Source organism: Gymnoscopelus microlampas (assembly GCF_963454915.1).
Source record: "Gymnoscopelus microlampas genome assembly, chromosome: 3".
Lineage (NCBI taxonomy): Eukaryota > Metazoa > Chordata > Actinopteri > Myctophiformes > Myctophidae > Gymnoscopelus > Gymnoscopelus microlampas.
The window spans coordinates 30,268,194-30,340,282 of NC_139940.1; the positions used below are offsets into that span (position 1 = coordinate 30,268,194).

The following is a 72,089-nucleotide window of genomic DNA, read 5'->3' on the forward strand; positions in this document are numbered from 1 at the left end:
GTACAGCAGTACATTCTGTAATATTAACATTGTTACTGACCACCACTGCAGTAAGTCAGAAGCCAGGGCCACTGATACATTATGTATGCATTGGACACAGCAGTTCCTCTTTCCATTAACTTGTACAAGACGTAAAAGTTGTGGTTTGCAAACTATCCAGGTCTTGACTTCAATTTAAAGGTCTTGACTTCAATTTAAATGGCATTGGTACAGTATTTCATGAACAACCATGTACATCTTTTATATTAAACTGAACTTTTGTAATATGATTATCATTAGTTTCCCAGGGAGCAAATAAAGCACATGGAGGAGAGGGGGGGGCGCTATCAGCAATATCTTTGCTGTCGTGCTGATGAAAGGGCCCTTATTGAGGTGAATTGTCTTCCATTGTGTCAGCATTATGAGAGCCACAGCCCTGGGCTGAGCTGGTAATGTGACCCAGTATGGTAGTTTCTGAAAGACAAGAGAGGAGGGGGAAGGGAGCTGGAGGAAAGGGAACGTAGAAGTAATTAGGGGAGGTGAAGAGTTGAAGGGATGGAAGAAGAGTGTGTGTGTGTGTGTGTGTGTGTGTGTGTGTGTGTGTGTGTGTGTGTGTGTGTGTGTGTGTGTGTGTGTGTGTGTGTGTGTGTGTGTGTGTGTGTGTGTGTGTGTGTGTGTGTGTGTGTGTGTGTGTGTGTGTGTGTGTGTGTGTGTGTGTGTGGGGTTAACGATAGATCGACCTTTGCCATTTTAAAGGCCTTCCCCAATCAGTAAGTGGAACCAATTTCACACTGCCCTAGAGTGAAATCAAAATATTGCTTTTTCCACATAATGTGTTGTGGAACCTTGGAAATCACGACTTGATGATGGTAACTGGCAAATGGTTTGATTTTTTTAATAGCACTTTCTGTAGTCCTTTAGTAATCAAATGCTCTTTATAGTGTACTTCCCATTCTCCCATTTACACTCTGTTACACATTACGCGTGCTACAATGTGGTGTTCACAGGTTTTCTTCACCGTGGTTTCTCTTTTGACATGACATTCACCAGTTAATTAAAATACATACTTGAAGATAACTTAATGCTAAATCTGCTGGGGATGGTACAGTATATAATGGGCCCTATTTTCACCGGTGCATTACCCATAATCCCTAAACTTCTTTGCCATTTTTTCCTTTTTTTCCCCAAATAGTTCAAATAGCCAATCTACAAACTCACAACGTGTCGATGTAGATCGAATAGTTGAACTATTTGAAAATGGCAAAAATGGCAAATAAGTTTAGGGATAATGGGTAAGGCACCGGCGAAAATAGGGCCCAATGTGTCTTTCTGTCTGTATCACTCTGTCTTACACTGTCGTTCTCTCTCTCTGTTTCACGTACACTCGCACATGCTGATCATATTTCGTAGCTTCGACAGTGCTCCTGTAGGATCTGATTGACAGTTTGTGACATAATGTCTTTTCTGTCTTACTCACAGGAGCAGGGAGGAAAGGAAAGGTTGGCTGCTCCTTCCTCTCTCCTACTCAAGTCTGTTTTCTCTCCATGTCTCTCTAACCTATTTTTCTGTCTTGAATGATTTGTTTTGCCATTTCACAGCTGGCTGACATTTACACTCCCACCATAGAGAGCAGACATAATTTGTTTATAATCAGACTAATTCTCTCTCCTTCTCCCTTCCAGGTACACTGGAAGTTGAACCACCAACCAAAGGACAGTTAAGATATGGTAAGACTGCTTTTATTCAGTATTTTGTTTTTGTTTTGTTTTTGTAAAGCGTCTTTGAGGAGGCCGATGTAGAAAAGTGCTATATGTATTATTGTTATTATTATGCCGATGCCCATTGGGAACAATGCCTATTGGGAAATTGGTTAAACAGTTGACTGTATCACAAAATTCTCAACCCTTACCACAGATGCAAATATTGTCCATGAATTTGCAGCTCTGCGTTCATGAACAAGGACACTACGTTACACAGACAGAAAGACTTTTGTTTGTAGTGTTCAACCCTCTCCGTAAGAGAGTGGAGAGAAGAATAAACTCAGTGTGATGGTGTCCCCATGGTTCTATATTTGTGCTCTGCCCAGCAGCTCATATGCCCATGTGATGATTTGCAGGGAAAAGACTGTCATACCTAAGTATATTTTTATACTATAACAGTGATAGTAACATCAACAGGATATATACTGTACATTGTGCTGTTGCATGTTGGGTTGATCACACTATACAGGATCAGTGTTTCCCCTATATGCATTAAGCAGTGGCGGGCCGCAACCCCTTAAATCCGACCGCCACAGTATGATTATTTCTGTAAAAAAAAAGAAGAAAAAAATCATATCAATTATATCAATGCTCAAATGCATTGATATAATGCTCAAATGCTCTCAGGCAGTATATTTTCCTAAATCTGGAGACAATTCATATGTAAACTATACAGATTATTGCTGTGCACATGTACTATATAAGATATAAGACTTTGTGTTTGATCATAAATATGCATTTTGAGAACCCAACACCCCCCCCTCCCAAAAAATTTTTTGCATATAGTACAGTTCCTAGTGCCACTATTTTTTGTTAAAAGAAATTGTGTGGTTAGTTTTTTCTTAGCTCTTTTATCTCTTCTCCATGCTGCTGAGTATACGTTTTTCAGAGCCTAGAACCCTGGGCTTTGAGACACCTCAAGCGTTTGCCAGTCCGTATCATCTCGAACATACTGTTTTCGGGGAGTTGCTTGTCTTCCGTGATCCTTTTAGCCCTCCTTAGGCGTCTGCTGTCATATATATCCAACAATTGTGTAAGGGGGCTCCCTGTGGTACGCTCAGTCGAACGCACCACCTCCGAACGACTCGCAGGTCCCGAGAGTGGCTCTCCATACCAGTGATGCCCCCTTCCACTAAGGGGGTAGGGGTGTGTAAGCACCACTACCCACCAGGGCAACACGTCCTATGACCTCTGCTTGCCAGTGCTGCACTGAAGGCCTCAAGGGAAAGATAATCGGAGACCTTGCAGGAGATTTTTACAGTAAACTAAAAGACAAAGTGAAGCCAATTATTGCCTTCTCTATAAGCACCGACATGGCTCATGATGCTCATTATTGTCAACATTTATTTGATCTTTTTTTTCTTTTTTTCACTGGATTTGTGGAGCTGGTGCTGTTATGTTCGTGTTCGAAATGGTACATTTTATTACAGCCATTGGACTCAACCATCAGCAATTTCACATTATTTTGTCCAAAACTAATATTTGACATGGCTTACCCTGCCTGAAGTCTGCTGGTTGAGCGGAGCGGCTCTGCTCAGACATTACTTTGCAATTAGGCTACGTATGTAAATTGGACTATTCATGAATAACGATGTGACAGACTCACTGATAAAGGGTACAGTTGGTAAATCTAGATACACTTGGGAAGTCGTGGGATATTGCACGCAGTGTTCCCCCAGCACTTTGAAGAATGCCTGTGGCCACCTTGACTGAGAAAATATGAATTTCATAACAAGTTGGATATGATGATTAACTGCTACTTACTGTACTGTACAGTATGAGCTCAAAAAGCCAAAAGAAGAAGTGGGAAGCGTGAATTGAACAGAGCAGCAATGGCTACACATTCAATCACAAAACATGCGTTTTGTAATAAGATTTTTTATTTATTTATTAAATAATTTCCACTAACACAATGTTATTAATCATTAATTAGCTCACCTGAATTTGTTCTTTTCCCCAGGGGCCCTTGAGGGGGTTCCAGGGCAGTGGGTCCTTAGCTTACAACTAAGAGTTTAATCAGTTGTGATCTTCATTTTTGTTCGTTTTTAGCCGCATGCTGAAAGCTGGCGGCTCTACAGACAGCACTAGTCCTAGTCCGACACCCAAGTGACACCCAAGTGTCATTGGCTGTCCTGGCTGTCCTTCACACTTCCTGCCAATTGGGAGACGGTCCTTTGCAGCACCCGCCTCTCCTCCTTTGACACCTATTTGTCATTGGCTGTCCTAGAGCTCCTTCACACTTCCCCCCGTTTAAGCCATTGGGAGACGGCCCTTTGCAGCAGAGAGAGAGAGAGGGAGAGAGCCTCAGGCAGGAGGGTTAGCCTAAATGCTAGCGTGCTTCATTAGACCTAGTTTGGCTATTAAGTTATTATTTGGCCATGTTCACACTGACTTCAATCTTAGCTATTGTTGGGAAGACCCGTGTGGTGTCACAAAATGTTGCCACCACTTATATAAAAAACATTACAGCGTTTAGCGTCGCAGATTCTGTGACGCTAATGTTGCCAGGTTTGGCGAGAGAAACAAGCAATCCAAAAAACAAGTAATCAGGTCTATGAAAAGATTGGGGCAAAAAAAGCCTGCCGCAAGCGGCTTTATTATGACTTTGGTCATTTCTTGTTTACAGATTTTTTAAAACATTTTCTTGCACAAAATATTTTCAGATGTGGGTCCGTGGCAAAATAAAATACATATTAATTTGCGGATCCATGACAAGAAAAAGTTTGAGAACCACTGTATTTTGTTCTGAGGCTTACATAAGTTCAAACAGAATCTGCAAACTCTCCAGTCTGTGTTTGTTGGCTGAGTGTTTTTTCATTTGCTCTGTTACAGTTCTACTCCACAACGCAATCCCTTTTGTTGGATTCGGATTCTTGGACAATGCCATCATGATTGTTGCAGTAAGTCTCTCTCTAAACTGTTCTTCAGTGATTTTCTAAATATTTGTGCCAAGTCAAAATTTCAAGGCACACCTGTATTCATAGCAATAATTGTCGATCTACAAGCCCACAACGTGTCGCATCGTGACGTGCTGTGAGCTGCTATTTTGACTATTTTAGAACATTTTAATAAAAAAAACAATTGAATGCATTGGCCTCCATATTGGGAAATTAATGTGCACCAAGTACTGATGTAGTACATACAAATGTATTATCATTTTTTAATAGGTATATATGTTGTAATAATAATTTGTGGTTGTCACAAAATACCAAAGTACACCTGGACTTATCTCACAGTACACCAGTTTGCTTCAGCAAACTGGGAACCACTGTTGTGGTGTATTGTGGTTCTTTGCAAAAGTGATGGGTCGCACTCAGAATGACAAGAGTGAGTTAACTTTTGTAATATTTCTTCTCCATGTCTTTACAATGAAGGACAAACGTTTTGGCTATCCAGCCTTCGTCGGTGTCGTGTGTGTGTGTATTTGTGGTTGAACCCTGCCACTGCCATGGGATTTGGATAAAAGTACCCCTTAAAGTCATACTGTGTAACTTTTTCAATTAAACAAAAGGTATTTTTGATGTAAGCTGTCACTTGTAAGCTATTTTTTACAATAACCATTCCAAATAAATGTGTTTTAAACACGATTTTAGTCATTAGTCACAGTCTGGCCAAAAACGACAGAGCCATCAGAAATATGCCGCAAATGTATTTATTTATGTAATTTAAAGTTTATACGTAACATTTCTGAGGACGTTGTTGTTGCATTCCAAAATAATGTAGGTGGTAGGGCCCTATAGCATTCGTTTTGGAGCTGTATTGTACGTCTGCGTTTTTGTTTCAAACTGAACAGACAACAAAGATACCAGAAGTGTCGCCAAAAAGACTACTCATGTTACACAGTGGGAATTTGAAATGAAAATGTGAAATTTAAATTAGATTCATTTACACTCAGTATCTTTCGCTCATTATCTTCAATCTCTTTATTTCCGTCTCACAAAGTCGTCTCCGTTTCTCTCAATGTGTGAGACTGTAGCCCATCTCTTTCTTTTACTCCTCATATTTCCCTTAATCTGCCTCTCTCTGTGGCATAATAATAACAGTGTTATTGCAATGCACTTCTCAAGTCTCTCCAAGAAACCATTACAGAGCAAAACAACAATCTGTTGAAAATGCCAAACAATGAATATTGAAAGAGACGGCAGAGCTTTGAAAATGAATACTTGTGCTGTCAAATTTAATTCAAAGCCTGCATACCCAGTGGAGTTCCTTTACCAGGAGGTTGATAAATCATTTTGAGCCATGTACTGTACCGAGAAGAGGAGAAGGGATAAAATAGTGGAGGAAATATAAAAGAATAGCAGGCAAGTGAAATAATAAAGTATAATAATAAAGTGTAATAAAAATGAAAGACATGACATTTGGTTAAAACCTATTTGGGTAAGTATACGCTAAGTGCACATTAGGACCAAGTTATGCTATATTTAGATCATCAACAGCTAATGTTTCTTTCTTAAAAATGGTCTCTTAACCGGTTTCCACACAGTTCAACTGCAGACATGATACTGTAGATAGGGCCTTCTTGTAGATTGGCTAGATCGAAGTGTGTGCAAAGTGTAGGCATAAGGAGTAAGGCAGGTGTTGCTCCACTTTCTGTGAATGCAAAAGCCTATAGCTCATGTAAGCACTGAATGTTTGTTTAATTTGTACACTGTCGTATGACAAAGTATAACTGAGGCTTTATATTGGAAGGAAATCTCCCAGCAGTATGTGGTGTGGTTCTTCTACAGTAAGGTGTGTGTGTGTGTGTGTGTGTGTGTGTGTGTGTGTGTGTGTGTGTGTGTGTGTGTGTGTGTGTGTGTGTGTGTGTGTGTGTGTGTGTGTGTGTGTGTGTGTGTGTGTGTGTGTGTGTGTGTGTGTGTGTGTGTGTGTGTGTGTGTGTGTGTGTGTGTGTGTGGTGTGGTTCTTCTACAGTAAGGTGTGTGTGTGTGTGTGTGTGTGTGTGTGTGTGTGTGTGTGTGTGTGTGTGTGTGTGTGTGTGTGTGTGTGTGTGTGTGTGTGTGTGTGTGTGTGTGTGTGTGTGTGTGTGTGTGTGTGTGTGTGTGTGTGTGTGTGTGTGTGTGTGTGTGTGTGCACGTGTATGTGGACGTGCACATGTGTGTGTGTACTTATTTACTTACTTATTGATATTCCCTAGGGCACACAGATTGAGCTATCCATTGGCGTGATCCTGGGAATCTCAACTATGGCAGGTAAGACATCCCAAAGACTTTCAGTAGACTTACATTTTCAGACCTGAGTAATGCTTTAATGTGTTTCCCTTTTTGCTAACTAATTAGGATAACAGTGGACTCCGCACTCTTGTCTTAATGAGTATTTGAGAAGTAGCCTGTCACACTTAATCTGCACTGCAGCCTAATTAAGGGGATTCTCACACTGAAGCCCTGAGATAGAGCTTCTGTTGTTGTTAAGTCGGTCTTTCTTAGACATAATAAGCGAAACCTAAGTCTGTTTCAGTGTCAGTTTTCTCCTCTATCATTTACACTAAAGTAGCATAGAGAAGATGTATACTGACAACTGAGGTGATGTCTGGGGAAGTTGAAGCTCCACGGTCAAGCAGCTAACTAGTTTAAAAAGTTTTGTGGCAAATTATAGAAAAAAAGAGTTCTATAGATGTAGATCTTCATTCATTGTCCTTTTTTTCTCAGGATTTTGTTTTGGGCTTTTCGGCCTTTATTGATAGTATAGTAGAGAATGACAGGACACAGGGAGAGAGAGGCAGGGAGTGACACGCAGCAAAGGTCGTCGAGAACAGGACGCGAACCTGTGACATGCCGTCAGGCATCAGAGCCTATGTGGTATGTGCCCGGCCCGCTTGGCCAGTGGGCGCCCCCATTGTCATTTATCTTAATCTTAATTTTGGTGCTGAGATTTTGTTAAAGCCAAAAGGAGCAATTAGAGGCAACAGTAGATCAGATAGCCTAAATATATTCGATTAGAGCATGAATGTAAAATCCCTGTCCAAGCACTCTCAAATTGACAACAGACGATTGCATCAATGTTAACTGTGCTGTGGTGCCCATGTGGTCTTATCTATGGGGTCTGGCTGCAGACATTTCCTCAAATTTACCAAATGAAAAATCCCAACTAAACTAACCAGGATGACGTGATCAGAATTTTCAATATCATTGTTTTGGCCTGGCGAGAGAGTATGATTTGCACCCTGTCTGTCCGTCCGTCCGTCCGTCCGTCCGTCCGTGTGTCCTGTCCGTCCGTTAGCAGCTAATCTCCGGAACCGTTGGCCCGGTCGCTGCGAAACTGTGCACACACACTCCCTCTGCCAATTCAGAACCTCTGCCCCAATTTTTTCACATGACCTGTTATAGCGCCACCAGGAGGCTGATTTGCGCAAAACCCATTTTTTGACATTACTCCTACAGATTTTATCCACACGTCATGCAAATCGGTACGCAGTATAGTCATGTGATCAATCATGTGATCAATCATGTGATCAATGACTACTGAAAAAACTCAAAATGAGGATTCCATCCTCATTGGCTAAGGTTGGCTTCCGAAGTTTGCAGGATTGGTCCGTTTTGAACAAAATGCCTCAAATCATGAACGCAGCTTGCAATTTCCGTGAAATTTCACACGTACATTCCCACTAGGCCGAGGAAGAAATGGCACCCTTTTCACATTGGCCTGTTATAGCTCCACCAGCAGGTCTAATTTAGCAAAACACATTTTTGAAACAAAATGCCTCAAATCATGAATGCAGTGTCCGATTGCCGTGAAAGGCCTGAGAAGAAATGGCACCCTTTTCACATTGGCCTATTATAGCGCCACCAGGAGACCACAGTAACATACCTGACCTAGCGGAGACCTGTGCTCCGAGGAGCACTTTTTCTAGTTTTGAATATTGTAACTTTAATCCTCATGCAAATATTAATACATGTTAATATATTCTGTGAATAGTTTTCACAGTCTTTGAGAACTCGAACTTGAGGGGGCTCTTGTAAATCCTTGTTCAGCTTAAGATGTAAGCTTGATGAGATGTCTGCAGATGAGCTTTCTCCCCATCTTATTTATTAATCCATTCCTTTGTTCCCTCATTTCCATAAACTATTCACATACCCAAACTGTTTTGTTTTATAGTTAGGCTACTATAGTGGCCGCCAATACACGCATAATATTGTACCTACCAACACCACATCAGAATGGATGATAGTCAGCAGCACTCACAAACACACCAAATGCAGCCACAACCCCACATTGCTTAGTCAGCGTGTGCCCTCTGTTGACTCAGCTGATGGGAGTTGGTATAGGCAGTAGTGGTCTGTAGCAGGTAGGAGATACTCATTCAGAGTGAGATCCTGTAGCTTTTAGAATTACACAATGTTGCTTCACAGCCGTAGCATCTTCTAGACTTCTACTAGGGCTGGGCGATATGACTTCTAATCTATATCACCATTATTTAAAACTTTTGCCTCAATTACTATTAATAAACAACGTTTTTTAAAGTGATAATAGCAGATCTACAAGCTCACAACCCAAAATGATATGTATTTAAAAAAAAGATTACGTCGGTTATGTAAGATTAAGTTAGATATTGGTTTAAATATCTGAATATCCCTAGATAAAAATAGAAATGATTCTCATGGAGCCTATCCACAAGCTCACAATGGGTCGCATCACGACTCGTTGTAAGCTTGTAGATTTACTATTTTCAAGAAATTTTGAAACAAATCTCGTATGGGGGTCCCTCCTTGGCACAACATCATTTTCAGATGGGGGTCTGTGGCCAAATACATATTAATTTAGGGGTCTTTGGCATGAAAACGTTTGAGACCACTGGTCTAGTGGAGCTGACCTACCACAGACAGAATGTGGCACGAATCTGCCAGTGCCAAAACAAAATAACACTGTGTGTGTGTGTGTGTGTGCGTGTGCGTGTGTGCGTGTGTGCGTGCGCGTGCGTGCGCGTTCGTGTGCGTGTTGCTGAATAGCCAGTGGACTCCATTTTGAGCAGACATAGGTGCTCTATGTGGGTGAATGTAGCAGTCAGAGCAGTACGTGGACAGCTGACCTTGGCCAGCTGTAATTATATGAAAGCACCTTGTTTCCATAATGAAGATTGACTGCCTTCTCTGGTGGTAATAAACTGCTATTTTGTTTTCGCACTAGCAGATTCGTCTGGTTCTCCAGGCTAGTAATAAACCAAACCATTGTTGATCATTAAGGTCTGTAATGAAAATGCCTAAACTGTAGAGACCTAGATTTATTTGCAACAAGACAAGCATTCAGAAGTACTTGTAGGAGCCATGAGTATTAAATGTGTTTGTACAGTCTACTGTACACAGTAGCTCATTCTGACCACAAGGGTGTAGTATAGGTTCTGTTTATGTGGGGATTATTCAGCACAACAACAGGTGTTTTAAATGAATAGGTAATCAGTTTGAGCCAGTAGATGATGGGGGCACACTGATAGTAGTGTAATTTTTGTCTCAAAGCCAGCATCAAACAAAATCTTCATTTGTGGTAATGTTGTTTTTGTAAATATTCACCTTGTTGCAATAAAGGCAGGTTTTATTTGTATAGCACATTTCAACGACAAGGCAATTCAATGTACTTTACACAGAACATCAAGCAAAGGAAACATAATTATACAATGACATTAGGATGCATACAAAAATAACAAAAAAATAAGTTAAAAATTAACATACAATTACAGTGCAGTAGAGAAGGAAAAAGAAAAGTAACTCAATAAATAAATAAATGGAAACATCACCTAAAGCACAGTCTTAGACATTGTTCATTTTAAGTGGATACTTGTGGAGTATATTCCTCAAGCAACCTACAATAACTTACCTTAATATGATGGTCAGCCCAAGTGAAGCAAAACAGGCATGGACAAACAGCACATGCATGAATAGCCACACCACTGCTTCATGGGCTTCAAAGTATTTCCTTGCACCTTTCTGGGACAGTGAAACATACTTTTTCAGTTCCTGTTGTGTTAGTGGCATAAAGAAATAGGCCACATTCTGTGAAAACATTTATTCTTTTATAGTGTTAAAACGAATGGACCTCGCGAGAAGGGGTCATTTTGTTGTTTTTATTTGTTTTTTGGTGTAACCAATAAACCAGCTTTTTTAAAGATGTAGGAAAATGTGTGTTTTCGTATTTTCAGAGGGGATCTTCTTTAAGCTGTGCCTCTCAGCTCATGACAGTATTTTAGCAGTAAGCTCATTACAGATGAGATACTTCCCTTGCAGTCAATATTTCATTTCCCAATTTCTTGGAAACTGCGTAAATTAACATAAAAGACTGTTTCATGCCATGTGATGGTCATACTGTAGTCATACAAACTGTAATGTCATAATGACATAATTGATTTTCTCTCTTTCTGTTTCTCTATCTATCTTTACCTCTCTTTCCAGCTGCTGCTCTAGGCAACCTGGTATCTGATCTGGCAGGACTTGGGTAAGAATTACACAGACAACAAAGTCTACACTGTACACTTCCTACAGACATAGTACATAGACACCTGAAACAGACCCCATTCATACGTAACATACAGAATACAATCTTTAGAGTTTTTATTTTGGAGTACACCTAAATCTTCTCAGTAGAAACCGAAATGTATCACTGCAGCTTTAGAAAAATTAAGCAAAGTGCAATTTGGTACAATTTACTACAGAAAAATTGGTCGATTACAGCATACTAGCCGAATTCATGCTAACAATTCTAAGCTAAACCCTCTGACAATAACGTGAGTTAATGGTAACATTGTCATTTGCCTCCTGGTATTTTCTTTGACACTGCTTTTGACATTCACTACACTGTGTAGACCCAACTCCACACACACACACACACACACACACACACACACACACACACACACACACACACACACACACACACACACACACACACACACACACACACACACACACACTGCCAAAAGAATTTAACTACAAAACAAATGGTCAACACACTGGTTGTCTGGAGCAATTCCCGATTCATAGCACCATGTGTGCAGAATGTAACTGAACTGACAGAGGAGATCAACAAGGACGTTCACCCAGAGCGAGACGCGGCCATTGCACTCATTGGACTACGTTCGCGCTCTCCCATTTTTTTTGTGTGGGGGGGTGGGGGGCGTAGCTTAGTGGTTGGAGAGGCCTTCTGGTAAACAGAATGTCACTGTCGCCTCACAACCCCAGGCTTTGTGTTGCTAACCAAGACACTTAACAGCAGTGTATCAGCTACGTATCAGCAGTGTGAAGTTGAAACTGAATATCCTCTATTATAAGGTAGCCAAAAATCAGCCCCCCCGCCACTTAAAAAAAAAAAACGTTGTCAGTTTTGTTCAATAAACAAACACACTGACCCATGTGAATTGGTGAGAATTGATTTTTGTAGAAATAGCCACAAGTATCAGGTCCTTACAGATGAGCGCCAAGTCTCAGTAGATCAATAAATTCATGGTTAATACCCACTGCTACTCCTCAGTACATCTAGATGCAACGACAGGCGATGAGAGATACTGTACACAGATGGAGGAGAGGAGACACAGTAGACAGATGAGGAGACACAAGCAATGAGACACTTTTCATCTTTCCAACAATGAAGAGTATTTCCCTTCCTGTATTCTAGCTTTGACATCGGTTCAGTAGAAGACTGATGAGGCTAGCTGGTCTGACCTTTGTATTCTCAGGAGAGCATCTCTGTGTGTGTGTGTGTGTGTGTGTGTGTGTGTGTGTGTGTGTGTGTGTGTGTGTGTGTGTGTGTGTGTGTGTGTGTGTGTGTGTGTGTGTGTGTGTGTGTGTGTGTGTGTGTGTGTGTGTGTGTGTGTGTGTGTGTGTGTGTGTGTGTGTGTGTGTGCGTGCGCGCTGTTATCACGTGCACAGTGCAGTATGCACGTAAACATGTCCCTGCACAAAACATACACACACATCACATATAATTTTGTGTGTGTGTTCCTGTATTTGCCACTTATTTTAATCAGTGAGCAGAACCCTGGAGCACATCTCCTCGGTGGTCACTAAACATACATGACACACCAATAGGCTATTCATTGTGACAGATGTGAAGGTTGTTTGTAAACCATGAAGTCCCGGTAATAATGCCCTGTCCCTCACTGCAGAAGTGGGGGAGACGTAACATTCCTTTTATGTTAGCATCACTTAGGTGAACTGTATACCCATGACTACACTACTGCTGCACCTCAGTACTTGTCCTCCCCTGCTAAATCATTTGTTTTCCACCCTAACATTATAGTACTTCTACTATTTATTCTGAAAAACTACCATTCTCTGTCTAGAACATACCACTGTTATTCTTGAGTGTTGTGTGTGTTATCCACATAATTTAAACTATGGCTTACACATGAGGATAACACACAGTGAGCTTGTGGCTGTAAGGAATAAGAATTGGTATAGTTATAATAATAATAAAAAAGGTCTATTTACTGTAGATCGCTTCAAACTATTGTCTCAATGTCTTGGCTTTTAGTATCATGACGCAGGACATGATGGGAGACTTCTTCAGATAATGTGAATAGACGGTTGTTTATTGATTATGTACAACCAGGCCATGAGTTTGTCGGACAGGCTGTCTTTTTTTTAGCTAATATCAGTGGACAGTTTTGTAGCCGTTTGTCCTAAAGGACTGTTAGGTAGTGAGCGATACAAACAGCTGGTTGTGGATGTGGATGGTGTAATGGCAAAGACCAGTTGATTTTGTGGCACTCTTAACTGCAGTGTTTGGGGGGTTATTGGTGAGATTTTTAGTCTGAATGTGATGTGAAGATGTGAAATATTTCATCACATTTTGTAATTGTTTCGACATTCATTGCATACTGGAGTCTTAACAGTCTCTTTTCCATGGTGAAAGTGATGTTGAGCTTTGGTATAATCCTTGGCGTTTATAGCTTCCTCGGCATGGCATAAGTCCAATTATTGTTTGATCATCAGTCGCTCCTCTACTCTGTGAGCCCCCCCGAACGAACCTACAGTAGACAAACTGTTAAATAACTTACAAAATGTAAAGCTACACTCCATTGGTATTATGTCTGTTGTCTCGATGATGGCGGCATGTAGTGTCCAATCCAGTGTGTTGCCTGTTTCAAATGACTTTACATTGTCAACCAGAAGGCCCAACACCAGGGTTAACATTTCTCAATGGCAGAGTAGGGAGACCAGATCCAGCAATTGCAGATGTGCTTGTTATATTGTACTAACATACTCTACCATACAGATTGGCTGAAAGAACATTTTATTCATTAAAATCCTAAAGTCCTGGATGTAGCTTTAACTTATTAATGACTGTGGAAGCTGTGGATATGAGCACTTCTCATATCCAAATTAAGACCTTGTTACCCCTTGATGGATTAATGGCCTGTGGATGGATTAAGTGCTTCCAAGTTTGCAGGGCAACACATTTTTCTATTATTTGCTTGATTGCATTTGGCTTTTGCGGTATAAATTCTATAGAACTGTGCTTTCTTTGATCCCAGAAGGGCTTAAAGATGATTATGATGGTGACATGGATTGTGATGTTACTGTTGCCTTTCATATAGACCTGTGAAATAAAATCCTTTGATGTTGATGTGAGCTTGTCAGAACTTCACTTTTAATAAATGTTCATTAAAGTAAGTCATTGCAGAAACAACTAGAAAGGTGTGTTCAGTGGAGCACATATTTGAGATATGTGGCACACAAAAAGTGCACATAATGTACACATACAACACAGTAATAGACATCAAACAGTCAATTAGTTACCTATGACACTCAACTCTGCCCCCTGCTGACCCACAAGAGATATAAGTCATTCAATTGATGAAATATGAGATAATTGTCTCCATCAGGCCAAAGGCGTGGCCGAGACTATGTTTTGCACCCTGTCCATGTTTCTATTTATTTATTTTTAAATAGGAAACTTGGACTGCTTATAAAACCTCACAAAATTGAATCACAAATTAAAACCTAGAGAATAATAATACTTATTTGTGAGTATTGTTCTTCTGTGACTACCTCTGGAACTTTGAAGTTTGATATTTCATCTCTACTCACTCCATTTCCCTCTCTGCCCACTTCTCTCTGTCTCTTCCTCTCTCTCCTGTTCTGTAGGCTAGCCGGTTACGTGGAGGCCCTGGCGTGTCGGCTGGGGATGCAGATTCCTGATCTCAGCCCTAAACAGGCTGATATGTGGCAGACCAGAGTCAGCGCTCACTCAGTAAGCAACCATTATATTGTACCAGTCCAAGTCCCACAATCCTCTTAGGGGCCGTGTCCACCAAGATGTATTTTTTTCCAGCTTATGTCTTGAATTGTTTGCAATGGGAGCGCAGCGTTTCTGGAAACACCAGCAGCGTGATGAGGTGCTGAGCATAATTCTTTTGCGCTCGCACATTCACGTGTGGCATTTATATAAGCTTGCTGTAGCAGTATACAGTATTCTCTGTCCAAGGCTCACTTCCAAATAAGATCGTGTGATGTAAGGTGATGTCTCACGTTTAATAGTTGCTCCAAACACACTGCACAGTCTACAGCTGATGGCACTGTTCTGCACCTGCGTGAGTACACACTAATATAATCAAAGTCACAATAAGCAATAATTATATAGACAAACGTGTAAACATAATTACGTTATTAGCCCTAGCAAATCAGTGGCTGACTTTCACAACCCTAAAAAACACACAACACAGAACTAAATATACTGCAGGCTAGAATGAATGACATTCAATGTTCAATGTCTGTTCTATTCAACATATTTCTGTGTCCATTTTTTGTTTTAGTATTTTTCCTTCCTTAGAACATCACAGATGTGAAAATAAATTCTGAATCTTTTTAATGGATCTAGACAGAGCCTAGAGTTTTACCACATTGCAGTCTCATCCTTTCACATACACCAGGAAAGAACAGACCAGCTTGATCTTCAAGTATTGACAGAGTTTTTCTGTTGACCACTTACAGCAGAAAAGGTCAAATGCAATATAAAAACAGTACAGGAGAAATGTAACCTTTTGAAAATGCCATGTTCTGTATTTCAGTTCAGTTTTATTCATACGTTACAAAATAAAAGGTTTAACGTTTAAAGAGTAAATTGGTGAATTAAGTAAATGTCTCACTAAATTAAATTTGGGATAAATTCATGCAGGAGCTTATAGGAGCAATAACAACCATTATTAATAAGTCATCTTATCATTCGTGATGTTGTGTGAGTGAGTGAAATTCTCCCACCACTGATTACACATACTGTTAGTTGACCGGCCCCACCGTAGATCTTGAGGCACCCGAGGAATAATGATGATGATTAATATTTACAAGTCAGAGTTTTCAGGAGGGACGGCAATACAGTGACACAAGTCATTATTAGTGTTTGCCCTTTTGATTTGATTGATTTGATTTGCAATACATCATGGCTGCTGAAGCATAAAATATCATTAGATTCAGTAATTAAATTACACTCGAGGCTCTCAGCTATTTCTGTATTTTGACATGGTGGGAAATGTGTCTGTCTTTGTGGTTTGTCGAGTATTAGTTCTAATAGGATATAAATGGACTCAATCTGTATTCACTTGTTTGTTAGATTGTATACAATTGGCAGCCATGACAATTAATGTGGGGCCAGATTAGGCTTATTTTGAATGATCATGTCAAGTTAAAGATAATAAGACAGCGTCTAATTGTATAAGTAACACAGACCACAAGTATTATACATGGCAAGAAAAATTCAACAACAGATTGCTGGAAATCCTTCACGGTTATAGGTTCTACACAGATTCCTTTAGAAAAAGAGTTCTTCTAAATTACACTACCTGGTTAAATAAAGTATGAACTGAGTAAAGTTTAGTAATCATGCCTTTGGTGGTTATTTGAATTTACGATATTTAGCAGGAAACCCACTTTGTTGAAATGTAATTGTTCTTTGATCATAAAAAAGAAATGCAATTGTTCCTAACTTCCTTTTCTCTGTGCGTAGGGTAAGGCCTTTGGTGTGGGAATCGGCTGTATTCTTGGCATGTTTCCCCTTTTTTTCTTCAAAGACGATGAGAAGAAAAAGGAGACGAAAGAGGGAAAGGAGGAGACACCAACACCCGCTACGACAACCATCAGCCAAAACTGAGGTGCTATGGCCACACCCTGAACCAATACTGTGTGAATATCATGCTATCACAGTTTTATACCTGGGACTGGTGGGGATTGCCTGGAAGAGTGGAGTCTAGTGGCATCGTACTGTAGTTGGAGTGCACGTTCTAACCATGTGACACTTCAACTCAACTCAACAAAAGGAATTCTAGACTTGTCTTGAAGAGAAAGGCGATTCATCAATCATTGAACTGCTGCGCTTTACTCCACAAGCCGACCGTTCCACCGTAACCTCGTGTTGCATTCCACTGACTGACCAACAGTCCTCACACACCCTGTTCTGGCATCTGCTCTGAGACTGTTGATCTGGATGGATACAAACCTCACTCCCCCGCTAGGATTCTCTGGATTAATCCTAGTGTCCCTGTTCTTGGGGAACCTTTGCTGAAAATAGCACATCTACAACACGTCTCAATGCTACGCGCTCTGAGCTTGTAGATTGTAGGTTATTTTCGGCAAAGAGATTTGATGTAGAGGGGGGGGGGAGTACAGAGCCGACCCCAGTGAACTATGTATTGGTTTACTATGTATAGTGGGTTTAAGTGGTTAAATAAATTAAAAAGTTACTCGGAGAGTGGTCTTGGTGGTGGGGAGGCTTTCTGAGATCACATAACAAGCTATGTTCCAAATGAAGGCTATTTGAAACCATTCATTATTTAAAGCCCTGATGTTAGACACTATTAGAGCCGATGCACAGGACATAGGCAGTGAGAAATACAAAATAGTTTTGCATGACATCTTAGGGCTGAAATTATTGCTAATGTCATTAAAATATGAAGGTGGTCTGAAAAAACAACTAATATCAGACAGCAATTCTATTATTACAGCACAGTACAGCTTGGCACGGCATGTTCTGTCCTGCCTCATCAGTTGTTGAAAACCATGTGTTTTGCCCAATTGCATTCTCCATAGTGTTTATCAGTCTTTCCCATGTCTCGGTGTGGTTCACAACAAGTCTTGCACCTCAAACATCATCAAAACCTCTGATATCAACTTGACGGCAAGTAATTAGTTACAATACAGTCTAACAAGCATGTCTACCTTTTGAAGATATCCAAGTCTTAAACAATCCTGCCAGCCTGCCTCATCTGAGCAATGCAACAACCAAGTAACTGTTTGTGAGAAGCCTTTCAACTCTGCTAGCAGCAATGAAGTTATTTTTATTTAGTTTTTATTTAGTTTTTATTTATTTTCTTTGTAAATTTAAATCAGGATTTCACATGGGAGATTAATTCATTTCTGATTCGGGCGGCTAAGGGGGAGTTGGCTTGCAGCTATTCTGCATAGGAAACATGAGGTGTAGTTCTGCAGAATCTAAGCCATTGTATACGCAGTCAGCTACCTTTGTTGTAACAACAAAGTGAGCCCGTCTAACAGTTTGAGCCAGAACGTTTGGCAAAAAGAAAAGTGATATATAAATAAATAAATGAATAAAAACTAGTGAGTGTCTATAGCAGAGAGAAGCCAGCTCTCTCTTCAGAACCTCCAGTGACCATAGAGATAGATATCTGACATGGTACCTTCCATCGATGGCACAGCAGCAGACCTCTAGTTCTATTTCCACCAGGGGGCCAAAGCAGTCTAGCCCTGGACTTAATTACTTTTTGATCTCAACTCAGTTTCAGTCAAAACAAAAACAAAATAAGTGTGTTTTGAGCATTTTAAATCCAGTGGATTTAAAATGCTCCTCTCTTGAGCAATAACATGGGCTTCTGATAGTATAAATAACAGTTTAAGTGTTGGCTGGTTTGGAAACTGATGTTTCTGTATTATAGCACAACTTTTCATTTGTATTATGCTGCTATACTGCCCTCCACTGGTTGACTATATTAGGAATCAGAAGCAGTTGCTGGTTTGGTTTTAGTAAAAAGCACTACTAGCGCACAACTTAACACACTTTTCTGTCTTTAATTAATTACATTTTGTTTGTTTTTGTTATGCTTTATATGTTACAGCTATGCATTGTTGCCTGTAATATATCACTTAATTGTGTTTGATGCACTTTCTATATATCATTTGATGTCTTAAACAGCCAATGATCACACTCTCATCAAACTGTTATGAAGCAGCAGAAAAGCAGGAGAAGAACTGACTGTGTGTAATAGCTATGATATACTGCTAGATTTGGAGCTGAAAGACTGACAAGAGTGGCTTATACTTAGTGCGTGGTCACATCTAATAATATACCCGTAATAGGTATTTTAAGGCTTTTGTGAAGTTAAGCCCAGTTTTTCTGCAGCAAAGGAAAAATGTTGTTACTTTTGGTAACAAACCTGTCTTGAACTGGAATGGAAAGCATTAGTCACGTAGGCCTACTTTATAGAATTTTCTTTTGAAAACATTTGTTTATATTTTGCTTTCTTGCAATTGCAATTTTAGCTCAAAAGAGGATATTTGACAGCACATACATGCCTACATTAGTTATATTTTCAATGATTAATCAACAGGAAAGCCTTTGTAACACATTACTCTCTGCAGTATGCTCTGAAACCTCATATTTACATTTACAAAGCTGTCTTATGTTTTTGAGACTATACAAGATATACTTTTACTATTACATTGGTTTCAGTGATGCTAAGCAATGATAAAAGTGTAGGAAAAATATTTGTGTAGTTAGACTTTGATCTGGTATGCTTGAGTTATACTGAAGTTGAAGTTGATCTGATCTGTTTTAGTTGGATGTTTTTGAATGGATAGAATTTGTATGAAATCAACGTAATGGTTAGAGAAGGTTAAAAAGGAGCATTGGCATTAAGTTTGCAGACATGCCTCATTCATTGTCAGGCACACGCTCATACACCACTTATTCAAGGTTGGTTGGTGGAGGGTGATTGGCTGAGCAATAGCGTCCATAAGATTGATGGCACCAATATATGTGGCTAAATGGTACAGTTGTACTGCCATATGACCTTGAAGAAAAACATTGGTGGCCTGTCACATGAAGCTTTAAAATGAAGAAAGAAATTGTCACTTATTGTGTGTTTTAAACCAAAAACAGGTGCATGTACACTATATTGTTTTTGGGGGGACTAAATTGTCACATTTTCATTTGACTTTATTTGGTGTTATTGAATTAAGCCCATTTTGTCAACATGGTTTGATAAGCACATAATGAAGTCTGAGATTATTTTTATGTTGATGTTATTTATTTAACCACTTTCAACCTGGCGTTTCTATTTTGGGCACCCCCAGGGTGTAAGTGCTTAATACAGTGGGTGGTTTGCTTTGTAATCAGTTTGAATGCTTCACTGCAGCAGACTTGGTATCATGAGAGGCATTGATATGATGCAATCCAATTATGTACACATTAATGTTCTATGGCTACATACATACTGTGTGTGTGTGTGTGTGTGTGTGTGTGTGTGTGTGTGTGTGTGTGTGTGTGTGTGTGTGTGTGTGTGTGTGTGTGTGTGTGTGTGTGTGTGTGTGTGTGTGTGTGTGTGTGTGTGTGTGTGTGTGTGTGTGTGTGCGTGCGTGCGTGCGTGCGTGCGTGCGTGCGCGTGCGTGCGTGCGTGCGTGCGTGCGTACCATGCCATTATGTGACACATTCTAAAATGTGTGGAATGTTTTCTGGCAGCAGACACCCTGTCTTCTGATATAGCACACAGTTTCTCCTGACAAACTACCTACAACGCAAATTCAGAGGTCCCATGTTAAATCTGCAGTAAAATGGAGTTTTTCCTTGCCGTCCTTGAATAGCCTGATTTATTCTCATGTCGTACAACGCTGTCACACACCAAAAATAGCCTGTCAACAAGCAGGCATCAATGGTTGAAATAGTCAACCGAAAATATAGAAATTAACTATTTTCACTGCTGTCCTAGCAGGAAGAAAAGAATAATTAATGCATGTCCCCTCTCTTCAGAATGTAAATGAAAACATCGATACCACAAAAGAGTCAGGTATGTTTTTCCCCCCTCAGCCTAAACTTTTTGACTTTCCAGTCGTCTGAGTCATATTAATTTCTCTCTTGTGTAAAATGCTCCATACTGTATGTTGAATTGATTCAGTACATGTTCTCCCCTTCTCACTTTCTCCCTGGTCAACTCAGTACGTTATGAAAAGTTGTATGTATAAAAAGGAACAGATAATATTAACAACATTGCTTACTGTAAAATAAATAAAATATTGTAAATGAAATTAGCCACAGCAATAAGAGTGTGTTTCACTGTGTGGTGTTTATTTATCTATTTGGATGGCAATTATTAAGTGAATAGTAGAAATCCAGCATTATCTGCTGAAGAAATTCGTTTTTTTTTCCTTTAGGCAGACATAGGGAGACTATCACCTGCTTCTAGCTCTAGGACAGCACCATTAGAGGCATACTCATACCAGTCATCAGTATCGTCTGATAAGTCAAATACATAAAATACTTTCTGGCTATTCTTATACATATACATTATACATAGATAATTTACTTTGTATTTATAAATTACTTTTGAGAAATGTTGGAATTGTTTTTAATTGATGAAAGGTTGTGATTTATTTGTTTAAACTTTTTTAAATGTTTTGAAATAATATATATATATATTTATTTTTTTTAAATGTAGGAAACAGGGGGAAAAGGGGATGTTCACTTGGAAACCATGAAAATTGGCCCGCGACCCAAACATGGGTCCTGACCCACTGTTTGGGAAACAGTGTCCTAAATGATTGACTGCCTCCAGACTGACTCGCAGAGCAACAAAGAAGGTCACCTTGTGTGTGTCCGCTATAAACATAAAGTAGGCCTACATTAAAAATGACACTGAACACTTTAGATGCTGTGTTGCTCCCATCATAAATTCAGCAAAATAATGCAACTAAATATTCAGTAAATAATTCAGGTTGTCCATAGGCAACATCTACTTAGATTCTAAAGGCCATTCCACCAATGATTTGCAACACAACGAGTTGCAACTTGAAATCCCTTGCAGCGGTCAGAATTGACCTGTTGCAGATCGGTGGAGTTTTGGGATTCTGTTGCAAGTGGTTGCGAGATTGCGTGGTGTTGCAAGGTGTTGCAAGTGGTTGCAGTTGCAACTCATTGCATTGCGAATCATTGGTGTGGACTGGCCTCAAGTCCAATTAGTTTTCGAGAACAGCCATGCTTTTAGGTCAGGTCTAAATTTGGTTGGGGAATCGAGAAGTTGTTGGCTGTTGGAAGGGCATTCCACATTTTGGTGGAGGGCTCGTACTACTAGACCCAGAGAGACACACGCACTTATGCGTCTTTCTTCACAGTATCAATGAAAGGAGCTTATCACCTCAGATTTACAGTACTGCAAGCTCACCAGACTGTGTCTCTGGGTCTAGAAGTATGAGCATGCACGTACTTATGGCTATTTTGTTTGTTATTCCTTTTATTACAATTATGTAACCTATTTTTTTTATCTTATTCTTATTTTATTGTTATGCACATTTGTTGACAAGGTTGAAGTCTAAGAATTTGACTTGCCTATAATGCTGCTGTATTGTAAGTGTCATTAAACACCTAGAACTTAAACGTAATACATTGCATTGAATAGTGATGAGCACAAAGCTAATGTCGTTAATCTGTTTTGATATATTTGAATGAAAGCTATGTCTTGTTTTCATTAGTTGCTTGTGAGCTCCTGCTTGAGCAAAACACAACAGACAATCACCACAGGAACAGAGCGGACACGAGGGATGGGTGAGTAGCCAATTTCAGATCATCCACAGAGATTTAATGGCTAGGGATAAGTGTCGTGTACAGCTGGTCGGACTGGATGCTGTTATCAGAGCTAGAATAGAATGCAGGCATGTCCACAGGTTGGATACAAACCTGTGATGTGACAAAGTTGATTCTTGAACTCATTAAATGTTATTGATTTACTAACCGTACAATAGTGTCCTTGTTTATTCTGGTATTACTGTACCTATTTTGACAGAAACATTTAGTAAATTAAGTGCTTTCTTAATGCCAACAAGCCTAACACACAATGTAAGTTAAATCATTTACACAATTTAATTTACAATTAGTACATTTCTGTAAGCATTTATTTCTGGACTCAAAACCTTTTCATTCCAACAATGTGCTCTTACTTCCGTGTGGAACACACACAATGCTAAAATCATAGCAATTGGGGCAAAAACAAAATAAGCTCACACACCCACATGATATATTAGATCACAATGCATATAATACAGACATACACACAATATAAAAGAGCTTTGTAATGTAGTGGTAATTCATTCAAATAGCTGCTCAGTCTGCCAAGAGAAATTCATGTGGTTAATAGTCAGTATGCCACTCATTGCTTATTTCCCGGCATTAAAAACACACACAGCACACAAACATACAGTACCATGGAACAGGTTCTCATTAATTACAACATTAATCCCACAGATTATGAGTATGACTACTAACATTGGCTACATTTCACAAACGTATCTTACAGTAAAAGTGATCTTGCACTTTGATGGAGCATTGTCTTTTTTTTTAAAATAACACTTTTAAGGCGTTTAGGAGCCAAAGGTTGTATACTTTTCTTGAACACAGACTTTTCTCATGGGTAGCACAACTACGTAATACTCCACAAAGGTTAGACATCACTTTCAGGTGAAATTCTCTCCATTAGAATCAATTTAGTTCAAATTATCTGAAGTGGACTGACAGGTACAGTAAGAATATTTTTCTTTTTTTTTACCTAAAAACAAAATCTCAGAATATAATTCATAATAATCAGTGTTAGCAAGGTGCAAGCCACCACTTTTCAGTCTTTAAAAAAACATACTTACTTACTGCCAATATAATTTCTTTCAATTAGTCGCTGGTATACATCCACTTAATCCTTTTCAACCAAGCGTCCCTATTTTGAGCATGTCATTATAGTCAAACATTTTCCAAAATGTTCTTTTTTCTTTTCTTTCCAACGATAAAAATAAATCAAAAATGTTCAAGCATAGCAAAAATGTGTTGATCTACAAGCTCACAACACATTGCGACATGTTGTGAGTTTGTAGATTCACTGTTTTCAGGCAGAAAAGGCCCAAATTAATGTCTTTTTGCAGCATAGATGGGTGTCAAAATGAGGCAAAACAGACTTTAGGCAGCCATGTAAACATCAGAGCTCTGTTAGCAACAATTACAAACCAGATTGTTGAATGTAAATCCAGTCAAGAATCCGCCAATGTATGTCCACTCACACAGCATGCTGCAGAAGCTTCGAGAAAATAAAACGTGTAAATGCACTTAGAAGGGATAGAAAGTGATTTCTATAAACCCCCAATTCCAATTCTTCTTCACCTGTGAAAGGGGCAGTTCTAAAAACCACATCTCATTCCATCTTGCGTTTATGTGCATGACATGTGTTTAGATGTAGTTTGGACATCCAGGCTGAAACGTACCATAGTCCTGTGAATCATTAAAGGCTGGATCTTCCAGAATGTCACATCTTCTAGAAATGTCATTAGAGGATGAATCCAGCTCTTTCCTCACTGTAACTACAATACGAATGGCTTTGATTAGCCTCAGAGATAAACAATTATGGAAAATATGCTACGTTTCACATTACAGTACACAGGGTAGCTGTATCTCTGCTCAGCATCACATGGCTTGGGTTCATGGCTTCATTCAGTAGCGTGGAAAGCATAGAAACAACCAGCAGGTGTCTCTCTTATAATGCTCTGTGGCTGCTGATGCCCCCTAGCTACTGTAGCTAGCTCACAACTTCCTGGGGTCCAGCCTCCCCAAGGAAAACACATTATATATTAACGTCCAGTCATTAACAATATTATATAACTACACATTAGCGTTAATAATAAAAAACTATATCCTCGCAATGAGAACAAATATTATTTGTTCTCACAAATACATTCTCTATTTTGGGGGCCAAAGGTCACATATATTTAGCGTATGAACCTCACCCCAAAAGAATGAACCACAATTATTCCAAATTATTTTCTGCATAACCACAAACTTGCTTTGCTTTCATTGCTCATATCATGATATCTGGTATCCAGCACCATTCTCCATGACTAGTAAATAATTGTATGATTAATGTTGCTATCAGTCTTTCTAGTGTCGATATCACAACAACAAATATTCTTCAAGATGTGTCTGCTTTATAAAATAAAAAAGGAAGACAAGTCAATATAAAACTACCTCTTGTGGCAATTCTGCATCCTTCCACATACTCGTCCCTGGAAGACTAGTTATTTAAACCTCTTTGACTTTATATTCACAGACCATTCCTCTTCTTCTCTTAGTACATTATACTAGCATTATATTACAGTATATAAAGCTCCTATAGAAATGACAGTGACAGTCCATTTGAAATTTCATGTGAACTGGTTTGAGATGGAGTTTTTTTTACTGTGCTCTACAGTACAGATACTTCTTTCTACAAACCGTGCAAACAAAAATGGCTTTGTAAAAACACTGGCATAGTACATTTTAAGATCGATATGGTCGCTGACAGAGTTTGTGCGAGAGATCATGGCGCCCGGAGGGAGAGCATGGCTCACTCATTCACACAACCACCAGAACGTGGACACAGTGTGTGCAGCAGGCACACAGACCCTCCTCTAGGCATGGCCTTTTGTTGTGGTCATACAAGGCTGCCTTTGTGTGCCACCTCTGTGTGTGTGTGTGTGTGTGCGTGTGTGTGCGTGTGCGTGTGCGTGTGCGTGTGCGTGTGCGTGTGCGTGCGTGTGTGTGTGTGCGTGCGTGTGTTTGTGTGTGTGTGGTGGGGGGCGGAGAAACAAGTCTGTGCACTGATTGCTAGTGTACCTTTAAGCCTTCTCCATGATCATTTGTGTGTGTGTGTGTGTGTGTGTGTGTGTGTGTGTGTGTGTGTGTCTGTGTGTGTGTGTGTGTGTGTGCGTGTGCGCGTGCACGTGTGCGTGTGCTTATGCCCTTGTATTTGTACCCTGTGTGTCTCCCTGTGTTTGTCTGCCAGTGTTCCCACTGTTCTGGCTTGGATCCCAGATTCAAGCAGAAAGAAACAGTGAGAATAAAGAAGAAGGAGAGTGCAGGAGGAGAAGATTGGAGAGAAGCAGAGGAAGGGAGATCAGAGAAGGACGGAATATAGAGAGCCTGCATTCTCACTCCTCTCGGTTTGCATAGTTCTCGGAGAGGGTGGGCCGGTACGTCGATGGGTTCCTTCAAAAGATGGAAGAAGAGGGCCTGCAGGAGGGAAAGGAGGGATCTAGGCCAGCGACGCTAGCAGAAACGTTAACGTATGTCAGTTTCTCTCGGGACGTTAGGCCTAAGTGTTTGTTAGCATCTGTTGCAGTGTAAGCTGTATCGGGAGTCCCATCAGGTTCAGTCATATAAAAAACAAATTTATCCAGATGGCACACGCAATTAATGCACGTTCTGTGTACGTCCCACAGCATGGCCTCAAATCCTGCATTGTGTTGTGCCGTCTCATTTTTCCTGCTTTACGTTTCAATCCTCAAAACACATTAAAAAAAAAAGTACAATATTCCAATGTGAGTTTACTGAATGCCTTTTGAGTTATCCATTTGTTGTTGTTTTTTTAAGTTTTTTTTTATAATATGACGGACAAGGATCCAAATGAAGAGGAGAAGAGAGATTTTCAGTCTCCCTTCACATTGTTGTTGGAGTGAGCAGCCTGGCACTGGGACGGACACAGAGGAGAGGAGGAGGTGAAAGTCTTGGTAGTGGCAGAAGGAGAAGGGTCCCTGGGTTTGTGTGGGGTCTGATGCAGGACGATTGTGGCCAGAATGCAGACGATGTGAATGTAGAAATACATGGACCTGAAACGACGGGACAGAATTATAGACGTTTTGTAACCTTGAAACTGGACAAGAGGACAAATATTTATACTTTTACAGAAGAAACTTTTATTGACATTTTGGAAAAAGAGATGGAGGGTGTATTAAGTCCTTCCATATTTCAAACCTAATAATGGTGGTCCGTATCTAGCATCTACGGTTTATCTTTCTACATACCTGTAATAAATCTTAAACTATATGGCCTTTAGAATAAATGAGAGAACATTGTGGTTGCATTCAACCCAGGTCTTCTGCATACCTCTCAATCAAACAGGAATCCCTCCGGGTCAAGGGAGATAATTAGGCTTCTAAGGCTTCAAACACACACATAAACATCCATTCTACTAGGATTATATAAATACTTTCACACAATTTGATTCCCTCTCTGCAGAAGGTAATAATAGGCTATGTGGAATAGTTGTTCTTAATAATATGTGGGGACTCTAGAGCAGTGTTTGTCAACCCTGGCAATCGGACCTTTTTTGGGCCGTGAGTCTATGCTAGGTGTGCCGAATGAAAAAGAAAGAAATCAACCCCCTCCCCCCCAGAACAATAGATACGTCATGGGCTGCTGCTGCCTTAAGCCATTGCTCATCGTCCGTCGCGGACACACATCCAGTGAATCGACCCTTGCACATATAAATGTGTTGATAAATGCAAATGTTTGGCTTTATGTAGGAATACCAGGTGAATATCACCAGATTTCACCCGGGGTGACTGCTTTGGGCACCGAGTGCCGCGCTATGAGCTTGTATGAGCTTATTATGAGCTTGCTATGAGCTTGATTTTTGGAAAATGTGTGCAAATTTTGAATATATATATTTTTAAAGCGAACATTTGAAACTCAAATCTTTGCTTCTGGTGGTTCCTGAAACAATATATCATTTGGTGGGTCCGTGACATGAAAAAGTTTGAGCACCCCTGATATAGAAACATAAGTATTTTCAGAAAACTGTTAGGATTGAGAATACATTTGTAGAATCGGTCTCAGGTCTTAATGGGTTAAAAAGTCTCAAATTGAATGGCAACTGATAGAAAGTGCATTGCTTGGAGAACCATAGCTCCATAATGACATTCACTGCAGCATGAAGCTGAATAAGGACGGTCCAGTCATACCTGTAATAAACCATAGTAGGTTCTACTGCCAGCAGTAGGAAGGGCATGACGGTGTAGCAGATAGCCAGCTGAGTGGCTGCCCACGTTATGATGTCATAGAGCATCTTCACATCGCTGGAGCGCAGGAAGTGGTGGCGGAATGATTTTCGCACCTGGCAGGACGGGCCGGGCAGGGTGGCATGAAAAGAGAAAAGACATGCGTTACTTCACTGACTGATTGAGGACTCACAGCAGGGGTGGGCAACTTTGATGATGGAGAGGGCCACTACATTTCCACACTCACTCCAGAGGGCCACATTGCATATACTATCTCTTGGTATTTTAACTTTTTTCACACAAAAATAGCAAAAATAGCACATCTACAAGCGCTGCGACGCGTTTTGAGCTTGTAGATCTGCTATTTTTGCTATTTTTGAATTGGAATCCAGATTTTTTTTTGTGCAATTTTTGAATTGGAATCCTGAAAAGTAACATTTGTATTTTAATTTCAAATGCATTTAGTTATACTTATGTTAACTTTATGAACTTAAATACAAATACATTGGACATAAAAAAGACAATAGAATTGTAATACTAGTCATTAAGCTACTAATATAGACTGAAGTAATTAAAGCGGGTCATGTTTGCCTGTTTGGAATTGTAACAGCTGAAATCAATAATATAATCAGTATTCCAATATTAACCTGCGGGCTGCATTAAGTGCCGCCAGTTGCCCAGGTATGACTCACAGTAAAGTTGATATCAGAGCAGCAAACCGGTCTGGCCCCAAGCACTGGGTGGATCTATTTCAAAAACCAAAAAGTGGAAGTGGTTGGCTCTTCCACTCTTTGGTTTCTGAAAAACGTCCACTCAGCGCTTGGGGCCAGACCGGTCTGCAGAAGACACATGATAATGTGAATTCACACGACCGCAGTGTTGCCAGATGGGAAATGTTGAATTATCGTACCGGAGGCTTAAAATGTTCGTATTTGAAAGAAAACTTTTGTACACAGCCAAAAAAAGAGAAATCACACATGTAAATATGTAATTTCACGAAAAAGTGCATATTTAGTGTAAGAAACAACCTTGTTTGAGACTCCAACGTGACAAAAACGCGTCACATATGCTGTGTGGAAGCAGGCAACTTCCTGGATCTTACAAAAATAAAAGTCTGAGACTGGACTGGAATGACGCGACCAGTGTTTTTAATGTCTCCAAGTACAGATCTAGGGTCAGATGTACTGATTTCCTGACTTATTTTGAAAAGCCAAATCGGATCCTGAATCAGCAGCCAGGGATTTTTTTTGTAAATTCACACACTTTATTGTACAAATACAATAATTATCTTACATCTGACAACACTGCGCGACCAGGATGGTTTACCAGGCTAGCAGTTGTTGCTGTAGTTCCTTAGTAGAAAAATGCTGACCAGAGACCTGCTTAGGGCTTTTTTTTAGGGGACATTTACATTCGCAAGGGACCCCCACCCAAACATAGTATTCCAACAGTGTACTGATTCTGAAACAAGACTTCTCTTTGTTACAAATGTTTTATTTTGTAGAATACTGTAGATATATTATATATATATATATATATATATATATATATATATATATATATATATATATATATATATATATACATTGAGACAATACTAAAGATAATGCTAATGCCGTTTGTTCTACTTTTAGGTAAAGACTGATTATTTATAGTTTGAGAGGAAGAGGAGTACTCACAGCTCGTGCCGCCGTGGTGATGGGAATGGCAGTGATGAAGGTGAAATAGTAGCCTGGGTACACACCGTGCCACAGTGCAGACAGGACAAAGGTCAGCGCTGTACGGTAATGCGGTGCTCGGTCATAACACACACTGGACAGGACAGCAAAGGGCAGAGAAGAGGACACTCATTTATTGTTTTTTTTTATTGTTTTTGAACACGTTTTCATTTGGACATATATATATCATTCTCTTCCACTGAAGAAAACAACACATGATGGAATTGGAATGAGCTAGCATATTCTAGATCAGTGGTTCTCAAAGTGGGGTCCGGGGATCCGCATGGGTCCTTGAGGGGGTTCCAGGGGGTCCCCAGCAAATTCGGTTTAACCAGTCTAGCCTATTTTATACAGTAATTGGGCTATACGAAAATAGCCAATCTAAAAGCTCAAGGCCTATTCATAGACGACGTAAGACCCTTAAGTAAGCATAAGGAACGGAGGGGGAGACCAAAAAGGGGAGGGGGGATGGGGGGTTTGTCCGTCGATTATGTCATCCGTCAGGTTGAGCTCTGAGCTCAACCTGACGTACCTGACGTACGTTCACCGCTTCCCTCTGGAGGATGAATAGCCTCTTGGCCCTAATCACGCATAAGAAACGTGTCAAACTATGAATGCACTGAATGCACTGACATAAAGAACATACCAGTTCCTCACCCCCGACGTACGTCAATCCCTACTATGTACGCCACTTAATGCGCCAAGATGCGACACGTTGTGATCTTGTAGATCTGCTATTTTCACTCAAATCTTTTCTTACGCAGTCTCTACAAAACCTTTTCAGATGGGGGTTCACAGCCAAATACTTAATTATACTAATTAATTTGGAGGTCCTTGACAAGAAAAAGGTTTGTGAACCATTGTTCAAGATAACACAATGCTATCTTTCCCTTTTTAATTCATAGCTTTGATGAAGACAGAGATTAGAAGGGAGGGGAGAGCACAGAGTTACGTGTCTGCTAAAGAGCTGTTAGGAGGAACTGCTGCGCTGGTTCTATGTGTGTAGCCCCCCAAATTAGCCAGAAGCGGCGTGCAACAGACCTGGCTATCGGGCTCAGGCTTATTGGCATGACTGGTAACACGTCGGACTGGCGAGTGGGAGCTTCGGGTTCAATCCCAGCTCACTGCTTCCACTACATATGCATAAACCCGGCGTTTATAAATTGTAGCCTACTTTCACACGGATGATCCGATCATCTGATAAAAATACTGTCTGTGACAGAGCCAACTGTCAGATGTCCTGAAGCAGTCCACTCTAAAATACAACGTTTGAATAATATATTTATGCATTAAATTACAGCGGTGAGGTGACATCTGCCAGGTAAATAAAACAATAAAGTGTCCCCACTGTGCAAGTCAATTAAATATACTTAAAATACCAAAAGTAAAAGTATCCCATTTCCCAAGTCTACTATGTATAAACATCTTTTGAAAATAGCAGATCTACAAGCTTGTGACGTGTTGTGAGCTTGTAGATCTGCTATTTTCAAAAGATTTTTTAATCTTTCCCAGCTGTGTAGGAGGCTCTTACGCAAGCTGCGTAGGCTACACACGACCTGAAATCTCTTTAGGAAAACCCGGCTCTTACGTGCCTGCTAAGGTACTGCGCAGCCTGTGTGGACGCACGTAAGACCCTTCGTAGGACCTGTGCAGCATCTCTACGCAGCATCTCTACGCATCTCTCTGGGAAACGCGGCCATTATTTGTACAGCACCCTTCATTACAGGATTGCAGTTCAAAGTGCTTCACAGGCATGACAGAATTCAAATACTTCACAATTCAGAGCGATAAGTCAGATATAAAAGGTTAACAAAGCAAGCACCAGGCATGAAGAGCTGTAGTGTTACTTACCTCTTGAGCCACACTCCAGTCTGAATATTCCAGTTGTCTATGAAGGTTTTGAAGCTGGTTGCTGTCTGAAAAGAGAGAAGGACTTTGGATCTCATCAGCAAGCAAATGTAGTTTTATTACTCAAACGCTGCATCAGCCCATCTACTTTAGGGGGTCACTGGTGCTCTCACAGAATGGCAGTGAAGCCTTATTCACACTTCGTCACACAACGGTTTCGCTCACTGAAAATAACACATATTCAAGCTAACATCGCAACACATTGTTAATTTTTGGGTGAAATTTGATGACCAGCGGACCGGTAGGCAGCGGTTCCAGTAGGAGATACAAAGGAGACTCTTTGTGTCTCCTACCAGAACTGCTGCCGTTCATCAAATTATTGGCATTAGGAATGCCACAAAAACTAAAGAATATCCATGAATTCAAGACTCCATGGGGTGACTGATTGATAGAAAAATTACTTCACCTGTCACCTGCACCATAAGTTTAGAACCATCTCCTGTTAAAGAGTATACTACAGCATACAGTGACAAAACACAGGATATTATAGGAAATTATGTGAAACACCGAATGTACCTCAATCCCCCAGATGTTGAGGTTACAGATGAGATTCCAACATGGTTGGCCATTTTCATCCATCCCATTAAAACCATAGCCTGCTGCATTATTGATGGCATCGGCTGACAGGACAGAGACAGGAACACAACATGACCAGAGGATTATGGTGTATACACATTACACATTATATTCATATGGGTTTGTAAACGTATGCATTAACCCATTAAGACCTGAGGCCGATTCTACGAATGTCTTCTAAATCCTAACAGTTTTCTGAAAAACGTATGTTGCTATATCAGTGGTTCTCAAACTTTTTCATGTAAAGGACCCTCCAAAATGTATTTGGCCGCCGACCCCTATCTCAAAATATTTTGTTCCAGGTAACCCAAGAAGCAAAGATTTGAGTTAAAAATGTTTGAGCTTGTATATCTGCTATTTCTGCATTGACAAAGTATGAAATAATGGTTAAAGTGGTTAAAATCTAAAATGACAGAGATGCTTTCCCGGTTTTAATGGGCCAAGAAACAGTAAACACTACATATCCATACAGGCAGTCAAGCACGTATACAAATACCATTACTGCACAAGCACGCACGCACACACGCACGCACGCACGCACGCACGCACGCACACACAAAGAAGTACAAAGAAGTACACACACACAAACAAAGAAGTACACACAAATGGGTACTCTTACTCCATTGACACAAAAAACAGCTAGTGAGTGATGTGTGGGCCTTACCTAGTGTCCACGCAAAGTAGAATTTGGGCCTTGCTGCTTGTATGGAGAAGAAAGCGTAGGTGAGCCTGGTTAGGAAGGAGGCCTGGCTGATGAAGTGGACATCAATGTTGTATGTGATTGGCAGGGACCTGGTCACAGTGAGGAAGAACAGCATGCAGCCACAGCACACCAGGAGCTTACGGCACACTGCATTCTGAAGGAGGAGTGCATTATTACCAACAAGACAATGATCCCCATGGGTTTGGATAGTAGAAGTAGTAATACACTTTATTTATAAACATTTTATTTATGTACTTTACAACAGTGTTTTTTTTTTTATCTCAACGACCCCCAAATTGATATGTATTTGGCGGCGGACCCCCAGCTCAAATATTTTGTTCCAGGGTCCCCCAGAAGCAAAGATTTGAGTTACAAATGTTCGCTTTAGAAATATATATATTCAAAGGTTTGCACACATTTTTGAATGGTTTTTCAAAAATAGATCTACATACAGTACTTGTATATCTGCTATTTTTGAATAGCCAAAGTATAAAAGGTTAAAGTGTTTAAAATTATTGTGACACTATAATAACCCATTTTGCTGAGGACCCCTTGGAACCCCCCCAAGGACCCCTGGGGGTCCCCGGACCCCACTTTGAGAACCAATGCTTTACATAGTTTCTAGCTACATGCTTGGGAACAGTGTTGGACTTGTTACAAAAAAAAAAGTTATATATTACTCGTTACTCTTTTCAAAATAAATAATATTACTTTACTTAGTTTGTAAGTCCAAGAATTTCCCCCACTTCTTTACTGTAAAAGAAGTCACATACCAGAGGTGATGGGTCAGGGGCTTTATCATAGCCGTTCTGTCCGTTGCAGGTCCCCGAGTGATGTCTGAGCTTCCTTTGTATATGTCTGCCCTCTATGAAGTCTATATAGTCCTTGTAATTACTGCAGGGCCCCACCAAGATGCTCAGGAAGTTCAGATTGTAACTCAGGTACTCAATTAAAGATGGCCTCTTACTGTGTTGAAAAAGCAAATGATTGGAAAACATATTTAGTCCTATCACAATTTAGTTCTTGAACCCTCAGTTCATTCTGTTTTCATTTAAGTTTGAACCCTAAAAAGATTCCTGTAGGAACATATATTTCAGTTTGTATCATGTAATTTTTTTCAAAATGTCAAAACAAACTGAAATAAATCGTAAACAACAAAGTTGGTCACACGGTTTTCATTCCACGATAACACTAGGCTTTTATTTTTGAAAAAACATGCATGGTGCACTGATAAATTTAGGCTGACAAAGACATGCATAAAAATCTCTTCTCCAATAAAAAAGTGCCTCTTTATTAATTTCTCTGCATGCTCATAGGTATATGTTATTCACCATGATTGCATCTGCTTGTCATTATCCTTGTTGGCTGAAGAAAGAAAGAGGAGTGCATTATTTAATGTAAAAAAAAAAAAACGAATTAAAAAGAAAGAAAGAAAATACTTGGACAGGATCAACAACTAGTTCACAGGTACCATACTTTGATACCGGGGTTGACTCCTGAAACACAATGATACGCTTTCTAAATAGCTAACATCTAAAATACTGTATGGTTTATGTGGGAGTACACAAAAATACACCACAGACTGTAAGAGGCAGTCTTCCAAAATTATCCAATGCATATTCTTCTGCATTATGCATTGTACTATTCAGTATAAACTAAAGCTATATCATATGGGTTTACACTCAATTAGAGAAACTTATTTAGCCTGGCTTTGTTTTTGAAACATTGCCAACGATTTGGTTTCAGAACGGCTCTAAAATGTAAATGTCGTCATTGTAAAGATCTCACTTAATGAATACATACTTTACAGCAAGACGCTTCTGGTCTGGTGTAAGTTCTTCTGGCTTCTTACACATGCCTGGAAAACAGAGGGAAATGCTAACTGAGAGGCTGTAGCATCTCTGTTGCCAGGGTCTCACTAGTGGTGTTGGTGGTCTATGTAAAGGTAATGATACGTACTGGATAGATCTACAGTATGTCTCCTTTGTCTTACCGTCATGTAGCTGAAAAGCCAGTGTGGTGATCTTCTGGGTTGCTATCATCAGAGGCCTGAGGAGGAGGGAGAGACAAATGATTTTTTTTTAAAGAATAATGATTGATAAAAATGTGAAAGTGCTGGGAAAGTAATATTTGCTTGTACCAAAGTGAAATAATATCTCTTTCATAATTAAACATCTATTCATATGGTACCACAAGAATAGAGAGCATCTTTCTGACATGAGTTATTAAAAAAATACAAAAAACTGAAAGAATTATGATGACATTTGTTTTAGACATTTGCAAATACTCCCAGTTCTGCATTAGGTTTTACTTAAAAACATTTCAGCGATTACTGGCCTGGCATAGGCGCTTAGGCTCAGTGTAGCCTGACAGCGTGTTGTGGGTTCGAGTCCTGATCCCGACGGCCTTTGCTGCATGTCATTCCCCATCTCTATCCCCATTTTCTGTAAGTCTACTGTCCTATCAATAAAGGCATAAGAAGCCAGAAAATGATCATCGTGATCAATGGATTCCAGGGGTAAATTTGATTGTATGACCTACGGTTCAAGAGTTATAGGCCAAAAGATAAAGTGGACTGAGGCTAATTTGAAAAATGTCTGCATGCATTAAAGGTTTGGCGCTGATCGGGGGAGCGGTTTGCAAGATAATTAAGCTTCACAATCAGAGACGGTCATACAGGGGCGAAAACATCATCTCTATGTATTCTCAAGATTGACATAACATATGCATTAAAAAGCTAACAGTAGAATAATAATAAATTGAACAAATTAATCTGGGGCGCCAACCCTGGCCACACCAACATCTCTTGGTCTATGACACTCGGCTGACCTTGTTGACTCAAAGCCTAATTATCTCTTCGGTGCAGACTACTTATCATTCCCACAAAGTTTCATGAAAATCCACCAAGCCATTGGTTGAGACCTTTTCAACCAAAAGGTTAATCATCTCTTCATTACAATACCCTGCCATACATTGCTGTGGGTAGGGTAATTAAAGTTGACATTGGCCTCTTCTATGAATGTACACAGTTAGACTGTGAGAGGTGTTAGAAGAAAAAGTTTCTGAACTGTTAAAGTCTCGTTTTGCATCTTTTAGCCAGTTTCATTCACAGATAAAGACCTCTCTGTTGACACAAGAATGTGTGAACGTGTGTGCGTGAGTGTTTATGTGAATGTGCGACTCTCTTGCACATCCACGCATACACACATCAGGCCGTGTGTGTGAGGGCTCCATTGTATGAACAGCAACATAAACCAGGGCAGAGAGATATTGGCTGAGTGGCTGGTAGTGCCGGGTCTATATGCCTGATTTATACTTGGTTGCACGCCGTGTTGCTGTGTTGACACCAGCATGCAACAGTATATCACCCTATAGAGTTTGCAGCTGCCATGACAGCAACATTTTCAGGGTGAATTTTCGATGAATTGAGAACAAAGGACCCCAATGGAAACAAGCCATAGTGCTTTCTTGGGTTTAAAATCCTCTTAACAGACCTTGTATTAAACTGTACTTCCCTGTGCTTGTCTTTGCAAACTGTTAATAAAGTATTCAATCAATCAATCAATCGATCAAAAATCAATCAATCTATCAATCTATCAATCAAAAGGGTGCCATAACTCATGCTCAACTCTTCAATGTAATGTCTACATTTACAGTGATGGCACAACTTTCTTTATGGACATCAACATAAAAAAAATAGCTTAGTAGTAGTTTGTTAGTCATGTTCAACTGAATGTACCCCCCGTTTTTAAACTGACCGACCTGCTGTTGTAATGAATGCAAAAATAACCAGTCAACAGCATTAAATCTGTGGAAACCAGCGGTTTCATCAGAATATTAGGATGACATCTTCCTGTGAGCCATCTTTGTCTCCCAATTGAATTAGCGGGCAGTGCGTGCAGATTCCCATATTCCCATAAATGGACTGTACATGCCTGACATCATTGCAAATCTGCATATGATGTGCCCATATATGGAGTGCACGACATGTGCCCTAATCAATGTAGTTAGACAATTGTTTCTGTTGAGAGTGACTAGAGCTTGATCAGCAAGAGATAGAGAGAGGGAGAGGGAGAGGGAGAGTTAGCGGGAGGGGAGGGAGATAGGGAGAGCCTATATATAGCGTGCACATGCACAGATGATTACATTACTTTATCCAGGTTAACCAACACTACACACAAATCCCCGTCTTTGTGATTCACGACCATTCATGTCTTCAGACTAAAAGCACTTGGTTCACTAATCTAATATCTGACTCTCTACCAGGGCTGACTCACATACCTCACTGCTCATCACGAGAGTCACACAGAGGTCATCTGAGGCTGCCTTCATTTACCCACAGTAACAGAATGCACCGTCAACTATAGCCTACAAACTGTTAACTACACCAGTGGTTCTCAACCTGTGGGTCGGGTCCCCACATGATTGGGGTGGGGGGGGGGGTTCCCCAGATGACAGTTAAGGACTTTTAAGATCTTTTACCTCAAATACCTAAAAGCATAAATAAAAAGAAAGAAAGAAAAGAAATAAGACCATTACTGCATCAAAAGTAATCAACAAACTATACTATAAAAACTGGTAAAACATTGGCCAAATTGTCAAATAATATAAAGAGGAAAAAATTGCTTGTAGATCGGCTATTTTCCCAATATTTATCAGTGGAACCGAGTCAAATTAAATGTGAGGAATTAAGCCAATATCCAAACCCAACGTGTTTTCAATTTCAATTTCAACCTGATGAGAGATGCTATAAATTGTGCTGCAAATTTGCTCAAATTTACTTCAAATGGCTGTTCTTCCATTATTGTCTCCGCCAGGCCGAAGGCTTGGCAGAGACTATGTTTTAACTAAGTGTCGGCTCCCATTCATTCTTGTATCATCAACCCATCAACCTCTGCCAAATTCTGTTCTGTGTTTAGCTCCTCTAGCACTCCTCCTGCCCTCTCCCACTCCACTGACAACCAGCTCAACTATTTTAACACATCGGGTGCCGAACACGGTCTGAACCGTGTGTTTACATAGTGGCGCTTCGGTGCCGAACACGGTCTGAACCGTGAGTTTAGTCTTTTTGTTTTTTTCGTTTTTCTCCGCGCGGGCGTGGCTAGAGCAGCTCTGGGAGCACCCATTGTAATCCTGCGAAGGAAGTGCCAGATCGCTCACCGGAAACAAAAAAATGGCTCCCATCCGCTTCCTGTCTATTTCCTACTTTGAAACGCCTATATCTCCGAATCTGTTTCCTGTGGGGAGAACCGGTCATGCGCGATGCGCGATCCCCCCCCGTTGTAACTCGCGAGGGAAATGTTATGGTTCCAGGCTGTAGCCAGGCTCATGGCACAACATGAATCGATGCTTTTTTTTGCGTGGATTTGCTTGTAACGCACGCGGAAGCTTTAAACAGCAAAGCGCAGTCAATGGGGAGAATGCTGGCACCCACGGTAAGTTGTTATGAAAAGATGCTGGCACCCGATGTGTTAACAGCGTCTGCCTAACTACCCTTGACCTTGTCGCCCCATTTAAAACCCATACCAACACACCCAACATCACCTCACACTGGCTCAATGACAACACTCGCACGCTTAAAAGAGAGCTCAGGAAATCCATACGGAAATGGAAAGAATGTTTTTTACGAAATCATGAAAGATCTCATGAAATCATACAACAACTCAGTTAACAACCAACCCCAATCTGCTTGCCGTTGTGAGCAGTTTTTACATTTTTTTCAAATAAAATAGATCTAATTAAATCTCAGCTGGTCACCTCAGTCTCCTCTGCCTTCCCTCCGGGGTCCAGATGCAGCCAATAGCTTCCCTAAGGCCTCTTTTTTTTCTTTTAATTAGATATCCCTTTTAACCCTTCAAAACACAATAGCCCACATGAAGACCACCTCCTGTCCCCTATATTTTATTCCCACCAGCCTTCTGAAGGAGATCCTACCCACTGTTGGTCCCCATATTTTATCTATCGTGCTCCCTGTCCTCCGGGTCCGTTCCTGCCCATTTTAAAGCTGCAGTTGTCACTCCCCTTCTCATGGCAGCAGATTCAGGAAACTGTTCCATCTTAGTTCTACTGGACCTGACTGCGGCTTTTGACACTATTGACCTTATCAGCAGGCTGCAAAACAGGGTGGGCATACCATCGCCCTGGAATGGTTCAGGTCATACCTAACCGTCAGACATTTCTCCGTCGGCATTGGTGAAGCAACCTCATCTCCATAGTGTCATCTTGCAGGGATATTGTACTGTACGTATCTTAGCAGATTAGATGCTCTTGTTGCATTTCATGTTTACAACCGACTTTGTGCATGCATTTAATTTCTCTGGGGTTATGGATGCAGTTGACTTTCTTTTGTTTTCTTACTCTTCTTACTCATGTGGTACATTTATAAAAGGAAAGTTATAATTGGTAGCTATCCAGTGGCACAGGTCATTGTAACCGTGTTCACACGCGCACACATTTAAGATAATTGAGATAAAAAAAGAAATAAAACAGAACAGTTTTATGAATGAGGCCCCTAGAGTTGGTTTCTGGTATGTGGCACTTTCTTCACATTATCTGTTGTTTTTATCTTAATGTTAACTGTGTCTAGTTATCTAATCTCATATTACAATATAGATATTGATATACTGCCCAGCCCTAAATCAATGAATGTAAATACAACAAATCTAGAATACTATTTAGAGTCAGACAAGACTATTTGTAATGAAAATGCCTCAAACACAAGGCAACTGTGACAGCAGGGGTGGATTGCTCCCTCCCACCACATCTACAGCACAACAAACTCACTGTAGCCACGCAGCGTCAAATCAGCAGCGCAGCCAGGCAATGTCAACTGTTAATAACCTACGCCGTTGTGTTTTTTAATCTGTGCAGTTATTTACACAGGGCTGTGGTGCTGGTGGAGCCTGTCAACGGTAACAGCACCTGTAGAGACGTTTGCCGATAACACAAGAACTGTTCTGAAACCTAGAGTGCATGACTCATACACACATGCATCTGCTGGGCAGTGGTGGAAAAAGTACTCAAATGTTTTACTTAAGTAAAAGTTTCAATACTTTAATGTAGAAGTACTCTGTTACAAGTAAAAGTACAAAAGTATTGGTATCCAAATGTAAAAATTATTAATTAAAATTACTAAAATGTTTGAAAATAGCAACACGCCGCATCGCGGCGCGTTGTGAGCTTGTAAATCTGCTATTTTCAAACATTTTATTTGATGCGACGCGTTGTGAGTTTGTAGATCCGCTATTTTCAAATAGCCTAGGTATAAAATAGGGCTAACGTGGTTAATGTCTGTTTTATAATGTAATCATTTATATCTGCACTAGTAACTAGTAATTCAAGTTTTCAAATAATTGTAGTGGAGTAAAAGTACAATATGTGCTTCTGAGATGTAGTGGAGTAGAAGTAAAAGTATAGACACTTGGAAATACTCCAGTAAAGTAAAAGCAACTCAAAATTGTACTTAAGTACAGTACTTGAGTAAATGTACTTAGTTACTTTACACCACTGCTGCTGGGTGTGGCTATAGGAGAGAATGAGAACAGAGAGGGCATGAGAGGACCAGAGGGAATGAATGAAATTACTGTGGGGCGATGATGCACACGTGAGTGTGCATACTTACAGTAGATGTAAACAAGATATGAGAAAGAAGGAGTGGGGGGGGGGGTATGGATTCGGAAGTAGAAAGAAACGAGTAGAACAAGCTCAAGAGTTAAGTATAAACCCAATGTACACCTGGGGAGAGTGGCGGGAACAATCGGATAAGATGGAGTTAGGGGAAAGGATGGTATGGGCAAGGGAGAGAGGGAGTAGAAAGGGATTAATGAGAGAAGTGAAAAATGGGAACGGTTGAGCATGAGAGAGGAAAGGAACATGATGATGGCATGGGAGAAAAAACAAATATGATGAGGCAGGAGGAAGCGAATGAAATGACAAAACAAAGAAATGGGTCATTTGTAGCACAGAAGAATGAACAACAAGGTTACAGTATATGGGCAGGAGAAAGAGAAAGACATGCTCTTTTCTTTACCCAGAGAAGTCTGTGGACAGAATTCCATAGTTGAATATGAAGACCCTGCTGACTTGGCACACTGTCAGATAACCCATAGCCATCACCATAGAATACCTGTACCGGAAAGATTAAAACATGTTAAAACATGTACATGGACAAGAACATAGACTGAAACCCAAGTTTTTTTTTGATATGCCCCTCTTGCCAGTAGCCCCCATTCACAATCGTATTAGGATAGTAACCTTTAGCTCCCTTGCCATTGACTATATTCACACGGTGGCCATTTCAGAATTTTACATTGAAATTGCCACCCCGTTGCCGTGGCAACCGGGGTGGCAATTTCAATGTAAAATTGAAATTCGCTGAAAAAATAGTGGTCGCTGTACATGTAAAAGGCCAAACCATCTTCCATAAGTCCTTCACCTCATATACTCCCCATACATACAAAAACACATAGTAGTGATGCAAGTTTGTCCCCTCAGCTTGTCTGACAAGTTCAACATGAAAACAATAGCAGCTACATAGTATTGCACCACAAGCTCGGAAATGACACACATCTGTTGGAGTGGATGTGTCAGTAACTTGTCAACAGAGAGACGGACAGGTAAGTCCTGTCCAGAATCGAATAACATGGTTCACTGCACTCACTGCACTCACTGCACTCAAATATAAACTCAAACAATGATGCACTCAAATAATATATCATGCAAACAAGCCAGTCTACCACATATTCAATAAATATTGTATTGTTTGTATTGCAATGTTCCACAGTCAGGAACCATAGCGTCCCTATTCTGGGGCAAACATTTAGCAATAATAGCCAATATACAAGCTCACAACGCATCACGTTGCAACACATTGTGAGCTTGTATAGGATATTCAGTAAATGGTATAGAGGGGAAAGGGGGGGGGGGGCTACTATAGAATCCTGGGGGTCTCCAGTCAATGAAGCATAGCGTTTGAGTGGTTAATACGCTTTTTGTTTGTTTTTTCCAAAGGAACATCCATTCCTAAGCTTTGTCTACGTAACATGCTATGATTCAGACTTAAAGGGATAGTTCGACCCCAAAATGAATGATTTTTTCTCAATCGATTTGTCACCCCATGGAGACTTGAACTTGAACTATCACTTTAACATGAGTTGTAAAGAGAATGAGATTAGATTCCCCTTTGTGATATCAACATATACTGTACTCACCTGTGAAGGTTGCTGATGTTGGCTTTGATGATGATCAAGTAACATAAAAGCACCATGGTAAGGATATGGGCTGAATACCTGCAGGTGAGGACACACAAACACACACACACACACACACACACACACACACACACACACACACACACACACACACACACACACACACACACACACACACACACACACACACACACACACACACACACACACACACAAACACCATATTATACAACTTTGATGTGTCATTATGAGTAATAACAAACGGAAGACTTCTACTTTTAGCAGTAGAAGTGTTCTTTTTTCTTACCTGGATCACATTCAACCATAACGTTTCTCTACTGTAGTCAAATCTCTTATTGTCTCTATAATTAACCACCCCAGCATCAACCCCATATATCAAGTCAAAGCATAAGCTAGTTTAGAATAAATACAACGTTTGATGGAACTCAGCGACCAATGAGTTGTGTCAGAATTGCTCCCAGCGATCATAAAATCTATCATAATCTGAGTAGATTTTGACCCTGTGTCTTGAGCTGGAGTTACAATTGGTTGGGCATCATATTGTGCACCGACAATAGCCAATCTACAAGCTCACAACATGTTGCGCTGCTATTTTCGGGGCACGACACCAGCACACAACTAAATGTAAATCAGGCTTCACTGTTTGTGGATAGGAGTGGTGCAAAACTACACTTCCAAAAAAAGTCGATTACTATACTTCTAAAACGATGCAAGGACTACTGTATAGCTTGGGCGTGGGTGAGTCTATTAACAATATCAAAACCATAAGTCTGCTGGCATTCTAGAATGCTGCTCTACCCATTAACTATACGATGAGATAAGAATAAGATAAAAGTCATTGCAAGGACTGGACAATATACCAATGAAGTGATGCAAATATTTGTTTTACTTACCTTACTGTTCAAGCTGTTCTATTATTTACTTTTACACACTTAGTTATTATATCGGCATTACTGGTGATTACCTACTTATAAATAAATATAATTGTGCAAATATTTTGTGAAAGCACCACCACCAATACCAATAGTCATCCCCACAACATCATCAAGATATTGAGGTAACAAACAATTGTGGTATTTTATTTTGTTGATACAGCCCAGCACTAATATGAAAGAATGATTTGTTCCAACTTTGTAACATGGATGCTATAAGAGCAACGTTTGCTGAGTAGTTGTATTCCCTCATATGTTCTAATAGAGTGCTACAGCAGGGGTCTTCAACGGGGGGTCCGGGACCCCTGGGGGGTCCGCCAAAGCTTTGTGTGATGGGGTACACTAGCCAAAAAAATAGCAGATCTACAAGCTCACAACGCCTCGCAGCCTCGTGCTGCGAGGCGTTGTGAACTTGTAGATCAGCTATTTTCCGAGAGTTGGTGTAGAAGAAGAAAAAGAGCAGACCAAATACAGAGCCAACCGTCGACTTGACTAAATATTGAGGGTTTAAAATGTTACATTTCTGACAATACAGATTGACATGAATTCAACATATTAATAGAAAACATAATGTGTGAACAAACAAACAAACAAAACATTAATTGACACACTGATGATAGTGCTGTCAAACAAATCTATAAAGCCGTCTATGAAAAAGTTTAATCTGCAACACAATATATTATACAACATATAGTAGGGGTCCTTGCTTCATGTATCTCTCAGCTAAGGGGTCCTTGGCCTGAAAAATGTTGAAGACCCCTGTGCTACAGAGTATGCATTTTTAATCATTGATGATGCTATCAGCAGGGACACTGTGCCCCTTCATTCATTCCCCTTTGGAATATGAATATGCCACCCACGCCCCTCTCTCTCTCTCTCCCACAGCATCCCGCAGTAGACAATGTCTTACCATCCAAAGCAGAAGATGACAAAGGCAACACCCAGCAGAGTGGCCACAGCATGCCTGACCATGGGACTGGCATGGTCGGGGCGGAGGTAGAGACGGAACCAGCAGGCAGCAGCAAGTGCAAACAGCTGACAAGCTAAGAAGTTTACCTAGAGGAGGGGGTTCACATTCACATGGTCTGAATATATGACATTTCAACTGCACTAGTACTACATACACACTCACAGTGCACATTCTTTCCAAACATCCTCTGTGTCCTTTAAAATTGGTATAGGTGCCGAGACTTTTGTACTTTTACTCAAGTAAATTGTGAATACGGGACTTACTTGTAACATTGCAGTATTGATACTTTTACTTAGGTTAAACATTTTAAACTACGCACTGACGATAATTTCTACCTGATCCAGAGGGAATCCGAAGAAGTCGCTGAGAGGCAGCAGCCACTTGGATCCAGTGGTTTTAAAAGCAGAGTCCGTCTGCGTCTGGTCGCCCATCGTGCGTCTCTCTGTCTCTCTCTCTCTCTTCTTCTAACCTTCTTTACCGAATGACGAGCACAAGTTCTGTTAATATTGTCAGGGTGCCTAAATAATATTTGTTAGTTCCTGGCTTCTTTATCGTCAAGGTCTACGATTGCGATCCATCACGACGAGGGTCATTGCGTCGCAGACCAGAATCGAAGGCAAGGGCGGCCTGCCAAGTCAAGCCAGTCTAGGGAGGGAGAGAGCTGTAGAGACCGGTCATTACATTACAGTTCCTCTCTCTGTCTCCCTCTTCTCCCAGCCTGCCTTGGAGGGAGGCGACGCCGGGGGCTTGACAAGGGATCAGCTAATCCTCCTCCCCCGCCCATCTAGCACAATGTAGACATATTCTTCTACGCAAAAAATCTCAGAAAATTAAAAAAAAAGGCAGTATAGACAATTTTTTGAATTTTGGATTTTCAGAGTAGCATTCAACCATAAATCATGGTAATAATGTGTCTAGATTGTGTTAACAATCTAGACCATGGGTTCCCAAACATTTTAGCCAAGACCCAATGTCTCCCACACAAGTGAAAATAGCTGATCTACAAGCTCACAGCACGTCATGATGCAATATGTTGTGAGCTTGTAGGTCAGCTATTTTCACTCCCTCTTAATTTTTTTATTTTTTTATGGAATTCCATTTTTTTGGTTGAAAATCTTTGAAATTACTGTTAACTTTTTTGGGGGGGAACTGTATAAAGTTATTATTTACTCGCGACCCATAACAATGTGTTCGTGACCCACAAATGGGTCCTGACCCACTATTTGGGAAACAGTGATCTAGACTAGGCTACAGTGTGCTTCCTAGCAACATCACTAACTGTTAGATGTTCTCTGAAAGATTCACTGAGGATACATGTTGGACGAAGAAGAAAATGATAAACAATATTGTAAATAAGATATTCATCCTTGTGACAATTTAAAGTAGCCTATGCACCAAATAGATTCTACAATTCTCTAATCACTAGTGGAAGAACACAATAACATTATAATAACAAAATATATTCCCTCATTTGGTGTTCTGATGGTGGTGTGGTGGAGAGTGCCGTCTAACATGTAAGTCCACATTTTCCCAAACAGGTGTTCCATTGGGTTGAGATCTGGTGACTGATATAGCATATGATTCACATAATTTTAATCATTACAAGCCATCAAACTGTTCCATGACACATCATGTTGGATGGGGCATTGTCATTCTAGACAAGACCACTCCCATCAGGAAAGAAATGTTTCATCATAAAGGTGAACAATCACATAACTGCATTGATTTGCAGTGACCTTTCCCAATGGGGAGAAGTTAACTCAAACCATGCCCGGGAAATGCAGCCCTCACTGTAGGGGTCAACCATTCAGGCCTACAGCATTAATTTCTCTTCCTGTGGACCACTCACCACACATGCACTTGCCACTTATGGAGAATATGGTGAAGGGTGCCCCACATCTCTGTAGACCAGTGCCATGTTTGTTTCTCCTATGTAACATTGGACTGTTCTAGCTGACAGTCTGATCACAGCCTGCAGACATTCTCAGTTACCCAAGGACGAGTTGTTCTTCAGTTTTTCTTACATATATATAGGTCTACCGCACTATTGCATCACAGTCATCAATCGTCATTCATCAGTGTGTGTTTTCGACCACAATTTCTGACCCTATTAACTGATCTCTTTCTCATAGATTGAAATGCAGATGTAACTTTAGTAAGTACTCCTGAAACACTTTGAAACACTTTGAGCAGTCTTTGTGACTGAAGCTCCTGCCACCTATGGCCCAATAATTAACCCTCTTTCTTCAGTTACTGTAGATCTTATTCTCTTTCCATCTCGATCCAAATCTGGGTCAACTGGTCCTGCTCAATATTCATGCATGCCACAGAGAGCACGATAAGATGTTATTAATTGCATCATGCAGTCCACTTGTATGGAGTACAAAACACTGATGTTGACCAACAAAGCAACCAAGGTATGGCACCCCCATATATTAAAAGTCTGATCCAACCCTGCAACCCCTCCCGGTCACTCAGATCAGCTATCACAGGCCAACCCTATCGCCAGAGGAAACATTGTCATTGAACGTTTCTCCAGAAACTTCAATGACAACGTTTCTAGACCACAAAAACGTTACATTTTTAGGTACATAAAAAAAAAAGCGTTGCATTTCAACGCTTAGGTTTATGGTTAGGGTTAGGGTTTAGAGTTAGGGTTAGGGTTAGGACTAGGGTTAAGGTTAGGTCTCCCCATTGCAGTTGGAACTGCTCACTGCCACCTTTCCGCCATAATCTGAAGACTTCACCTCTTAGAGTTTCTATCACGCCTAGTCCTAGACTCTGACAGAATCATTCTGGCTGCCGATATGAATATCCACGTGGATGTTGCAACCGATAGCCTCAGTAAAGCGTTTATTACATTAATTGAGTCAATTGGTTTCTCTCAGTGTGTAGATAAACCTACTCACAAGTTCAACCATACCCTCGACCTTGTTTTGGTCTATGGTATTGAAATTGAACATCTCATAGTCTTCCCATATAATGAGAACCTCTCCGACCACTATTTAATAACTTTTGATTTTACATTAATTGATTACTCACCATTGGACAAAAATGTATTTGGTAGAAATATATCTGATAGTGCTGTGGGCAAATTTAAGGAAGCAATACCATCAGCTATCAACTCAGTATATTCCAATACAATTGAAGATCTTTATACCTATAGCCCCTCTCAGGTCGACCACTTTGTTGATAATGTCACAGGCTCCCTTCAGACAACGCTTGACTCTGTTGCTCCTTTAAGAAAGAGGGTAATAAAGCAACAGAGGCTAGCCCCATGGTATAACTCTGGAACTAAAAATCTCAAGCGAACGTCACGTAAGCTTGAAAGGATATGGCGTTCAACCAAACAGAAAGAATCCTGTATAGCCTGGCAGAACAGCCTTAAAATATATAGGAAGGCTCTCTGCAATGCCAGAGCCACCTATTATTCCTCTCTAATAGAGGAAAACAAAAACAACCATAGGTTCCTTTTTGACACTCTAGCCAAATTGACAAAAAGTCATGACTCTACTGATCCGCGTATTCCTATATCCCTTAACAGCAATGATTTCATGATTTTTTTCAATGGTAAAATCAATACTATCAGAGATAGTATTGATAACCTACTACTCTCAGCCCCTACCGGACCGCCCTCCGACGTAATATCCTCAGAAGTGACTGTACGACACAGTGTATATTTGGACAGTTTCTCCCCGGTCGAGCTCTCCGAATTCACTTTAATGATCACATCTTCCAAACCAACGACCTGTCTCTTGGATCCAGTCCCAACTAAATTGCTTAAAGAGGCCCTGACCCCGGTTGGTGCACCCCTACTCGATATGATCAATATGTCTCTGGTGACGGGCTACGTACCACAGTCCTTTAAGGTAGCTGTCATCAAACCCCTCCTCAAGAAGCCTACTCTCGACTCAGGCATTTTGGCTAACTATAGACCTATATCGAACCTCCCATTTCTCTCTAAAATCCTTGAGAAAGCAGTCGCCAAGCAGTTATGTGATTTTTTACATAACAACAAGCTATTTGACCTAGCATCCTATAGTTTTTGATATTATACTGTTTAGACTGATTCTAGGTTCTTGGTTTTCTAGATTACTGAGGTACTACACTGTCTCTATGCATTCGATGTACGGTATGTGTTTACCTTGCTTACTGTAAGTCGCTCTGGATAAAGTGTGTCTGCCTAAATTGTAGTTGTAAATTGTACTCAGTCTCATGAGTATCATTCTGTAATAAAGCATCTTAATCTCCTTACTACACACAGGGTATTTTTGGATCTGACAGTCTGCAATAACTTGTTATACTGCAGCTTCTACTGGGGGTCATAGAGGTCATAGTGGATATCTGTCAAATGTGTTGCATACTGGTGTGCATGTACAGTAGTCACTGATACATGCAATGTGGAGAACACAAGGAAAGTTAGGAAGGGTCTTCTTTCTGAGATGTAGTAGTAATAGTTTATTTCGGTCTTTAGCCATGTACAAATATGACACTTCATACAACAAAACAAACACAAATAAAAACAGTACAAAACAGATAGATAGAAAAGGTGTAGGCTGAAGCCTTAGCTTATAGTGCCTATCCTTCTTACTTTAAATAAGCTATATAAAACAGAACAAACTATTGCTGAATCATAATCATTAGAAACAAAAGACAATATTTCTTAAATATTACATATCATTTTATATCTATTATATTAAGATTTTATATTTAATTACCATATTCATTTATACAATGTATTACATTTACAAATAGAGCTACACATTTTTAAATCATTTTCACAGCTATTCCACATTTGTATCGCTTTTGCAGATACACATTGCTTTTTAATATTTGTTCTGGCCCTAGTTATTTTAAGCATATTTGTTCCCCTCAACCAATACCGGCTCTCTTCAGCTTCAAACTGTGACTGTAAGATTTAAAGGAACCATGGAGTAACTTATCAGTAACATGAAACCAAAACCAATGGGAGCTATGAATTCAAGCAGTAGAATGTACTAGCTAAAATTCATGTAATATGCTGGTATGTCTTAATAACATATTATGAATAGAATCAGAATCATTGTATCTACATATTTACTAGCTCTGGTCCACGGTGTTAGAAGGAGCTCTCCTTAATTCCTTCTAATGCTATATGGACCAGAGCTACATATTTACACATAGCATATCCATCCAAAGTACATGAGATTTAGAAACAAGGTACATGAGCATAGCAGCTGGTATTTGTTCCTAGACATTGGTGCAAAAAGAGTATCAGTGCATGTGCATGAGATTAAGATGCAGAGTATCGGCAAGTGTCAAATTCAACCATATAGTCCTCAAAAGGTTGCTTTACTGGTATAATCCACAGGTAGGTCCATGAGGAAAGCAAAAGTACAAGGCCAGTTTATCATTTATATTACACTTATTGTATATTGTCAATAATCCTAGTTAGATCGAATTGCCATGATAATTCAGACTATTGATACCGTCCTGTCTTGTCGATTTTCCAGTTGAATAAGGACACTGGCTTGTAAAGGCAACTCATATACTTGTATTGCTCATAGCATTGATGATATTTTTGTATAGCATTGTATGTCTTTATATGTCTTGATGAATTGAATGCAAGGACCACAATGGAAACAAGCCCTCGGGGCTTTTTGTGTTATCTTTTTAGCATTATTGTATAACTGTACCTCTTTACTTTGTGCAAACTGTTAATACATTATTCAACCAATCAATCAATTAAAGGCAACACATACCCCCAAGCTTGGGGTCTTATTGACTGCTTGTGTTTATTGCTGTATACAATTATGTTGCAAGGATGGATTGTTGGATTGATGGGTTGTTTTTCAACCCTAGAATCCCTATTCTGAGGGGAACATTAGCCGAAAATGTCAGCAAAGATGTTTGGTAAAAAGGGAAAAAAGAGCACATCAAGTACAGAAGCTGACTAAGTATTGAGGGTTTCAGTGGTTAAATGTCTGAAATAAACAAAAAAAAACATTAATTCACACAACACTGATAGTCTATGAGGCTATCTATGAAATATATGAATAGATTTAATCTACAACACCATTGTATACAATATGTAGTGGGGGGTCCCTGCTTCATCTCTCTCTCAGCTAAGGGGCCTGAAAAACGTTGAAGACCCCTGGTTTATTTAATTCAAGCATTGGCCCATGATAATAGCTTGGTTTTCAGGCCGACTGAACTTGAAGCAGCAGACAGCTTTGTGTGTTTGTGTCTCAGCCTTGGGCAAGTGCTCCACCTGCCGCCCTATCAGAAACATGCAAGCAGTGTTGCCAGATTTCGTGAGAGAAATAAGCAACCATATCTATGAAAACAAGCCCATAAGAAGCGACTAGGCCACATGAGCACTTTAAACCTGTACACACATGGGCTATTTGAAAATAGCCAATCTACAAGCTCACAACGCGTCATGATGCGACACGCTGTGAGCTTGTAGATCTGCTATGTTCAAAGAAACCTTGGGAAAAATGAACAAATGTGGAATAGTTTAACAACACAAATCTGGTACACGAGTCCCTGGCACAAAATATTTTCAGTCCACAGACAAATACATATTAATTTGGGGGGTCCTTGACTTGAAAACAATGGTTTAAGCAACATTTAGAAACACGCCCAAATAAGGAACTACACTTTAGAAACAAGTAAAAAAAAAACGCAACCACCACAATTTACCGGAATAACAAGCGCAAAGTAGCTTATAATAAGCGGACATGGCAACACTGGACGTTGCCTGTTTACAACTGCCCAATGAACACGTGGCGGGGCGAACGCAACACTCGGATTGGCCCATTTCGCCCTCAATGTGGGCGTGGGCATTATTCAGAGCGAACCAATGACACACATCATGTGAATTTCGTTCGAATATTTCCCGGGAAATCCGAGTTTCGCGGGAGGGCTCTTGAGCGCGTAAACCGTATCCCTCCATTCATCGGTCCGCTTCCTGAAGCCATTTCTGGACGCGAGAGCCGAGAGTCGGGCTACTTTTTAATCCGTCGCATCTGCCCAAATGCACCATCTTATCACGAAATACTTTGTAAACATCGATACATCAGACTCTCATCTGTACTTTGGTCCGAGTATTTTTTAATTTGTCCTCGCGGATTAGCACTCAAACGAGCTCGAAAAGTACAGAGACAAAAGAGGGGTATACCCCGAACCTGACCAAAGATGAGAAGAGGGATCTCCTCGCCTCCGGATAAAGTGATTTTAGCGGTGGTCGGGGGGTCTCCTCTGGACAACAATTTAATATTAACAAACCTCTCGGATCGCTTAAACCCGGGTCTATCCAACGCCACTTGTTTTCAGATCATAACCAGCGCAGCAGCACCTTCTAACATTATTACACAAACATCTATTAGCGAGCCTCAGATAAACAACATTTACTCGACTCCACAGCAAGCGGCATCAAACGGAGCAGGACAACGACCCGCTTTAGGACGACCTCCGGTAATAAAACCCACCGCCTCGCTTTAATAACTCATGTTGGAGCAACAAACACACTTAGCTTAGATTGTTAGCTTGGCTAGCCTAGCCGAGCTTGTTGTTTCGGCAGCTAGCTACTTAGCAAGTCCCATTGGTAACCTGAAGGCTCGCCCCAAAACACGTACGCCCCCAGCGGTTCCTGTATTCTTGTATTTGTTTCAGTGAGGATAAGGTGAGAAATAAGTTTTGGTTTGGCATAGCTTTACTGAGGTTAAGTTTAGGAATAAGGTTAGGGTTAGGCATAGTTTACTGAGGTTAGGTTTAGGAATAAGGTTAGGTTTAGGCACAGTTTACTGAGGTAACGGTTAGGAATAAGGTTAGATGTAGATATAGTTTACTGTGGTTACGTTTATGGAATACCACTTGACGACCGTTCCGAGGGCGCCGCATTTGCCCGGGGCGACTGTGTTTAGGGGCGAGCGTTTTTGGTATTCGTCCCTTTACTAGACTCGTTTCAAAGGGGGCTCAAAACTAGCGACGTTGCTAACTAGCCCAAGTTATCGAAGTATGGGCTGGTTAGTGGGCATGCTAAGTAACGTAGTATTATGTAGATCTTTGCATTTTAAAGAAAGCACACGTTGTCCCTGTCAAGGCATGCTATGCTAACTTATAATGTGCTTTGAGCCTCGCTTCTTCAACCCTCGAAAACAGCTGAACATGTTGGTGAGAGATTACTAGCAGTGGCCTAGTGGCTGCTGGTGTCTTGGTTTTGGGGGAAGGGATATGTTGGTGTGGTGGTTGAATTACTACATCGGTCGATGTTTTTTGCACGCTTAACATCACACAACTTGCAAAATATTAAGTCCATAAACATTTAATTGCACGTATCGGTTTGCGGAGGTACTTTGTTTTTTTCCCCCTCTTCTAGACGTGTGTGAAGATGCAAGCCAACTTGGATGGCACTTGAAACCATGAGCTAGCTTTCAGAGCTAGTAGTAGCAGCAACATTGATTGTTGGAGAAGGACTTTGTTGGCCTTGACCCTAATCCTGCAGCATTAGAGATGTAAACCATATATCTGTGTTTGATTGCAAAGTGAAACTGGGGTTTATTGCTGCCACTGTGGTTAGTGCACACATGCCACATTTCCTGTACTTTATGTGCAGACTACACCATTCTCACAGAACAGTTGAACGTCAACATTTAATCTGTACCAACTATTCGATTACTATTTATTGTATCCCATATCAGGCTACATCTTAATCTGAGGTAATAAATAGCCAGTGAGTAAGTACACTTAACATGATGTTGTAAAATGGCTGACAGTTTGACTGTAAACAGAGGACATTTTATTCCTACATAGACATGAGCAAGATCAAGTCTGGAAAATGTAGAAATCTGTATAATACTTGATAGCCTGAACATGTTTTCTCTCCAGAATATTCTACAGCCAAGACAATATAGCACTGCTAGACACATGTACTTGGTAAAGGTGAACAGACCGAACATATAGTCTGACTCTAATTGATACAGTATACATTTTGGACATCTGTTGTATACTTATGAACAAAATGGTTCAATATTTACAGATGAAATGGATGAAAACACATATTTTAGGAGTTATAGCCGTAGTGGATTAATCACTAATGTAGCATTGTGCAGATATGCCCTATATAATGGCACTGTATGTTCTAACTTAATATCTCATGCTGATTAAATGTAAAATGTTGATCCATTCTACAGTACAGACAATAAAGCAGAGATGCAAAAGGTGAACATAATCTACAATGGGTTTCATGTTGTACAAGATTTTCAACATGGATAAATTGTGATACACATGACATTACACACCAGTTGGCGCAAGTAACCTCTTGCCTTGTGGATTTTGTAGGAAGGGACATGTAGAGGAAATGACTTATGGGTTATATACTGTGCACTTAAATAGTAAGGCAATCCTCTGTCCACATGTAGGTCACAGCTTTGCATCTGGTGGGCCTCCATATGACAGCTCTGTTTTAAAGAGCCACAGTCTCAAAGCTAAAAAACTATTTCATTTAGTTACCAGAATTAACATTAAGAGCCATGAGCCACATGATTCTCCCTCATGATGGTTTGAACAATAACTCGAAAACCTCATGGGTGTGAGTCTCTTTTCTTTCAGCCATGTTGCCTTCTCTGGAGAAGCCATTTAAGAGGAACCCACAGCCAATGCTTCCGGGTCTTCTACTTTTTTTACTACTGTTTTTGAATCACCTTTGAATAAAATTGCATATCTTCTCAGTTAAAGATATAATCTGCACCATTGCTTAACTGCACCACACTTTAATAAGAATTGCATATAGAAACTGTCAAATGAAAATTGAGGCAGGACTTGTTTTTGGACTAAAAAGGAAAAAACTACAAGCTATAACTTAAAGCATGTAACTGGGTGGAATTTCAGCTTTATTATGATATAAAACAGAGGACAAATACGGAACGGATGATGTTACATACATTACATTAAACTGGACTGAAGACGCTACAATTTTTTTGTGTCAACCATGAGGGCATACTTATGTACTGTTAGTGGTCAGGCACTTACTATTTTCATTTTTATGCAGGCAAAAAGGCGTTTGGCATTGGATGATTCAGATCAATACCAGCCAGAGCCAAGCAGGACTGCAAGAGGCAGAGCAGCATCTGGAGCCAACGGAACACGGTTAAAAAACCCTAAAAGTAAGACACGGAGGACTAATTATTCTTTCATGAGATGAGTGCAATTCTTTTTAGGTTTCTTGGACACTATTAAAACTCAATCTCGCAATCTATTTCCTTGCTTTTGTCACATTTTTGTCATACTTCACCTTTTGGTAATGTCATGTCTGTAAGAACTACATGGTTCTTACAGACATCTGGTTCTTACAGATTCTTACTTGTTGCCCTTGGTTCTCAAAGTGGGGTCCTTGAGGTGATACCAGGGGGTCCCCACTCCCCAGCACAATTTGTTAATAAAGCGTCACACTCATTTTAACCCCTTTATCCATATTTCATACTTTGGCCATTCAAAAATAGCAGATTTACAAGCTTGTAGATCTGCTATTTTTGAAAAATCTTGAAAAAATCTTTAAATCCTTTTTTTTTAAGGTGAACATTTTTAACAAATCTTTACTTATCGGGTTCCCTGGCACAACATATTTTCAGGTGGGGGTCCGCGACCACATACATATCAATTTGGGGGTCCTTGGCACAAAAAAGTTTGAGAACCACTGCCTTACAGTCTGGCTGCATGTGCATATTACATGCTATTAATTGGTTTGAATACTCTCTCTCTTGCTGTGCTATAGCTCCAAAATCTCCAACAGAGAAGACGAGGTATGACACATCCCTGGGGCTGCTTACGAAGAAGTTTGTGGAGCTGTTAGGCCAGTCTACTGATGGTGTTCTGGACCTCAACCTGGCTGCTGAAACCTTACAGGTCAGTGTTTTATATCCAAATGGTGTTAAAAGTCACACACCAAATACTGGCAGATGGGAAGATGGTTAGGGAGGCTCTGTGGTAGCTGAGTTTTGTACCTTAGATGCCAGGTACCAAGAACTGGCACTGAAAACTTAACATTGGCTAAAGACAATCGTTCATATTATCTGTGGTAGTTCTTACATGAAAGTGTTAATAATCATGTATCAGTGATATTGTGTAATTAATAACTAGTTACTATGTATTTACCCGAGTATTAACCAAGTGAAGTAAACACGAGACCTGGCCTCTATTTGGTTTGGGTTTAATGATGGTTTTGTTTTGTGATGGCATGGAAAACATTCATAATACACAGGTGATTGTGACTGATTTTGTTTCTTACGGTTGATTTACACTGAGCTGAAGAAGTTGACATGTTGAGTTTCAAACGAATGGGAGATGCATAGTAAGCATTGTTAATAAAAGGTCAGGTGATAATAAATGTATCTGTTACTTTTAGGTCCAGAAAAGACGACTCTATGACATCACTAATGTACTAGAGGGAATTCACCTTATCAAGAAGAAATCAAAGAACAATATCCAATGGATGTAAGTTGCATGTCTCTTTTCTCTCCCCATTATACTGTACCTTTTTTTAAAACCAAGTTTGAGCCAGTTTTGTCTTGACTTGGGCTAATTGGAATTAAATATTGCTCTAACTCAGAAGGACCTCTGGCTATATTTTGGACCTGGCCTGTCTTTGGCACTGTGCCCTAGATCTCACACCACACCACACTCACCCGCCATCTCTCTCTCCTAGGGGCCATAGCCTAGCAGAGGTAGAGGGGGCTCTTGGCCAGAGACAGAGACTGACTGCAGAAGTGTCCGCCTTGGAAGAAGAGGAGCTCAGGCTTGAACAACTCATTCAGAGATGTTCCCTGGATGTACGACACATGAGCGAGATGCCAAACAACCAGAAATATCCTTTTGTTGGTTAGCAGAAAAGTTGACATTTACTGTAAACTACCTTAACACCCACAGCAAACAACTAGACACACTGTATTATCTCGGCTGGATTTGGTTTAGGATTTACATGCTCTTAAATAATAGCTGAACACTACCATTTATAGTTTCAGTAAACACTAATTTAAAATAATTGCTGGTAGAAAAACATTTTCATGTTTCAGATATTATGTAAGGACTAACTAAGAACTGTCTGGAGGTAAACATTGCCACATACCTCTGGTATGTGTTGATTTGTAAGCATCCACTATGGCACTACATTTTGCACATCATGCTTTGAGTTCTAAAATATGCTAAGGTAATAAGGTAATAACACCATGCAGATGTTTTCATGTAGACCCAGGCATAATTAGATCACTTCTTAATTAAATAAAGATCTATCTCTAATATAGAATCATTGTAAATGTATTAAGGCTCCACAATTATGTCCACTATAATGGTAATTCTGATTATTTTGGAACACTGTTAGAACAATTTCAGTTACTATCTGTTTGTTTTACTTGCTGTTAGGATTACATAAGTCAACGACTCTTGTTATTTCTTTGACTGCCCTTCCCTCCACGTATGCCTATGTAACATATCAGGACATCAGGCAGCTGGCACATCTCAGAGACAAGACTGTCATATTGGTCAAAGCCCCCACAGATACCAAGCTAGAAGTACCAGACCCTGAAGAGGTATTTAACACACACACAAAAACAGTATTGACCGTAACATCGCATATCTTGGATGTTGGTAAAATGTTAACATATGCAGTATGGATGTTAACAACACAGGTTTTGTCAGTTGGTGTGTATGAGGCACTGTAAGTCCATCCATCTGTAAGAGCTACATAGGCCGTGTGATAATTCTTACTCATCATGTCTGTTCATGAAGTTAGAATTAATTTGTTATAATTAATTACAGCATTACATAAGTATCGGTGAGGGGACATTACAGTGCAGCCCAAGTACTACAATTATGCTGAAATCCTACATCCTCCAGCTGCAATGCTTTAGTTATAGACAGTTTGCCCTGTCTGAATCTGTTTACCGTTGCTTAATGACCTCTCCCTTTCCAGAGTCTGTCCATTCATCTGACCAGTACTAAAGGTCCCATAGACGTCCTACTGTGTTCAGATGAGGAGAATGACCCCAAGAGTCCAGTTAAAAATGCCAATGTGGACGTCAACGGGAATACCCCATTCCTCAAAGTCCTTCAAGGTTTGCTTCAGTTTTTTTGTGTGTCCTTATATCAGAAAGACATTATCACATGGGCAGTTTTCTAAATGGAATATTTGGAATAGAACATTTGTTCTATTTGTTCTACATACAAGTGTATGTAAGAGGGTAGGCTAGGCTCAGTGTAGCCTGACAGCGTGTCGTGGGTTCGAGTCCCGATCCCGACGGCCTTTGCTGCATGTCACTCCTCACCTCTCTGTCCCCATTTCTTGTCAGCCTAGTGTCCTGTCAATAAAGGCATACAAAGTGTATTTAAGAGACCCAATTTGACAGCTTTCTTCAAACAATGTTATTTCAAACAAAACATCAATTGCTTTGGCTGTAGGTGATCAGTGCAGCTGGGGGAGGTGCTTTGAGCACCACAAACTAAATAACTACATTGTATTGAGGAGGTGATGGCTGAAATCTCCATACTATGGCAAATCTGTGGGTAAGAGGAAAAATGGCCCTTTTTAATAATAATAACGTCCACAAACCTGGGATTTTTTTTAATGTAACCTGGTTTTAACCAATCTGTATGGTAGAGTATGATAATATACTGTATAACTAGAGTTTCTGCAGTGGCTTTAGATGGTCTCCCTACTCTTTAATAGAGTAATAGAGAAACTTCAACTCTGGTGACGTGTAGAACACCTACTTAATGATGATGTCAATAAAGTTATTTGAAGCAGACAGCGCACCGGATTGGATACTAGATGCGTTGCCATCTTTATTGTAGTTTGGACAGCATTGCTATTTCCTCTTTCTGGTGGGAGAGACAACAGTCATAACATTTTGCAAGTCTTTCCAGGTATGTGTGACATACAAGCAACAAAAACAAAAGTTCATCCTAGAGTTAATTTTAGGAATAAACTCAAATTTAAGATGAGTAGCCAAGTTTGTTTTTAACCCATTCAAACCAGGAACGCATCTGTGTTACCACTTCATCCATATTTTATACTTAAGCTATTCAAAAATAGCAGATATACAATCTCATAGTGCAGCACTATTTTTGAAAAATCTAAAAAATCTTTGCAAATCTTAAAAATCATATAGTCTTTAACAACATTTTTAACTCAAATCTTGCTTCTAGGGGTCCCTGGAACAAAAATATTTTGAGATGGGGGTCGGTGGCCAAATACATGTAATTTTGGAGGTCCTTGACAAAGTTTGAGAACCACTGATATAGTAACATACGTTTCTTTCAGAAAACTGTTAGGATTTAGAAGACATTTTGTAGAATCGGCCTTAGGTCTTAATGGGTTAAATAGTGTTTGCACTACATGTGTGATTGCCTACTTTGTGAACACACTTTGAGTGGCTCCGTCTCCTTTTTGTCTTTCTACAGAATCCTCCAACTCCACAACCACTGCTGCCGGCCACTCTCTTGCTCCACCTCCACCCTCTGCTGTCTCTGCTGTCTCTGCTGTCTCTGCTGTCTCAGCTGTCTCAGTCACCACCCTTTCCCCTCTAACCTCCCCGTTCTCCAGTCTCCTCCAGCAAACCGAAGATCAGATCCCGTCAGCTGGGGGGGCTCTGGGAAGCTCTCTTGGGCCCTTCTTAAACCTGGGACCCCCACTCCTGGACCAGGACGACTACCTCTTGGGCCTGGGAGACGACCAAGGGATCAGCGATTTGTTTGATGCCTATGACTTTGATAAGATGCCTTCTCTTGGCCTGGATGACCTCCTGTGTAGCTAGTGATGGCTAATGTTAATGATGGGAGCGGTGAGTCGTTGAGTACGGGAGGGACGGTTGCAAAAAAGGAAAAACAAATGAAAAAACTGCCGGCGACTTGTTCGACACCTGCGGCTTGCTTGCCTAAGATGTCAAGCCCCAGGTTGGATGACCTGCATACCTAACCTTATGGGGACATAACTGAGGCCTTGTTTTCTCTCATGGAGTGGTTAAGTCAAGTCTCATTTACTCATACAGTGAGTCAGTGACAGTTGAAAATCTCAAATTTGAAAGAGATAAATGATTTCATACAGACAGGTCAGTTGGAGGAAACGTCCAGTTCTCCCAGTCTTGATCTTTGCTATGCCTGCTAGCGTAGTGATAGACAAAAAGTGATTTGACAAAAAAAAGCGCAAGATATGGCATCTTGTTCTCTTGATGCTGTGCGAGAGGGGTGACGCTGAAAGTGCATGTGTCCAGTCATATTCTTGAGTTTAGGAAGGGGAGCCATCTTTCTGTTTGAAATGAGGTACATATGACCATACAGAGAGCGAGGAAGAGATATCGTCTCAGGGAGACTAAGAGGTTCTTGTGAACCTTCACTCTTCTCATTCCTCTGGCCCCATTTGGATGACTGAAGGCTCGTACGGCTGACTATTGTCATTTTGTGGGTTGTGTAGGATTTAGCAAGAGCTGTGCAAATAGAAAGAAATCACAGAATGCAGCTGAAGTACCCGACATAGGAGGATCACAAATTTGATGTTGCGTCATGAATTGAGACGTTTGTGTGTATGCCATCTGTATGGTATGTAGTGTGTAGTGTGCAGTATGAGTGGTTGGTCTGCCCTCTGTATCTGTGGCTGCTCAACTAGTATGAGTTTACATGTTGGATGCCCTCATACCTGGGGTTGTGTTCATGAAGTCCCAAACAAGCATACTCTGCAGTAGTATATGACCTGTTGTGGTCGTGAAAGTAGATGTACTGCTTTGGAGCAGTACTTGAACCAATTTAAGGGAAAATTTATGGAACTGATAAGAGTATTTATATGCTTCAGAGCAAGTGGGACGGTATACTCTTGGCTGTTTCTCTCCTTAAATCCCCGGAATATAATATCTTATGTATGCCATGTTTATAAAATATGAGGACCAACATTGTAGTTTTGAGTGGCAATCATCTTTGCACAATTACTTTTGCCAGTTGTGTCAAAGTCTATAACTCCCTCAGTCACGTTAATATTAATTTGTGAAATCATTAAGACATTGTCGTTTTCACATAGTCGGGCTGTTTAATGAAAGGAGCAGTTGGTCTTGATATTTTTTACACAGTGTACAATGATGTGTGAGTGTTGGAAGATGATGATAAGCCTTTTGCACACCATCCTTGATTTTATCTGTAAAAGCCATCACATCTGGATCATGTAACAGGAAAAACTGTGCAACCTGGTCACAAACCGACTCTTCTATTCGTAGTTATAAATTGTGAATATACACAGCATGTTCCTCAGTTTTAGTTTAACTCATAAAAATGGACAGGACCATGATACACTCTTAAGAGTTAAAGTAATACTCAGGACTTTGCTTTGTAGTCCCAGAAACAACTCTTTCATGCTGCTTTATATCAATCCTGTTTCTATCAACAGAATCTGCCTTATGAGAAATGGCCCTAACAATGTTCATGTTTGGCTGAATGCTATTGCATTTGCTATATTTTGTCCTGTGTGGTTGAGGCATTTGAGTTCTGTGAGCTGTGTTTTACTCTGTGATTCTGATTGTGTGATTCACTGTGGGTGCAGGCCAGGCAGGGCCACGAGTTTTTAAGCAATTAACATAATTAAGTGATAAATTGTTATTGGTTTTAATATTGTAGGCATAACTTAGCCGCAAGCAACTCTTACATGCTATTTTTAATATCTGGCATCTAGAGTTGCAATACCAGCCCTTGACAGAGCCCACACATCCAAACAGAAAAGTCAGATCTGATTATATTAAACAACGTTAAACTCACCAACATTGCAGCTATACAGAAAGCTTGGATTATCCTCTTTGTATCTGCCAAGTTTTTGTTTCATAAAAATCCACCATATACATATTATGAGCCACTAAATGTTGGAGTTTGGATGTGCTCGTTGGAAATCACTCAACGGTTCTGCATACTACCTGTTTCGAAATTGCACATAATACAGGAGGCAGCAGGACGTTGCGTTATTGAGCGTGTCCAAACTCCAACATTGAGAAAAATAATCACCTGCATGGAATTTATTGACAGAAAGTAGCTCATAACATGTCTACGGTGGATTTTTATGAAACAAGAACTTGGCAGATACAAAGTGGATAATCCACGCTTTCCGTACAGCTGTAATGTTGGTGAGTTTAATGTTGTTTAATACAATCAGATCTGACTTTTCTGTTTGAATGCATGGAATGTCAAGGGTTGGTATTGCAACTCTAGATGCCAGATATTAAAAATAGCATTTAAGAGTTGCTTGTGGCTAAGCATAACTAATACAGTGGCCAGCTAACAAATGACTGAGGCAGTATTATATTCTTAGTGGATTTGTTTACACCCTGGACATAAAGCCCCCCTCTCCGAATCTAAATAACCTGTGTATGTAAATTGAACAAATTCCATACTGTAGCCACCTGCTAATTTACAACCCTATGGATTGTAAATTATACTGAGACAGATTGGGTAAATAACTTTTTTACAAAACAGCCATTGAATTTTGAAGCAATAATTTTTGGGCAGTGGCAAGTATTATGTATAATTTCAAAATAATACATTTATAATTTCAGAGATGTGGCTTAAAAAAAGGAAAACAAAAACAAAGTTTGTCACCTGTTCATTTCCAAAGAGCAATTTCTCTGTTGTACGGCAGTCATGTGCCAAAAATAGCAGAACTACAAGCTCACATGTTGTGATGTGACTTGTAAGCTTGTCGATCTGCTATTTTCCAGCATGCGACTCTGTCGTTTAGCAAAGTATAAATCGGGCGTTGCTCTGTTTTCTTTAACTCTGATCACATCCTTGAAAAGAACTGCACTCTCGTGTGTTCCTGTTAACTGCCAAAGAGGCTGGTACATTTCAGAAACCTACCAGCCACAGATGAAAGTGAAATTGTTTATTTGCCCTTGTGTGCTTGAGTAACTAGGAGTATAGCCTGTGTGACTTAGATCAAGAAGCTCACTAAAAGAGTGAGCTGGCCATGTGTAAATTGATGTACAGTTTTCTAATTTTCCTGAGTGCACTAGGTACTATAATAGGCTACCTCTCCCATGCTCAGTTTGACAATATCAATAGGGTATAGAGGTAAATGCCATAGGGTGTGTGAGTCTTTCAATCCACATTTATACGATTCAAATTTCCTCATTGATTTATATTTTTCAGATGCCGTTTCAGTCATATCACAGGTATGCTATTTCATTGGCGTGGGCACTGCGCCACTTCTCAAATTTTAAGAATAATGCTTGTGCTCTTAAACCGGTGTGATGCTGTTCACTCTTAAATTTGAATGTTATTGGATAACTGCACATTTGTTGGGAGAGGTGGTGGGGAAATGTTAAAGCATTGCTGTTTTTGCATGAGTTAATATGTTTTTTTCTCAGTCAGCTAGTTTTTGAAATTGTTTTATTCCATAGCTGTGTGGAAATGGTCCTTAAACACCATCTACATGCTACATAATATATATTCAAAATATATTCATATTGCCCGTTCAGTTGAAGGTGAATCATGGTTTGCAATTTCTCCTACATATAATCATTGAAGATAACCTTCAGTGTTGGATTTGTACCTGTAACTATTGCACAGTTAAAATGTGGCCTCTGTCAACAGAAAGGCTTACAGAACATATCGTTTTCCCTGTTAGGCATATTCTTTTTTCATATTTATGTTATTGTTTATATGTATTTATAGAGAGCTCCAAATTGTTTCCCCCACTTTGGTTTACCAACAATTGTGCGACTCCTAAAGCCTGGGTTATACTTGGTTCCATGCCGGTGTCATGAAATGCAAATAGCAGATGTACAATCTCACAGTTGGCTATTTTTTTCAATGCGTGACACTGGCACACAACTATGTATGTATCACCCGCCTTGATAATAACAAGGACTCATTTCTGCTGACCAGAAGCTGGTCAGTGTTTTATCCAATGTTACTTGACTGAAGTTAAGATTTTGGAAAGACAATAACTTTCCGTGTGTTAATAATGAAATGTTGATTTCAATGCACCGCTGAAGCCAGTCTTGCTACGAATGATTCTCAAAAAAAAAAAAGTTTGTTGGGTTTGGGTAACTTACAGTCACACAGCCCTTTTCAGTAATGAAGGTGCAATTAGACAGAAACATAAAATGGATTGTACAAACTGTTTAATTGCACTACAGTTATATGAAATCAGCTGTAATCTGAAATGTTGCCATGATTTGTTATATGAATGCATGGATGAAGGCAGTAGTGTTGAATGTTTGGGACAATAAATTTGATGTTTTTGATGAGTGGTGTTCAATTATAATTTTCTCTTTATGACATATTTGAATGAGAAATACTTGAGATGCATTTGTTGAGGGGGTTTATGAATTCTTTTTTTTTTTTTTTTACTCTGGATGTTTGTAATTGAAAACTTGAATAAAGGCAATATACTGTAAATATAAGTAAAATGATTTATTTGATTAATGTTCAGGCTTATGGGTAATACAATATTTGAAAAATGGTCTTAAGTAATGTAAAGTATACATGGATGTGAACATGCACAGTACATCATTATAAATAAGACTTAATTCAATCCTTCAACTTCTTGTTCATGCCCCAAAATGACTGGATATACATGTTTTGTAGCAATTGTAGAAATATTAGACCTTAATTGTCCAATTTTTAAGCATGTTCTCATCATGTATTTTACTTTACTTAAAAACATTATATCAATATTTATTTGTATTTGTCAAAATAGCCAATACACACTGAGGTGCCCACTCTTACTATGTGCCCACCTATCATGTTACCCCTTTGATAATGAGTCTACTACATTTATTCAGTTTTCTAAATATCTGGAGAGACAGATATACCCCTGTTACTGAACAAACACGCCATAGCAATGATATATATAATAGAGCTATTTTAACACTTTATAATATTAAATTAATAATCACACCACCAGAGAGAGAGCAGAGTACAAAACCAACACGTGCTGTGTTTTTCCCATTTCCCAGGGTTGCCAAGTCCGCTTATTATAAGCGACTTTTGGGTTTCTTTTTCTGTAAGGTCGCTTGTAAATATTGGTAGTTGCGTTTTTGGGGTTAGTTTCTAAAGTTTTGATTGATTGATTGATTGATTGAATACTTTATTTAGAAGTTTGCAGAAAAAAGCACATGAAAGTACAGTTCAAATACAAGGTCATCTAAATAGGAATAAAGAAAAACCACAAGTCCTTTTGTACTCAATTCGTACTGAATTAGTTGTACTCAATTCAAGTGTAGTTGCTTATTTTGGGCATGCTGTGTAATGTTTACACCACTAGTGCTCCCCTCATAAAAGAGTTGTGGTGTTAAAATGTTTCAAAGATATTCCACAATTTTCACATCATCTTCAAGATTTCTTTAAAAAAAATAGATCTACAAGCTTGTAGATCTGCTATTTTCAAAGGGCTCATGTAAGTAGCCTAGTCGCTTCTTTTTGACTTGTTTTCATAGACCTGTTTGCTTGTTTCTCTCCCAGAACCTGGCAACACTGCCATTTCCCTTTCCGTCGCTTCAAACAACAAGTATGGCGTACTGAGAGTCACAACAACAGTGCTTTACTGTAAACCTTAAGTTTAATCCGTTTCAGAGACGACTTTACCCCGGAATTCTTTATCGACGGGATTAATAATCTTATTTACAACACAGGTGAGGACTTAATACAGTTAGTGGCGTGTCTGCTGGGCCAAAACAGACCCACGTGTGGCTCATATTGAAGCCTTGCCTCCAAGCTAGCAGTAGCTAGTTAGCTCCAAGTTAGCCCCATAACTAACCACAAATATACAGTGCCAGGTTATGTTTAATAATAACATTCTAACATTTCTAGCTAGTAAATGTTCTCTTCTCGTACGTTTACGTGGTGAGTTGTCATTTGCTTTCCAAGCCAAAGTATTCGTTCATAACGTTGACAAACCAGAACCAAGTATTTTCAGTTATGCTGCATTTTCTTTGAAATTATGTAATGTAATGTCGACTTATTTTTTTAAAATGTATTGTCGAGAAAGATCAGCCCAGCTCCATTAAGAAAAATGTGTACATGTTTAATATCCTGGCGTTAGCCATGTTGACATTGTTATTACAATCTTCACAACAAACGGATAACACAGTCTTAACGCGGGCAAATTCATGATACACCTAATTAACTCTTAACAATGATACATTCAAAGGATCCCTGGCTAATAAACCAAATGTGCCTTAATACATTATAATTCTCCTCTATAACTAAAATGTCAAATTAAAAACACCTTAGATATTTTATTTATTTTAGAAAGGATATGCACAGCAGCCATATTGGGAATGAATTGGGCCCCTTCCTTACTTCCTTCACAGGTGTTACCAATGATACTAATTAAGGCTCTGTTCCATTTAGTGTGGCAAAGTGGTTGTCTTATTTTCAAGGACCCCCATAACTCTGAGAGTGTACAAATGGAACCAAATGGACCGTAAGGGTCCATTTGGTTCCATATGTACACTCTCAGAGTTACACACTCACCATAAGGGGCCATTTGGGAACCAAAATGGAGTGTTTCTAGTGAGCCAACATGCACAATATCAGCACCCTGACCAGAATGGAACAGAGCCTTCATTAGTATCATTGGTAACACCTGTGAAGGAAGTAAGAAGAGGCCCAATTTCTTTCCAATATGGCTGCTGTGCATAGAGCCCATTTGTCCATGTGTGGTCCAGCCCTATGGAATTTATGGAATGCATGTGAAAATAAAAAAACATCTTGATACTTTCTAAGATTAATATGAGCATCAAATCAATATTTAAATATGATTTTTTTGCATGCATTCCATACATTCCATAGGGCTAGACCACACATGGGCAAATGGCATCATCAACTTGCGACGGGCACTGCCCCTCTTGAGTAAAACATGAACTGTTTCTAAAAATAAATAAATTATTGAAGGTGTGTTACATTTTTTATTTTAGTTAAAGAGGGCAATTATAATGTATTAAGGCATATTTGGCTTATAAGCCAGGGATCCTTTTAACAAATTAATCAACACACAGCAATGCACCACATGGATGTGTTGGAACAATCAAGGCTGGCTTGAAGCTCCACCAGAGACAGACTCTCCTCGCTACTCATACCCACCTATATGAGCACTCATCATCCTGGTCATAGAATTGTTAGAGCATGTTGATCAAATTGCTTGCCTCTTCATCAGAGTAAGATGGTTGCATTTTCCTAAATAACAGAAGTATTATATTCTGAATTAAAACCAACGCTAGGACGGGAACATTATCGAAAAGTGACAATGCCATCAGACAAGTCACCCTGGATTGCATGGTGTTGGTTCCAACCCACTGAACCACCTGCCAGGACACAGTCTAGGGATGGGGTTTGGGGATCCTACTGTATATCTCCACTAGTATAGCACGTTGAGCTCTTAACCCATTAAGACCGGGAACGCATCTGTGTAACGAAAATGTGTGCAAATCTTTGAATATATGTATGTAAGTGTGTGTGTGTGTGTGTGTGTGTGTGTGTGTGTGTGTGTGTGTGTGTGTGTGTGTGTGTGTGTGTGTGTGTGTGTGTGTGTGTGTGTGTGTGTGTGTGTGTATGTATGTATGTATGTATATTTTTTTTTTTGCAAAAATATAAATACACACACATTTTTAAAGCGAACCACTGATTTAAAAAAACATAAATATTAAAAGATTTGCACAGCTGAGACCCAAAAGATCATTTTGTTGTAACTCCGGGACCCAAACTTACACAATTATATTATGAATACATACTAAACTAATACTAAACTTTAGATTTCCTTTTATTTGTGAAAATCTTTTGAAATGTCTTTTTTTATTTTTATTTTTATTTATGGGAATTTGGAAACATAAAATAAAATGGGATATTTCCTCATTAAAAATGGGTCTGTGACCCAAAAATGGTTCCCGACCCAGTGTTTGGGAAACACTGATCTAGATAAATAACACACTGACTTAGCACTATAACTATAATGGTAATGATAACTACTGTATATTGTTCACCATTGTCTTTGTTATTGTTGTGGTGTGGACTTTGCCATCCACTTGAGTTAGAACACATTTTAAAACTATATCTTTATAGTTACAGTGCTTGGTTAGCTCTCAACTCTTTGTTTCTCTGTGTCTTAACAGGTCGTCATGCCATCAGCCTGTGACTCGGTGATTGAGGACATTGAGGACATAGTGTCTGCCAGTGACCCCACACCTCAGGAGAGACAGTCTGCTCGGAAAAGTGTCGTACCCAGGGCCAGGAAGAGAAAAGAACACCTGATTCATGAGGAATTACAAACTGACAGGTACTAAGCTAGTAGCTACTGCTACTTTAATTACTTACTGCCCTTTTTTATTTATTTTAAGGCTGGCAGCAACAAAGGATTCCCACTCCTGTCTGTTCTGGGCCAGTGTCTTTATAGAACCCCAGGTGTGATGTGAGTCTTTAGCTACTGCTACAGCTCCTGGGGTCTATTTCACAAAAGCGGAATTAAATTATCCTGGTTTAAAAGGCAAATCCAGGTTTGACAAGCCTGCACTGTTCAGCCTGGTTTATTCAGTTCCACGAACGCCAAGCCTGGCTGAGAAGGAGCGTCTTTGTCGAGCCAGGATCGTTAAACCAGGTTGACTGTGCGTTCACCTATTCCTATAAAAGACCATGAAAGTCGATAGCAGAATCCTTGAACTTGACCAATCATGGAGCCCAAAACCAGAGCAGCGTTCTTCTCTGTGGCTGAACAGCAGCACTGCAGCAGCTCATGGAATCATACAAGGAAGTAAAATGTATAATAAGCAAGAGAGGAAACACGGCCGCAATAAATATAAATCCAGGGAGAAAGCGTGGCAAGTATTGCCGACAAATTAAATGCAAAAGTTGTCCAAAAATATGCAATTAATTTATATACGTCCATAAATATATAATTCAGTTTGGCTTAAACATGAGGAGTTTAAGTGAATGTTGGAATTATAATTATAAACACTTTTTCTAATTTCCAAAATCGAAGATCTACAAGTGAAAAGCTTGCCTTTTGGCGGCCGGGGGTCCCTGGTCAATGGGGGTCCAGGGGTACACGGGGGGCCGGGGGTCAACAGGGGTTCGGGAGTACCCGCCCCCCCCGTGTACTCCCGGACCCCCGTTGACCCCCGACAGGGGTCCGGGGGGGTGGGGGTCCATGGGGGTCTGGGGGACCACGGGGGGCGGGGGTCCACAGGGGGCCGGGGGACTGGGGGACCACGGGGGGCGGGGGTCCACGGGCGGTCCCGGCCGCCATGGGGACCCCGTGGACCCCCGCCCGCCATAAGACTTTTTTTTTCGGGCTTGTAGCTCTTCGATTTTTGCATAAGAATTGAATAAGTGTGGAAAAACTCATTGGTTTACTATTGGAGTCATTGGACTAACAGCTATTTCACAAAACTTGAAGAACAAGGCACTAGATTAATGAAGCTTTGCTGTTAACCTGGTCCGGACCAGGCTAACTTCACAGCTAAATTGCCATGGTAACTAAGGCAGGATTGCTTAAATTTTCTTTCGTGAAACCGGATCATGGATAAACATATCCAGGTCTACTGGCTAAATTAATCTGCCGAGCTAACTCAGCTTTCGTGATACCGTTTCCTGGATTATTTATGCCAGGATAGCCGATTAAACCCGGTTTATCCCTAATCCAGGTTTCGTGAAACGGGCCCCTGGTTAATCAAATGTTTTTTTTTTTTAAATTGCATACATTTGCAAACGCCCCCTTCTGTGGCGCAGACGGAAGTTTCCCGCCAGCCCTGCGGAAGCGTGGCGAGGTACAGACGCTTCAGAGCCGGAGGAGGCGCCTACCTTTTATGTCTATGGTTCCGCCGTCTCCAAAACGTTGCAGAGCCTAGCAGCGTCCGCTCTCAGGGCTCTGTGATTGACTGCGCACGTTGGCCAATCAGGGACCGACTGGTGTAGTTGATGACGTGACTACTGGGCGACCCTTTAACAAACATGGCGGAGCTAACTAACTAGCGGTAACATTAACGTTTGTATAGAAACAGCCAAGTGAAGTTATTGCAGAAATACACTCAATAACAGCAATTAAACAATTTGCATTAAGCCATAACGAATAATGGATACAGTACTTTGCTAGTTTGTTTGCAGTTGCTAATGTTTCTACTTGCTAGTGGCTGGAAACTGAACAGTGCGTTGAGATGACACACTTGTTTTGTTACGCTGATTGGCTGAAGGGGTTGTCTGTCAACGCTACTACTCCCGCCCAGCTCCCGCCCACGGCGAAACAGCCACACAGAGGTAGGGTAGGGGATCCTGAACATAGACATATAAAGGTAGACGCCTCCTTCGGCTCTGAAGCGTTCGTATGTCGGGCGCGCTTCCTTGTTCCGCAGGGCTCATACCTCATTGGCAGGGCTAGCCTTCCACTTCCTTCCGCTTCAGCAGGGCAAGCTGGAAACTTCCGTGTGCGCCGCAGAAGGGGGCGTTCGGTAGGCCAAACAGAGGCAGGTGGGGCGGGTCTTTTCTTAAGAGGCAGCCGCGCAGCAACTAGTCAGTTAGACGCGCTGTGATTGGCCAGTAGTCAACGCGATGTGATTAGTCAGTAGTCAAACAGCCCTGCGGAAGAGCCTTGTATTGAGATACCAGTCGCTACAATGAACTGCAGAGGCCAATGAGGTATCTAGGTTTCTATGTCTATGATCCTGAACGGACAAACGTGGCATCTTTCCATGGGGGCAGTGTTGCTGCTTGGAGTATACACAACCTCAACAAAGTTGCAGGACCCATGCTGGTCACGGGTGTAAAAATGAAATAAAATACAATACCAATTGGTATTATTGAAGGGGAGAAATAAGTTTCCAAACTTTTTGTAAGGAGTTTATAATAAAAAAATGGAAACTTTCATATATTCTAGATTCATTGCACATCAAGTAAAACATTTCTAACCTTTTTTTTGTTTTAACTTTGATGATCACAGTGACAGTATACACGTATATGTAGCTCCCAAAATAAATAAATAATAATATTATTCTTTTAATTAAAAAAAAGTTTAAATATTATATTACGTAAAACCAATCAAATAAAGATTTATAATTTCATTTGGAAATCAAAGTCCAAGAGTCTGGAGGAAGAGTAGAGAGACAAATAATCCAAGATGCTTGAAGTCCAGTGTGAAGTTTCCACAGTCGGTGTGTGTGTGTGATGTTTTGGAGTGCCATGTCATCTGCTGGTGTTGGTCTGTGTCTTGGTCTCTGTGTTATCAATGCAGCCATTCACCAGGAGATTTTAGAGTGCCGATCTTTTTTTCCAGCAGAACGTGGCACCTCTACACAGTGCTAAATTTAGTAGTATAATCTTCTGACCTGAGCCCCATAGAGAATCTATGTTGTATTGTCAAGGGGAAGATGAGAGACACCAGACTCAACAATGTATGACAAGAACAAATGCTGTAAATGTGGTCACTGTGTTGATCTGTATTTCAATATATGAAGTAGGCTACTAATTTCTCCAGGTATTACACACTTACTTCCTATTAGTAATATTAACTTTAGTAGCTAATAAAACAATAATGTTTTCATTACAGTGTGCTCCCTGGCACCCAGAAGATCTGGGTGAAAACATGGGGCTGCAGTCACAACAACTCAGATGGAGAATACATGGCTGGACAACTGGCTGCCAGTGGATACAAGATGACTGGTAAGTTACATGGATAGATAGTAGGGCAAATGCATGGGTGAATGGAGCATTGGATGTAATGGCTAGATGGATGAGTGGGCAACAATTCAGATGGAGATTATATGTACCCACAATATGAGTTGGAGAGATGATGGACAGACAGACAGACTGGATGAATGGAACGATGGATGCATTTTGAATTTTGAATATGAGTGAAGGATTGACCTGTGAAATTATAGGACTTGCTTTTCGATCTGATATTTTCATTGCAAGACACAGGTGTCCAACTAAGTATAAATCAGGCCTAATCATTTTATTATCTTGTATCTGAGTTGAATGCATGGTAATATGCTTTATGAACACAAGGGGGCAGCCTTGCTGTATCAATGAATGAACTATGTAATCCTAGTTTCAACTAGAGTGGACTGTCTGTTGGTTTTGTAGAAAGTCGGAGAGATGAGACTTTTTAGATTCTTTATTTTTACAACAGCAGGGGAAATGACTATCTGCTGTCACTACTCAGTCCCTAAAACGTGCCACTTTTTTTTCTATTAATCAATTAGCCAGCATTGTATAATAGGGCCTCAAAATGAGGTTCAGTATTTTAGAGTATGGTACTCAGTTCTCAGCTGATGAAAAAAAAAAATCATGTATGTTTCCATTTCATTAATTTAGGCTACCTCATTGCCTGATTTTTGTGCGTTGTGCCCAGTGTTGTCATCAATGTTGATGACTCAACACTGAGCACAACTCACAGCTTAATACAACAAACGTAACGGTGTGGCGATCACAGTTATGTTTGTTGTGTTTAAGCTGTGTTTACTGGTAATTAGACTGACTGATGGCTTTTCTGAGCATACAAAACATTTTTGTATTCATGTACGATATCGACTAAACATCAATTTGTTCAATAGGCAGGGTGGGGTTAGTAGGGTGACTGTTTCAGAATGTTTTTAGGGGCCTGTCTTAAGCACTTTCAGCCTGAAAACTGCAGCATGGTGTAATTTACAAATCAGTCTTCTTTTCATGTAATTGCATTGCAGGCAGCCATACTTTACTCAGGCAGCGACCCAAGTTTTAGACATGTCTTGATTAATACCAATACAATGAATGAATCAGTTGTAACTGTCCCTGCTGACATTGAAGCTTGGCTGTAAGGTGTGTGTGTGTGTGTGTGTGTGTGTGTGTGTGTGTGTGTGTGTGTGTGTGTGTGTGTGCGTGCGTGCGTGTATGTATGTATGTATGTGGTACATCATGAGGTTACTAAGTAGGTGCCCATAACATCATTTGGTTCAATGACATTAGCCTACAACACCTTGAGTAGTCTCAACAGTAAATCCCCACATCCCTGAACCTTAGACAAATATTGTCTCTTGCCATGGTGCTCTATAAAACCCACAAATACTCTTCCACTATATCCATGGAGAATTAGGTGTGTGTGCATGTGTTCTCTGTGTTTCCATGTATGGCCTTGACTTACGACAGTTGGAGACATTGAATGATTGATATTCTAAGTTTCTGCAAGAGAGTGTAAGAAAGAGAGAGACAATGTGTGTGTGTGTGTGTGTGTGTGTGTGTGTGTGTGTGTGTGTGTGTGTGTGTGTGTTTTGAGTCTCCCAAATAACCTGTTGTCAGTTTAAATAGAAAGTGCCTACAGACATCCTGTGTATGGCAGCCAAAGTGTGTGTGTG

General features: G+C 40.2%; 4 protein-coding genes across 4 annotated transcripts in view; 3 read left to right on the top strand and 1 right to left on the bottom strand.

The window, feature by feature from the left end:
* The window catches only part of LOC311042085 (transmembrane protein 65-like), a 35,590-nt gene extending 15,655 nt beyond the window's left edge, over positions 1-19,935 (top strand). Inside the window, exons 3-8 of the mRNA XM_084052631.1 lie at positions 1,662-1,706; positions 4,572-4,639; positions 6,877-6,931; positions 11,120-11,162; positions 14,813-14,918; positions 16,668-19,935. Coding sequence (XP_083908757.1) covers positions 1,662-1,706; positions 4,572-4,639; positions 6,877-6,931; positions 11,120-11,162; positions 14,813-14,918; positions 16,668-16,811 — 461 coding nt within the window. The 3' untranslated portion in view covers positions 16,812-19,935. The remainder of the gene's footprint in view (positions 1-1,661; positions 1,707-4,571; positions 4,640-6,876; positions 6,932-11,119; positions 11,163-14,812; positions 14,919-16,667) is intronic.
* A 6,441-nt stretch (positions 19,936-26,376) lies between these two features.
* Positions 26,377-44,443, bottom strand: mboat1 (membrane bound O-acyltransferase domain containing 1). The gene is made up of 13 exons (XM_084052982.1): positions 44,103-44,443; positions 43,708-43,853; positions 41,845-41,922; positions 40,665-40,760; positions 34,629-34,684; positions 34,439-34,493; positions 33,409-33,601; positions 32,597-32,789; positions 31,873-31,976; positions 31,300-31,364; positions 29,410-29,542; positions 27,695-27,846; positions 26,377-26,560 (listed from the first exon to the last, which is right to left on the bottom strand). The coding sequence occupies exons 1-13, from the start codon at positions 44,196-44,198 to the stop codon at positions 26,380-26,382; spliced, it is 1,548 nt and encodes a 515-aa protein (XP_083909108.1). The 5' UTR covers positions 44,199-44,443; the 3' UTR covers positions 26,377-26,379.
* Positions 44,444-50,721: 6,278 nt separating this feature from the next.
* On the top strand, positions 50,722-58,605 carry LOC311042754 (transcription factor E2F3-like). The gene is made up of 8 exons (XM_084053735.1): positions 50,722-51,225; positions 53,801-53,915; positions 54,524-54,654; positions 55,154-55,242; positions 55,454-55,612; positions 56,219-56,333; positions 56,717-56,858; positions 58,204-58,605. Exons 1-8 carry the CDS (start codon positions 50,947-50,949, stop codon positions 58,554-58,556), a joined length of 1,383 nt encoding a protein of 460 aa, XP_083909861.1. The 5' UTR covers positions 50,722-50,946; the 3' UTR covers positions 58,557-58,605.
* Positions 58,606-64,265: 5,660 nt separating this feature from the next.
* cdkal1 (CDK5 regulatory subunit associated protein 1-like 1) overlaps positions 64,266-72,089 on the top strand; it is a 322,737-nt gene continuing 314,913 nt past the window's right edge. Inside the window, exons 1-3 of the mRNA XM_084052870.1 lie at positions 64,266-64,406; positions 66,885-67,048; positions 70,307-70,419. Of these exons, the coding sequence (XP_083908996.1) occupies positions 66,891-67,048; positions 70,307-70,419 (271 nt within the window). The 5' untranslated portion in view covers positions 64,266-64,406; positions 66,885-66,890. The remainder of the gene's footprint in view (positions 64,407-66,884; positions 67,049-70,306; positions 70,420-72,089) is intronic.

Coding starts and splice junctions, on each gene's coding strand:
- mboat1 (XM_084052982.1), bottom strand. CDS start 44,198: ATGGGCGACCAGACGCAGACGGACTCTGCTTTTAAAACCACTGGATCC. Junction 33,602..34,438: donor CAGAAGCGTCTTGCTGTAAA/GTATGTATTCAT, acceptor TTTTCAACACAG/TAAGAGGCCATCTTTAATTG. Junction 29,543..31,299: donor ACTGGAGTGTGGCTCAAGAG/GTAAGTAACACT, acceptor TGTCCTGTCCAG/TGTGTGTTATGACCGAGCAC.
- LOC311042754 (XM_084053735.1), top strand. CDS start 50,947: ATGAGAAGAGGGATCTCCTCGCCTCCGGATAAAGTGATTTTAGCGGTG. Junction 51,226..53,800: donor CCGCTTTAGGACGACCTCCG/GTAATAAAACCC, acceptor ATTTTTATGCAG/GCAAAAAGGCGTTTGGCATT. Junction 55,243..55,453: donor AAGAACAATATCCAATGGAT/GTAAGTTGCATG, acceptor TCTCTCTCCTAG/GGGCCATAGCCTAGCAGAGG.